At 41.2% G+C, this 72,089-nt stretch overlaps 2 protein-coding genes across 3 annotated transcripts; one reads left to right on the top strand and one right to left on the bottom strand.

The window, feature by feature from the left end:
- Nucleotides 1-13,324: 13,324 nt before the first annotated feature.
- Nucleotides 13,325-28,014, bottom strand: LOC121571886 (ubiquitin-conjugating enzyme E2Q-like protein 1). Of its 2 annotated transcripts, XM_041883667.2 has the most exons (3): nt 27,283-28,014; nt 26,043-26,968; nt 13,325-14,600 (listed from the first exon to the last, which is right to left on the bottom strand). In XM_041883667.2, exons 2-3 carry the CDS (start codon nt 26,775-26,777, stop codon nt 14,469-14,471), a joined length of 867 nt encoding a protein of 288 aa, XP_041739601.1. In that variant the 5' UTR covers nt 26,778-26,968; nt 27,283-28,014; the 3' UTR covers nt 13,325-14,468. The 2 variants fall into 2 exon arrangements, with proteins under 2 accessions (XP_041739601.1, XP_045078320.1); XM_045222385.1 differs by lacking the exon at nt 27,283-28,014 and having other exon boundaries at nt 26,043-27,270.
- Nucleotides 28,015-30,347: 2,333 nt separating this feature from the next.
- LOC121571887 (mediator of RNA polymerase II transcription subunit 10) lies at nt 30,348-39,740 on the top strand. The gene is made up of 4 exons (XM_041883668.2): nt 30,348-30,816; nt 31,345-31,428; nt 38,622-38,724; nt 39,011-39,740. The coding sequence occupies exons 1-4, from the start codon at nt 30,695-30,697 to the stop codon at nt 39,104-39,106; spliced, it is 405 nt and encodes a 134-aa protein (XP_041739602.1). The 5' UTR covers nt 30,348-30,694; the 3' UTR covers nt 39,107-39,740.
- The last annotated feature ends 32,349 nt before the right edge of the window (nt 39,741-72,089 follow it).

Raw genomic sequence — 72,089 nt, forward strand, 5'->3', positions numbered from 1 at the left:
GGTAAAGTACAGATACTTAAGTAAAAATACTTTAAAGTATTACTTAAGTAGTACTGCAGAAAGCCAGTAGCTACGGTGGGAAAATAATTTCCTATCCATCATGGTATATTATTGAGGGGTAAAATTGGCCTCTCTAATATGGGGGTGTTGTGCTACAATATGGGGGGAGGTTATGCTACAGTGCTGTAGCATAAACATAACCACATGTAGTATATGGATTTGCATTACTTCAGTGCCTTTGGAAAGTATTCAGACCCCTTGACTTTTTCCACATTTTGTTAGGTTACAGCCTTATTCTAAAATGGATTAAATTGTTTTTAATCCTCATCAATCTACACACAATACCCCATAATGACAAAGCAAAAACAGATTTTTAGAAATTCTTGCTAATTTGCTATTTTCAGGTCTCTCCAGAGATGTTAGATCGGGTTCAAGTCCGGGCTCTGGCTGGGCCACTCAAGGATATTCAGAGACTTGTCCCAAAGCCACTCTTGCGTTGTCTTGGCTGTGTGCTTAGGGTCGTTGTCCTGTTGGAAGTTGAAATTAACCTTCACCCCAGTCTGAGGTCCTGAGTGCTCTGGAGCAGGTTTTCATCAAGGATCTCTCTGTGCTTTGCTCCGTTCATCTTTGCCTCGATCCTGACTAGTCTCCCTGTCCCTGCCGCTGAAAATGTCAAAAAAACAGTTTTCGCTTTGTCATTATGGGGTATTGTGTGTAGATTGCTGAGGATTATATATTTTTAAATCCATTTTAAAATAAGGCTGTAACGTAACAAAATGTAGAAAAAGTTAAGGGGTCTGAATACTTTCCGATGGCACTGTATATGCCTCAAAATTCCCAATGCAAAGTTACCTCACTTTTCTATTTTTCGAGTTATTACATGGAACCGATCAGAATGCCGAAGTCATGTCGGAAAAAGCTTTTCCGGGATGTGATGTAATATGGAGGACCTTGAATGCCAGACTGTTCCCTATACTGTAAACTCACAACAGAAATAGCTTCAAATGTGTAACTTAAAATTATACCAAATTGTTTGCGCTCATGACTACTGGTTTCAATTAAATGATCAACCAACTTACAAATACTTTATGAATGTATTGTTACAAATCAGCTTGCAAGGTTGCTATCCAAGTAGCCTGCTAACATTAGCCCTACTAGCCTACTAATGGTAGCCCTACCAGCCTGCTAATGTTACGTTAGCACTGCATGAGTCAGCCAGTTGCTATCAACACCTACCTTACAGCTACATTCAAGTAAACCAAAGTTTTGGAAATACATAAAAGCCATCTAACGAGTTATCAAATAATGTTACCAGTATATGCAGTTATCTTAGCCAGCCAGCTAAAGTTAGTTATTTTAGCCTGCTAGCTAGACAACCACCACAGTCAACATAGCTAAGTAGTTTATCTCCTTCACTACTGAAACTCGTGATGTACCTGTAAGTCATTAGGAAATAAAGTTTCATTCCGGATCCTGTCTTCCGCTGGTTATATTAAGCCATCGAAGTCCTCCGGGGTGAAATGGTCCTCCGGGGTGAAATGGTCCTCCGGGGTGAAATGAGCACTGCATACAGTAGACATGCGCACAGTTCCCTTACTAGCTTCAACTGGACAAACCGGTCCCACTTCAAAGCTAGCTTCTCGTTTTTGGTCCACAACTGAGTTGTAACCCAGTCCATGTGGATATTACTGCATTAGCTACGAACAACGGAAAACTACTACAACGCTCGCTCGACTACCACTACCAAACCAGTGGAGGCTCCTCAGAGGAGGAATGGGAGGACCATCCTCCTCAGTGAATAAAATAAAAATAGTGAAACATTTAAAGTTATCCTTTTTAGATAAAACTATACTAAATATATTCATGTCACCAAATAATTGATTAAGACACACTGTTTTGAAATGAAGGTCTACAGTAGCCTCAGCAGCACTGTAGGGTAGCACCATGGTGTAGTCGGAGGACAGCTAGCTTCTGTCCTCCTCTGGGTACATTGACTTCAATACAAAACCTAGGAGACTCATGGCTCTCACCCCCTTCCATAGACTTACACAGTAATTATGACAACTTCCAGAGGATGTCCTCCAACCTATCAGAGCTCTTGCAGCATGAACTGAGATGTTGTTAACCCAATCAAAGGATCAGAGAATGAATCTAGTACTGAAAGCATAAGCTTCAGCTAGCTAGCACTGCAGTGCAAAAAATGTGGTAAATAGTTGACTCAAATAGAGAGAAAGACAATAGTTTAACAGTTTTGAACAAATTAATTTATTCCATAATTAAGGGGGCGAGGGGGGAGAGAGAGAGACTCTATATCACAATATTAGAGACACATATTTCCCTCAGATTACACAGACCCACAAAGAACTAGAAAACAAACCCAATCTTGATAAACGCCCATATCTATTAGGTGAAATACCACAGTGTACCACCACAGCAGCAAGATGTGTGACCTGTTGCAACAAGAAAAGGGCAACTAGTGGAGCACAAACACCATTGTAAATACAAGCTATATTTATCTGTTTATTTATTTTCCCTTTCATACTTCAACTCTGTAACACTGTACATGGCCAATAATATAACATTTGAAATTTCTATATTCTTTTTTTTTAAATTATGAGTGTAATGCTTACTGTTCATTTTCTGTCTATTTCAATTGCTTTGGCAATGTAAACATATGTTTCCCATGCCAATAAAACCAATTGAAAGAGAGAGCGCGAGAGAAACAAGAGAGAGCAAGCGAGAGAGAGGGATCAGATGAGCTGGGCACTCCATGTCAGATTACAACCTATATTCACCCACTCAAAAAGACAGCCAAAAGTCAATTGCATTTCCAATGTGTTATCACTATGCTTTCAACCATTAAAAAGCACAGCAAAGTTCAAATGGAAATACAATGTCTAATATTTTGTTTATTTAACAACAGATTATTTTGTTATCATTGTGCTTCATCTAATAGCAGGAGCAAATTACCTGGATAGAAGTTGAGATTACACTAAAAGTACATGGTGCAAGTGATCAATGCTGTTCGAGATTCTGTACAGATTATTACAGCAATGTGAAGATCTCCACAGACCTGCGACGACCTATGCATGCTATCTTGAACATGCACACGTTAAATGATTACATAATAAATGTATAGTTGCAGTAACCTCAAAATGTGGCCATGAATATGTTACTCATTATAAGGTTGAATGTTACATTAGTTTGTAAGAGGCTTAACTTTAGGCTATATACTGCATTACAGAATTAATATTTAATAGTTTGGTTAACAACACAACCAAATATCACAATTTAAAGGAGATGTATGTTCTGCTTCGATAGTTCCATCTGTGCCGCTGACTTAGTCTAGCTTTAATTCCAGTTATTCTACAAATGTATGATTCATATGTTTTGATTCATGGCTCCATCTCAACCAGAAACCAAAGTTAAAGAATCAAACTTGAAATGCACTTTAACTCAAGTTTGATTTGATTTAGTCCTATTCTATCACTTTGCATTATTGATGATACTGTATGAGTGATAAAATATGGTCACATTTAATTTGCTCTGTTAAACATACCCTTTGATAGCAACAGTGAATCTATGTATTTCGTTTTTAAGTGGAGATTTCTCAACAATCGTTCTCACGATAGCACATCGGTCATAGTCAGTGACAAACATCATAGCAAGCTAAGCAGGTCTGGGCTTGGTTAAAACCCTGGATGGGAGACCAAAGGGTTGCTGTAGATAGATAGGTTAATTTTCCAGTAGGAGGTGCTGCCCAGCCTATGGTTTTCTGATAGTGTATATAACGTTGAAGATCTGATGTAGTTTTAAAGGTACAAATTCAACATATTTTATAAGGTTTGTCTGTTGAAATTTGGTTACCGTGATGGCATAGTCCAGTTGAAATTTCACCCTCAAAACAGTTTGACTTTTTTCAAATCCAATGCATTTTCCACGTAGATTCTATGTCACAATACGTTGACAAATAACATTTAAACAACGTTGATTCAACCAGTTAGTGCCCAGACTCTGGGTCTGCCCTCAATGTGTCCCATTTAGATTATCGGTTTGAGCCATGATGAGGGTGTGTGTGTGCAATCGCGTGCGTGCATGCGTGTGCTCACATGCACATAAGAGTCCCACCTCAGGCAAACATGGTATTATAAATAAATTAGTTCTTCAGGGAAATATAATCTAGAGAGAGATAAGAAGATCACCTTGAGAGGATCCCCAGAGCACAGTCTGCATTCACACCCTTGCACCCCCTGTCCACACACAACACAGCGATCCTAGCTTCTGAGAGCCTTCAGAAAAGTGTCTAAAAATACATTTTTCCCACATGCACTGTGCCATATAAAATATTTATAGTGACTCCCAGTCCTTTAGCTCTGGTATTAATGCAGCAAGACTTGGAGAGGGTGTGTGTGTGTGTGTGTGGTTCTTCTTCTTCTTCTAGTAAAACTAGGAAATCTCTCCCTTGTGAAGACCTTTCCCACATCCCCACGAGGATAAAAGCCATTTTAAGCTTAGGGGTTAGGTTAAGGGTTACAATTAGGCCCATATGATGTGTATTGCAGTGTGTACATGTAGAATGTGTAAGGAGTGATTGTGTATGGATGTAATATATATTTAGTATATAGAGGAAGAAGCATGATTTATTGAACAGGTATGCACATTTAAAGCCATGTGGTGTGTTAGATGATGGGTGGGGCATTGGGACACCTTGGCTATCCTGGACCAGTCTTAACAACACATCCTATCTCTTTTTAATGGCTTAGTAGTCCTATCTTACTCACATGAATATACTGTACATTCTATGTATTTTTAATGCACTAGGCCAGTATCTCACTCACAAAGAACACAGGTACATTTTCATGGAAGTGGTTGATCTAAACAATAATTTACTGGTATTCATGTATCTTTCCTATCATGTATCATGTCATTAATCCAATTTATGAATTTATAATTCATGAAATGTGTACCGTAATTTCAGAATAAATTGTAAAATGTATCTTTGTGTTTTAGCTATAGTGTGATGGCAGAAGTCTACATGAGATGTACAGAGAGTGAGAGAGAGATGTTCTTCACAAATGAACCCATCCAATTCCAGAGCACTGAAATATTATATTATATTCTATTCAAAGGACATGTGATAGGTACATGTGAGAGGTGACTTGGCCAAGTGACTTGACTCTATGTGTACCTGTAATTGAAGAAATTAAATCAAACAATCAATAAATACAATCAATCAACCACCTCCTCTCTGCTGAGCCAATCCAACCTGGCACAGCTAGCTGTAAAGGACTCTGGGAAATCTCATCAGCAGTCTACAGTAAACAGCAAAGTCACTCAGGTACTCACATCTAATATATGTAGATAATACTATTCTGATTGAGTATGGGATGCCTTTCCCTCTCTCTCTGTCTCTCTCTCTGTCTCTCTCTCACACTCCCTCTATCTCTCTCTTTCTCTCTCTCTGTCTCTCTCTCACACTCCCTCTATCTCTCTTCCTCTCTCTGTCTCTGTCTCTGTCTCTGTCTCTTTCTCACACTCCCTCTATCTCTCTCTTTCTCTCTCTCGCACTAATTTTCTCTCAATCTTTCTTTCTCTCTCTCTCCCTCTCTCTTTCTCTCTCTCTCTCTCTGTTTGTATTGTTACTTTCTATGTGGTTCTTGTGAGGCTTGTTCCTTGTAAATGACATTTGAGTGCCTTGGTGTGCGTCATGGTGTGTGTGTGTGTGTTTTTTCTCCTGTTGTTAGAGAGCCACAGCCCAAACAGACAGACACAGCGTGGCGGACAGTAGTAACTGGTAGAATAATATAATAATATCACAATAATTAAAGTCTTGCATTGTTGTGTCCTTTTCAGTGAGCACAGTATGTTGTCATACAGCTGCTCTTCCTTCCTTCCTTCCTTCCTTCCGTCCGTCCGTCCGTCCGTCCGTCGTCTCTCCTCTCTCTCTCTCTCTCTCTCTCTCTCTCTCTCTCTCTCTATACAGTTGAAGTCGGATGTTTACATACACCTTAGCCAAATACATTTAAACTCAGTTTTTCACAATTCCTGACATTTAATCCTAGTAAAGATTCCCTGTCTTAGGTCAGGTAGGATCACCACTTTATATTAAGAATGTGAAATAATAATAACAGTAGAGAGAATTATTTCTTTCAGCTTTTATTTCTTTCATCACATTCCCAGTGGGTCAAAAGTTTACATACCCTCAATTAGTATTTGGTAGCATTGCCTTTAAATTGTTTAACTTGGGTCAAACGTTTCGGGTAGCCTTCCACAAGCTTCCCACAATAAGTTGGGTGAATTTTGGCCCATTCCTCCTGACAGAGCTGGTGTAACTGAGTCAGGTTTGTAGGCCTCCTTGCTCGCACACGCTTTTTCAGTTCTGCCCACAAATGTTCTATAGGATTGAGGTCAGGGCTTTGTGATGGCCACTCCAATACCTTGACTTTGTTGTCCTTAAGCCATTTTGCCACAACTTTGGAAGTATGCTTGGGGTCATTGTCCATTTGGAAGACCCATTTGCGACCAAGCTTTAACTTCCTGACTTATGTCTTGAGATGTTGCTTCAATATATCCACATCATTTTCCTTCCTCATGATGCCATCTATTTTGTGAAGTGCACCAGGCCCTCCTGCAGCCAAGCACCCCCACAGCATGATGCTGCCACCCCCGTGCTTCACGGTTGGGATGGTGTTCTTCGGGTTGCAAGCGACCCCCTTTTTCCTCCAAACATAACGATGGTCATTATGGCCAAACAGTTCTATTTTTGTTTCATCAGACCAGAGGACATTTCTCCAAAAAGTTCAATCTTGTCCCCATGTGCAGTTGCAAACCTTAGTCTGCCTTTTTTATGGCGGTTTTGGAGCAGTGGCTTCTTCTTTGCTGAGCAGCCTTTCAGGTTATGTCGATATAGGACACGTTTTAATGTGGATATAGATACTTTTGTACCTGTTTCCTCCAGCATCTTCACAAGGTCCTTTGCTGTTGTTCTGGGATTGATTTGCACTTTTCACACCAAAGTACGTTCATCTCTAGGAGACAGAATGAGTCTCCTTCCTGAGCGGTATGATGGCTGCGTGGTCCCACAGTATTTATACTTGCATACTATTGTTTGTACAGATGAACGTGGTACCTTCAGGTGTTTGGAAATGCTCAAGGATGAATCAGACTTGTGGATGTCTACAATATTTTTTCTGAAGTCATGGCTGATTACCTTTGATTTTCCCATGATGTCAAGCAAAGAGGCACTGAGTTTGAAGGTAGGCCTTGAAATACATCCACAGGTACACCTCCAATTGACTCAAATGATGTCAATGAGCCTATCAGGAGCTTCTAAAGCCATGACATCATTTTCTGGAATTTTCCAAGCTGTTTAAAGGCACAGTCAACTTAGTGTATGTAAACTTCTGACCCACTGGAATTGTGATACAGTGAATTATAAGTGAAATAATCTGTCTGTAAACAATTGTTGAAAAAATTACTTGTGTCATGCACAAAGTAGATGTCCTAACCGACTTGCCAAAACTATAGTTTGTTAACAATACATTTGTAGAGTGGTTGAAAAATGAGTTTTAATGACTCCAACCTAAGTGTATGTAAACTTCTGACTTCAACTGTATATACAGTGCCCTCCACTATTATTGGCACCCCTGTTTAAGATGTGGTCGAGGACTTCCAAAAATTCTCATTTTTTAAAAAACAACATAGAACCCAAATGCAAAAAAAATAGAAAAATCCAACCTTTTATTTAAGTACATTACTTTGGTGGTAAAAAAAAAAATCACACATTTAGAAAATAAAAACTTGAAATCATGTGTCCCACAATTATTGGCACCCCTAACAGTTCCGCTGAAAATTTTAATTGATTTTTTTTAAAATATATTTTTCTGTAGTTGCTAAAGTTGGTCAGGGTATCTAATTAATTTAATTAGTAATTCATGACTTCCTGTTTCCCTGGGGTATAAATATGACGTGACACAGAGGCCTAATTCTCTTACCCATTTGTCAACATGGCAAAGACAAGAGAACACACCATTCAAGTAAGGCAGATTTGTGTCGACCTTCATAAGTCAGGCAATGGCTTCAAGAAAATAGCCACTCGCCTTAACTTGCCCGTATCTACAGTCAGAGGAATCATTAAGAAGTTTAAAACAACTGGAACAGTGACAAACAAGGCTGGAAGAGGTCCCATGTTTATCTTGCCACAACGCACAGTGAGGAGGATGGTAAGAGAAGTAAAAAAAAGTCCTAAGCTCACTGTCACAGAATTGTATCAAAGAGTGGCATCTTGGGGTCACAAAGTCTCCAAAATAACCATCAGACGCTCTCTACATGCCAACAAGCTGTTTGGGAGGCATGCAAGGAAAAAGCCTTTTCTCACTAACACTCACAAACGTAAACGTCTGGAGTTTGCTAAGCGGCACTGGGACTTCAACTGGGATCGTGTGCTTTGGTCAGATGAGACTAAGATTGAGCTTTTTGGCAACAAACACTCTAAGTGGGTCTGGCGTAAAACAAAAGATGAGTATGCCGAAAAGCACCTCATGCCCACCGTGAAGTATGGTGGAGGATCTGTGATGCTGTGGGCCTGTTTCTCTTCCAAAGGCCCTGGGAACCTTGTTAGGGTGCATGGCATTATGAACGCTTTGAACTACCAGGACATTTTAAATAAAAACCTGATGGCCTCTGCCAGAAAGCTGAAGATGGGTCGTCATTGGGTCTTTCAGCAGGATAATGATCCAAAACATGTGGCAAAATCTACACAAAAATGGTTCAGCAGTCACAATCTCAAGGTCCTCCCATGGCCATCTCAGTCCCCAGACCTCAACCCAATCGAAAACCTGTGGGGGCGAGCTAAAGAGGAGAGTGCATAAGAGAGGACCCAGGACACTGGATGATCTAGAAAGATTGTGCAAAGAAGAATGGTCAAAGATCCCTCTCTCTGTGTTCTCCAATCTTGTGAAATGTTATAGGAGGATATTAAGTGCTGTATTGTTGGCAAAAGGGGGTTGTACAAAGTATTAACATCAGGGGTGCCAATAATTGTGGGACACATGATTTCAAGTTTTTTTTTCTTCTAAATGTGTGATTTTTTTTTTTTACACCAAAGTAATGTATTTAAATAAAAGGTTGGATTTTTCTCTTTTTTTGCATTTGGGTTCTATGTTGTTTTAAAAAAAATGAGAATTTTTGGAAGTCCTCGACCACATCTTAAACAGGGGTGCCAATAATTGTGGAGGGCACTGTATATATATATATATATATACAAAAGTGGTGATAGAAAGACAAAAACAAGTGTGCTCAGGGATTCATTAAAGGTGTGTGTGTGTGTCATTCCCCTGTTAAAAAAAAAAAAGTCTAAATCACTATTGTTCCCTCTCCTGACACTATACCAGTTAGGCCTTGATGTGCTGAACTCTGCGTAACCCACAAATGAGTCACACACACACACACACACGTTACGGCAATGTAACACCAGCAGTCCTTGAGATATAGTCATCCATTTCCAGATAGCCATCCATAAAAATGACGTATTAGTGCAGTATGAAGCTATTACATTTTAATCATTTTTACTCATCCACTCTGTCCAAACTATCTCACTGTGCTGCACCTCGTCCTCCTCTCCCTCCTGTTCTCAACCTCCCGAACTCAACACCCTCTCAGTCCACTGGTTAAGCTATAGACCTGAGCTGCTTCACTGTTTGTGTATGTGTTCGGAAGCTTTGGTATGGCACCATTACCTTAAAAGGCATGCGCAAGGCCCTTAGATAGAGAACCATTGAAAAACTAATATTTCCTTGATAGCCTTGGGTCTTTTTATTAAATGTTTAACCCCTAATTAGTCGTTCCTTCTTGTCTTTTCTGGGTCAAGGTTATTGACAGTACTTATTTGTGTTGTGTTGTAGAGAGTGGTGAGTCGGTGCCCAGATTGGGATATAAACACAACTCTGTTGAATCTATTTCCTCCTCAACAGTGAGATGATGAAATGTTATTAATGGCTACAGTGTCTGAGTGACTGTAGAGACATAGCGTGCTAGCCTAGTGGGCTGACATACACATGTGCGCACGCACACACACACTCGCACGCATACACACACACACAGAGGATGAAAGCAAGGACAGACAGTAACGTGAACAGACTAATGTGTCCACTCAAGTAGAGGACAAGTAGAGATCACAGAGAACGTTCTCTTCTGTTCCGATATCACTTGAACCGGACCTGATATCACTTGAACCGGACCTGATAACACTTCAGACTGGAGCTAGCTAATGGACTCTGAGACAATGGAGAAAGATACTGTGTTTTGATTTTAAACTGGAGCACAACAGAAGCCAAGAGATAACACAGAAAATTTATGCAGCACTAAGTAACAGTTGACTTCTTAAGGAAGAACCTTCCCCTCTAAAAAACAGGTGAAAACTTGGTAAGTCAATGCTTAATAAATGCGTAGTAAATGCTCGGTAAAGAGACCCTAACATTGGATACTGTTTGCTGTGTCTCAGTTAACCACTATTCATTAAATGTACCGAAACTACTCCAGAATAACTCTAACTCTGTTGTTAAGGGAAGAAAAAACAAAGATCTTGGACATTGAAAAGATAGATGCCTCACATGAATAAGAACTCTAGTTTGGTCATGATGACATGAAAAACAGCAAAGATATTGGATAGAGAAGAGATAAATAGATACATGTTTGTGTATCATGTGAGTGAATGCAAACAAAACCAGGTCCATTCGTCAGTTTCAATAAGCTGTAACTTTTATTGCACATTCCTGTTTGGTCTTGCAACGACCTTTCACCTTTTGAACTGTTGACCTCGGTCTGGACTAGACAGTTCAGTTGGGAGTAGGGTGAAGTTACCCCTAGAAGCTGATCTAGGGTCAGAGTTGCGTATTCCACTCTAATGGTTAAGGTTAGGGTTTAGGCAGGGTAAGATGATCCTAGATCTGTGCCTAAGGGCAACTTCTACCCAAGCAGTACCGCAGTCCGGAACCAGAGAAAGAAGGATGGACATCGGTAATATCACAGAGGAGAGTAGGAAATACACGTGAGAGCCGAGAGTTTCGATTGATCCTTCAGTTCCATTGAGCTCCATAGAGTTCTGCTCCTAGTGACAGATTACTTCCTGGAGAATGTTGAGGCTTTATGACATCATTGTCTAGTCCTTCTTAATCTGGTTCCTTGAAAGTCTCCCACAAAATATACACCTGAACACCCTTCTGACACAGATACACGTCATCATTCTTAGTTAGGATTTATCTTTCAATTTTTCTGTGACAATACCTGCGACATGCTTCAAAATCTTCATTTTGGCAAACCACAAATAAATTAAAACACAAACATTCAGAGAACACAACATGACAGTATTGTTTAGGACGTCGGAAAGAAAAATATACATACAGAAACCGGAAATTTTGCTGTTCGTTTTTTACCCCGTCAACGTTTTTTTCATTGCTTTTCTTGAAAAAAAGATAGCTAGCTACCAATCACTTACCACATGCAGATATAATACAACAGAATCGATTCACTCAGTTAGTGTCTGCAAACTACCGATCTAAACTATATCACAAAATGATACTCTTTAAACCAGCAAACACCCAATTTGGAGATATTTTGTCTTATATTAATTCTTCACTTTACAGTACTTTTCTCCTCTCATCGTAACGCCCAGTGAAATACCCACAGCCAACCCTGACTTCACTGCCCACAAAAGAAGAGAGAAGACTATCATCAGCATTGGCTAAGGCCTCATCCCAAATGGCACCCTATTCCCTACATAGGGCTCTGGTCAAAAGTAGTGCATTAGATGGGTAATACAGTAGGGTACCATTTTGAAACTTACCTTTTCCCATGATTAGATACCAGATGGCGATTTCTGTAACTTTCCCCAAGGGAGCATCACAGACACAACAACCCCTCTCACACACATTATCATCCCCCCTGATGCTGAACATACTGTATAAGAACATACTGTATAAGAACATACTGCATAAGAACATACTGTATGAACATTGCCTTACACACAATGTAAAGCAAAAAATGAGATGTGCGGAGCTCTGGGAGGTGAGAGTGACAGAATGTCCAAGCAGAGCAGGATGTGTGTGTGTGTGTGTGTGTGTGTGCTTGTGAGTGAGTGAGCAGAGCAGGAGGTATGATGGCATCACTCTCACTAGTTATTCATCTGACAACAATTTCACAGCATTTAGCAGCTATCTCCCTGTGGTGCTCATTCACAGCCATGCATATAATGCATGGCATAGGATGAGGGATATGGAGGCTAGAGAGAGTGTGTATATGTGTGTGTGTGTGTGTGTGTGTGTGTGTGTGTAATTGTTATGAAACGCACACACACACGCTTCTCTTCAGCCATTTTGGATTCCAGCTGACATTTTGAGAAGCCGCCGGTAAACCTCAAAGCTTGCCACGCACCGTTCTCTCTTCCTCTTCTTCCCGCGTTCCCTCTCTTCCTCCCTCTAATCCAGACATCAATCAGGAGCTCACTGAGTTACTCTCATCTCTGAGGACACTCGTTTATTATTCCACCACTCCATCCTCACCAGGGCTCTGCTCTGTCCATCCTCATTTAGGGGTATCATCACACACAGCCACACTGGCAGTTGTGTGTGTGCTTGTGTGTGTGTGTGTGTGTGTGTGTGTGTGCACATGTATGAATACCAGCGCTAAATGTTGAGTGTGTATGTGATGATCCAATGCAAAATAGCCCCACACACACACACACACACACGACACACATACTCTGAAGTGTGTGGTGTACAGTACCATGGGGAACTAGCAGAGATGATCATTTCCTCTGGTCAGGACATCATCATCATTACCACTGTAACAACATCTCCATACAGTAATAATGTACTAATACTATTACTGGGTTACTGATGGTAAGGAGTTCAGCATAGTACATTTACCATCACATAGGAACACAATGAAAAGCCATGTTGAGATACACACATGCATGCACGCACACACCCCCTTCAGGGGCCTGGTTATTAGCTCGACCATCTGGTATCTAAATCATGGGAATTATAGCTGCTGGTCTTCCCCTACACATGATAATATGACTAGAGAGAGAGAGTGGAGAAAGATGAGAGAGAGAGAGAGAGAGAGAGAGAGATGGGGGAGAGAGCAAGAGAGAGTGGAGAGAGGAGAGAGAGGGGGGGAGAGAGAGTGGAGAGAAAGAAAGAGAGAAGGAGAGGGAGAGAGAGAGTGGGGAGAGAGAGAGGGGAGAGAGAGAGAGTGGGGGGAGAGAGAGCGAGAGAGAGAGAGAGAGGGGGGAGAGAGTGGAGAGAAAGAAAGAGAGAAGGAGAGGGAGAGAGAGAGTGGGGAGAGAGAGAGAGAGGAGACAGAGAGAGAGTGGGGGGGGGGAGAGAGAGCGACAGAGAAAGAGCGCTGTAGTTGGCTGCCATTCTCTTCATCGTTCAGAGTCTCTGGGTATAAAGCAAGTGGTTTTTTCTCCATTAGAACTCAATAACCATGTACGCAACACAGTGAGGTCTAAATGTTGCCACAGAGGGAGAAAACGAGAGAGAGAGAACGAATGCTAGAAAGAGAGATAGAGCGAGAGAACGAACGCTAGAAAGAGAGAGAGAGAGCGAGAGCACAGCTCTACATACATTACAATCTTCATGTTGCATTGAACTGTGAAAAACAGCACAGTCAAAAGAAAAGAAAGGAACAGAGTGAAAAAGAAGAGAAAAAGAAGGGGTGAATACGTGAGCTGCCGTCCTGCACTACCAGTCTATTAAACATCAACAGGCTGGTTTGTATGTAAATGTTCAGGCAGGCAGAGGGGATGGAAAGTTTGACTACAGTTCAGCGTAGTGTGGTGTCAGCTTGGAGAGAGGGATGAGAGGAGAAGAGGAGAGGAGGAGGGGAGGGAAGGTAAGCAGGGAGTGTGGGGTAAAGGGGGAGAGGAGAGGGGGATACATCTCCCTCTTCTCAATAGTCTTTCACAGTCTTTCCGCAGATCTACACACAGTCTGTCTGAATGTCCCTCAGTGTGTGCGTGTGGGTGTGTGTGCGTGTCGGAAACCCAATCCATGGACCGCTGTGACACACACTCCACTGACACACCCTCCGCTGACACACACACACACACCTCGCTCTGAACCCTCTACTCAGCCGAAGGAAGGATAAACGCAGAGAGAGAAAGAGGAGGGAGGGAACGGGAACGAGGGACAGAGGAGTGCAGCACTGGAGGGAGGTGGAGAAATGACGACTTGATGATGGCAATGATCGGCAAAGTGAAGAAGTAGACCTCGATGACGAGCGTTCGTTCGTTCATTCTTCTGAAGAGTTTCAGTGAGGTGATCAAAACAACAAAAAATAAAAATAAAAACAACTGGAGCGGTGGAGCTGTAGGGTCGAGAAGGAGGAGGAGGAGGAGTTGAATTCGCGTGGTGTGGTGCGTCGTGGTTAGCATGGCTAGCTAGCGTCATGGCCAACCTCTTTCCTCAGCCGTCAGACACAGGGGGGGAAACCCAGCCGTACTTCTCGTGGGTTTTCACCAGACTCTTAAAGGTGGCCTCCGCCTCTTTGCGGCTAAACGCCTTCTTAGACTTCCCTGCTTTCCTGCAGATACGCCCCTACGGAGAGAGAAAGGGAGAGAGAGAGAGGGAGAGAGAGACATGATTAGTACAGAATTTACATCATTCATCGCCTCAACCAATCACTGATACTATGGAGATATAACCATGCAGAAAGAGAGAGAGATAATGAGTACAGTACATCTGCATTCAACACCTCACGTATTTTCACCCAACCACCATCTTCCATCTTGGTAAAAAAAAAAGCAACAACTGTATTTTCCTCGCACACAAAGGCTAATAATATATGTGGGAGAGAAGAAAAAGAAAAGAGAGAGAGAGAGAAATAGAGTGTAGGCGTTGCATGTGACACTAAAGCTCATTGATCTCTTAGCAACAGGGGCTCAGTCTTCTCTAAAGAGCATTGTGTGGGTGGGAGAACAAAATAACACAACAAAAAGTCCCTGACTTTATCATATATTTTTTTCTATTTAGCCTCAGTGCCACAATAACAACCATGCTAAAGCTAATATAAGACGCATGGCTGATTCTGCATTTGGAGGCGTTGTGTGTTGTCTTAAATTACATAATCTAATTTATGATTCACCTCTGGAGCATAACGTGTCGGAGTCAACTCACACACCCACGTACACACATGCATGGAGAAAAAGAGAGAGAGAGAATGATAGAGAGAGAAGTGCTGAGAGAACACAGGCCAGAATGGCTCCTTTCCACCACCACGGTAAATCCGTTTCCATTGGTCACACTCAAACCCCATTAAAAAGTAATGTATTAAACAAGCGGCTCCTGTGTCTAGACGGTCATTTTGGGTCAAAGGGATCAACCAAATCTCCGTAAGGCTCTGGTGAAAAGTAGTGCACGATGCTGACTCTGTCTGCATATGAAATGGCACCCTATTCCTTATATTATGCATTACCTTAGGATGTCATTTCTGATCAGAAGTGGTGCACTACATGTGGAACTTGAGACTGTTTCAGATACAGCAATTTAGTGTCAAATTAAGGGCTTGTGTGTCTGGTCGGCCATTTTGTGTCTTGAGGATGCTGGGGATGAGTAGGATGAGGTCATAATGCTGAGTGGTCAGGTGATTAGGAACACAGTTTCCATGTCTGACTGAGCTGGTTAATGAGACTCAGTGACTCAGACAGATTAGAACATGAACATAATAAGAACTGGAGGATCATCAGCTCAGGATGAGAGACCTTTCTCCTGTCTCACAGAGGAGACACACAAAGAGACTAAGGCTCTGTCTCAAAAGTTAGAGTGGTAGGCCCACTATAGGGAGAATTTCAATTGTATGCTCCTCGCGTCCTCTCTCCGCCCTCCTCGCCTCCTTCTCAAAACCCATTGGAGGAGAAGGTCAGAGGGGAGGGACCTCTGGCTTTCTCATCCAATGGGTTTTGAGAAGGAGGCGAGGAGAGAGGAGAGAGGACACGAGGAGTATGCAATTGAGAATTTTTGTAGAATTCCATTCATTCCTATGGAGGACTGCTCCTACTAGGGAGTGCCAATACCAATGGCCATTAAATAGCATCAGCAATCCAGGGTTTATATACATCATTGGTTACAACCTGACATGGTTTGTGCCTCAAAATAGCCATCTTTGCCATGGAAAGAGGTTGCCATGGCGATCGAGATGTGTCATTACCATGGTGATTGATACTAGAGGGAGACTGGCCAGTGGCCACTGGTTAACACACAACCATTACTACACCAATTACAATACACACACACGCACGCACGTATGCACAGCAGAAACTCTAAAACCTCATTAATTATGACCAATTAACCAATTCAATTCGAACCAATTTCCTGAATTGTCTTGCACTGATTGAATTAAACTGGATATCACAGCCATTTAAGAGATAGGCCTTATTTCCCCTAATCCACCTTGCCTGGAAGAGAGAAATGTAGAGACTGACTACCATATTGTTTACATTACATCAATCAACAATATCACTCCATCGGTTGGCACACTCCATTAACGTGTGTCGATTATTTCCGTCCCCCTAGCCACCGCTGCGTTATTTCCTTCCCCTTGGCTGTGTGACGATTATTTCCGTCCCCTGTCTGACCTGTGCACTGGGAATTTCCTTCCCCCTTGCCAGGGTGACTATGTATGTCAGGGGACAGGCTGTAGTGGTGGTGTGTGTGTGTGGACAGACTAGGGACTGAAATAACTCATTCCTGCCTCAGGGCATGTCCGGGCAGACTGACGCTTAACGAGACAGAAATAACAGCGAGAGAGAGAGAGAAAGAGAGAGAGAGAGAGAGAGAGAGAGAGAGAGAGAGAGAGAGAGAGAGAGAGAGAGAGAGAGAGAGAGAGAGAGAGAGAGAGAGAGTGAGAGAGTGAGAGAGCGAGAGAGCGAGAGCGCGAGAGAGAGAGAGCGAAAGAGAGAGAGAGAGAGGGGGGGGGGCGTAGAAAGAGCTCAGTGAGGTGAAAATGCAGCCTTTCTAAAAGCTCTGTGATTTGAGATTTTAAAAAGAAAATTGAGCTTTAATTAACTATCTAGTGTTTGGAGGGAGGAGAGGGGAGGGAGGGAGAGAGAGAGAGTCAGAGAGAGGACAGGTGTGTGTGTGTGTGTGTGTGTGTGTGTGTGTGTGTGTGTGTGTGTGTGTGTGTGTGTGTGTGTGTGTGTGTGTGTGTGTGTGTGTGTGTGTGTGTGTGTGTGTGTGTGTGTGTGTGTGTGTGTGTGTGCGTGCATGTGTGCGTGCGTGAGGACGTCTTGGTGAGGTTGTATTTACATCCAGAGGGTGTTGAGGATGTAAACTACAGTATCTGTCATTGTTTATCTCCCTCGCTTGCTCACGTTCAGTGGGACACACACTTGTCCGTCATGTGAAGTGAAGTGGTTGATGGGTAATCTTGTGAATGGAGATCAGTCAATGGGCCAGGCGGCGGGCGCTCCGCTCAGGGCCCCAGTGCATCTTGGGAAGAGGATTTGGGCTTGGGATGATTGTGTAACGCCTGGCTACATGTGCCAGAGAACAGGATCAAGATAAATAATTAATGCTATGGGACTGGAGAGCTGGACATATTATCAACACGACAACATATCACTGAAGACTTGTTGTTGACTGTGGAGATTCATGTGCAATATGTAAATAGATGTACTGGTATTGCAATATGCAAATACATGCACTGGAATCAAGCACTTTAAGCATATGTTTTTGTTTCAGTCGCCTCCATCTCCTCTAACTGAAGCTAATTGTAGGGATTTTTTTTCTATTGATAATGTAAAATTAACAGCCATACAGAAAGACTCATGTGAAGGTGAAATTACAGAGCAGGAACTTCTGGATGCAATTAAAGTCTTTAAGTCCGGGAAAACTCCAGGGTTGGATGGCATACCAGTCGAGGTGTACCAAACCTTTTTTGATATACTCAGAGGACCGTTATTAGCATGTTTTAACCACTCCAATGTAAATGGTAGATTATCAGACACTCAAGAAGAAGGTCTGATTTCATTATTACTGAAACAGAATACAAGTGGGAAATATAAAGATCCAGTCCATTTAAAAAATTGGAGGCCCCTTACACTTCAGTATTGTGATGCAAAAATTCTAGCAAAATGTATAGCGCATAGAATTAAAAAGGTATTGTCGGACATTATTCATTCTAATCAGACAGTTTATTACATGGACGATACATTGGAGATAATATAAGGCAAGCACTGGAAACAATAGAACACTATGAAAAATCTGGGAAACCAGGTGTCACGCCCTGGCTCTGGGGACTTTTATATGTTGAGCCAGGGTGTTAGTTTCTATGTGTTAGTTTCTGGGTGTTAGGTTCTATGTTTCGTTTTCTATGTTCTTGTTCTAGTTTATGTGTTTCTATGTTGGCCGGGGTGGTTCCCAATTAGAGACAGCTGTGGCTCGTTGTCTCTGATTGGGATCCATACATAGGCAGCCTGTTGTGCACTTGTCTTTTGTGGGATCTTGTTCCGTGTAGGTTTGTGTTTATGACCGAGGACTTCACGTTTCGTTTTGTTGTTTTGTTGCTGTGTGTAAGTACTCAATAAAAGATGTACGCATTTCACGCTGCGCCTTGGTCCAATCATTACGACGATCGTGACACCAGGCCTGCTATTCATAGCAGACTTTGAAAAGGCATTTGATAAAGTACGACTGGAGCATTTATATTTTGGAGAATCTCTTATAGAATGGGTTAAAATCATGTATAGTAACCCTAGGTGTAAAATAGTAAATGATGGCTATTTCTCTGAGAGTTTTAAACTGTCAAGAGGAGTAAAACAAGGTTGTCCACTATCGGCATATCTATGTATTATGGCCATCGAAATGTTAGCTAATAAAATCAGATCCAACAATAATATCAAGGGATTCGAAATCCAGGGTTTAAAAACAAAGGTGTCATTGTACGCTGATGATTCATGTTTTCTTTTAAATCCACAACTTCAATCCCTCCACAGCCTCATAGAGGATCTAGATACATTTTCTAACCTCTCTTGATTACAACCAAATTATGATAAATGTACTATATTACGTATTGGATAACTAAAAAATACAATTTTTACATTACCATGTAATTTACCAATAAAATGGTCTGATGGTGATGTGGATATACTCGGAATACATATCCCAAATGAAATATATTATCTCACTCCAATACATTTTAATAGAAAGTTAGCAAAAATGGATAAGATCTTGCTACCATGGAAAGGTAAAGAGCTGTCTATTTGTTGAAAAATCACCCTGATTAACTCTTTAGTATTATCACAGTTTACCTATTTGCTTATGGTCTTGCCTACGCCTAGCGAACAGTTTTTTAAATTATATGAGAAAAAAATATATTCCATTTTATTTGGAACGGCAAGCCAGACAAAATTAAACGGGCCTATTTGTATTATGAATATGAATTCGGAGGACAGAAATGATTAAATATTAACGCATTAAACCTATCACTAAAAGCTTCAGTCATACAAAAGTTATACTTAAATCCAAACTGGTTCTCTAGCAAATTAGTAGATTGTCTCACCCCATGTTCAAGAATGGCCTTTTTCCCTTTATTCAGATTACAACCTCTCACTTTCAGCTATTTAAAAAAGGAAATAATCTCCCAAATATCACTATTTCTAAAACAAGCCATAGAAAGTTGGTTGCAATTTCAATTTAATCCTCCAGAAACGACAGAACAAATAATGCAACAAATATTGTGGTTAAACTCAAATATACTAATTGATAAAAAACCATAATCTTTTGAGAAAATGTTTAAAAAAGGTATAATCTTCGTAAATTATATCATAGGTAGGACTGGTGGAGTTATGTCGCACCTGCAGCTAACAAAAACATATGGAAATGTCTGCTCTACCCAAAATTACAACCAAATAATTGCAGCATTACCGCAAAAATGGAAAAGGAAAGTGGAAGGGGGAAAAAGTAAGGAACTTGTCTGTCGGCCCTGCATTAAAGAACATAATTGGTTAAAGAAAATTGTGATAAATAAAAAAGTATAGCAGTTTCATTTAAGGACCAAAGGATTGAGAGATGTCCCATATAGATTCCAAAATAGTTGGGAAGAGATTTTTGACGTACCGATTCCATGGCAAATGTTTATGAACTGATACGCAAAATGACGCCAGATTCAAAACTTCGAATTTTTCAATTTAAATTATTATATAAAATTCTTGCTACCAATAGAATGTTATTTATATGGGGGATACAATCTTCCCAGCTCTGCAGATTTTGCTGTGAAGAGACAGAATCATTAGATCATTTGTTTTGGTTCTGTCCATTTGTAGCTTGTTTTTGGACACAGGTCCAGGAATGGCTAAAGGATTGCAATATTTACCTGGAGCTAACCTTGCAGATAGCATTACTGGGTGATCTGAAAAGTCATAGTCAATTGATCAATAATATAATAATACTTTTAGCAAAAATGTTTATTTTTAATTCACAATCTGTAAAAGCAATGAGAATAAAAAGGTTCAGAACTTTTGTGAAACATCACAGTACAGTTGTAAAATATATGGCAAATAGAAATCCAATATGGATGGTGTTAAGAGATAGATGGGAGGTGTTGAATGGAGCTGAAGGATGGGACTAATAACAACTAACAACAACTAATAACAACAAGATAACTAATGTAAAGCATACTGTGTCCATAATAAGTATATAGGTTATAGGTTGAGAGCTTTTGTGAAAGAGCACAGTTAGAAAGATATGGCATATAGAAGCAAACCGGATGGACATCAGGAAAATGATCGGAGAGGTTGAGAGTAGAGGAAGTTCAGGAGTAAAAACGAACAAAATAGTATTATTGTAAAATTGACTGTGTACATAAAATGTATATAGTATGTATAAGTTGGAAGTAGAAGTTTACATACACTCAATTAGTATTTGGTAGCATTGCCTTTAAATTGTTTAAATTGGGTCAAATGTTTCGGGTAGCCTTCCACAACCTTCCCACAATAAGTTGGGTGAATTTTGGCCCATTCCTCCTGACAGAGCTGGTGTAACTGAGTCAAGTTTGTAGGCCTCCTTGCTCGCACACGCTTTTTCAGTTCTGCCCACACATTTTCTACAGGATTGAGGTCAGGGCTCTGTGATGGCCACTCCAATACATTGACTGTGTTGTCCTTAAGCCATTTTGCCATAACTTTGGAAGTATGCTTGGGGTCATTGTCCATTTGGAAGACCCATTTGCTTTAACTTCCTGACTGATGTCTTGAGATGTTGCTTCAATATATCCACATAATTTTCCTTCCTCATGATGCCATCTATTTTGTGAAGAACACCAGTTCCTCATGCAGCAAAGCACCCCCACAGCATGATGCTGCCACCCCCGTGCTTCACGGTTGGGATGGTGTTCTTCGGCTTTCAAGCCTTCCCCTTTTTCCTCCAAACATAATGATGGTCATTATGGCCAAACAGTTCTATTTTTGTTTCATCAGACCAGAGGACATTTCTCCAAAAAGTACGATCTTTGTCCCCATGTGCAGTTGCAAACCGTAGTCTGGCTTTTTTATGGCGGTTTTGGAGCAGTGGCTTCTTCCTTGCTGAGCGGCCTTTCAGGTTATGTTGATATAGAACTCGTTTTATTGTGGATATAGATACTTTTGTACCCTTTTCCTCCAGCATATTCACAAGGTCCTTTGCTGTTGTTCTGGGATTGATTTGCACTTTTCGCACCAAAGTACGTTCATCTCTAGGAGACAGAACGCGTCTCCTTCCTGAGCGGTATGATGGCTGCGTGGTCCCATGGTGTTTATACTTGTGTACTATTGTTTGTACAGATGAACGTGGTACCTTCAGACGTTTGGAAATTGCTCCCAAGGATGAACCAGACTTGTGGAGGTCTACCATTTTTTTCTGAGGTCTTGGCTGACTTATTTTGATTTTCCCATGATGTCAAGCAAAGCGGCACTGAGTTTGAAGGTAGGCCTTGAAATATATCCACAGGTACACCTCCAATTGACTCAAATGATGTCAATTAGCCTATCAGAAGCTTCTAAAGCCATGACATCATTTTCTGTAATTTTCCAAGCTGTTTAAAGGCACAGTCAACTTAGTGTATGTAAACGTCTGACCCACTGGAATTGTGATACAGTGAATTATAAGTGAAATAATCTGTCTGTAAACAATTGTTGGAAAAATTACTTGTGTCATGCACAAAGTAGATGTCCTAACCGACTTGCCAAAACTATAGTTCGTTAAAAATAAATGTGTGGAGTGGTTGAAAAACGAGTTTTAAAGACTCCAACCTAAGTGTATGTAAACTTCCAACTTCAACTGTAGGTATTTGCGAGATAAAAACCATATGGGGGATTGGAAGTGATGCAGACAATTACATTGATGGAAGTTACAATCTATCTGCAATATTAAAGCTGATCTTCCCCCCCTAAAAAACAAACAAACAAAAAAAAAAACATTGGATGGTCAGTTCATGGTTATATTGACAAAGTTGTTGTGAAGATGGTGGCAGCATCATGCTGTGGGGATGTTTTTCAGCGGCAGGGACTGGGAGACTAGTCAGGATCGAGGGGAAAATGAACGGAGCAAAGTACAGAGAGATCCTTGATGAAAACCTGCTCCAGAGCACTCAGGACCTCAGACTGGGGGCGAAGGTTCACCTTCCAACAGGACAACGACCCTAAGCACAAAGCCAAGACAACGCAGGAGTGGCTTCGGGACAAGTCTCTGAATGTCCTTGAGTGGCCCAGCCAGAGCCCGGACTTGAATCCGATCAAACATCTCTGGAGAGACCTGAAAATAGGGGTGCAGCGATGCTCCCCATCCAACCTGACAGAGGTTGAAAAAGTCAAGGGGTCTGAATACTTTCCGAATGCACTGTACCTACTCCACCAGTCATGCCACTATGGGTTTCTTCATGGTACCCAAACCAAAAACAGATTTAATGCGTCGCTCAGTTATGTATAGAACCTTGTCATCGTGAAATGCTTTGCAGCCTGAGGTTACTCAGGCAAAAAGCAATTTAGCTTTAAATAATAGATTTTAAAAAACATATTGTATCACAGCGCCTCTCCTCTTTCTAAACATCTAATTTAAATGTACTGTATATAAGAATATGAATATGTATATATGAATAGTGTTTAAATTGTATTTTTGTTGTCTATTGGCTTTTTTCCTATATATAACTCTTATATTTTATATATTTTTGAATTTGATGTAATATCTTATGTTGTTCTTGTCTATTACTGTTCTGTACTTTGTCATGTATTTGTTTATTTTATATGGACCCCAGGAAGAGTAGCTTCTGCATGTGCAGTAGCTCATGGGGATCCTAATAAACTAAACTAAACTGTCATAATTCTATCATAACAATGATGTCACATGTGACGGCCAAACCGCCAGTCAAACAGCTAGATGCAAGGAATGACAATCAATAACATTATGGCATAGAATGCTCAAATGATTAATTCTATGTTTTTTATGCATCAGTGTTTTGATTGAATAAGATGGCAGGTCTACAAATATGATAAATGATAGGGACATTTTAATATTTGATGACAGAGCAGGTTAAAGTGAATTCTAGAATGTAGCAGCCTTCCAGATTGCAGTGTTGCAGAATCTGACAACAAATTTGTCTGGATTACATAATCTGAGCTCTGCTCGGTCCAGACTGTCACTGTCAGAGAGGACAGGATGGGTGGAGGGGAGACAGGCTACTGGCTGACTGAATGAAGCTTGGTCAATGTGGTTACAATGAATCATTAGGCTACCAGCAGTATATAAAAAATTTTATATATACAGTACCAGTCAAAAGTTTGGACACACCTACTCATTCCAGGGTTTTTCTTTATTTTTCTACATTGTAGAATGATAGCGAAGACATCAAAACTATGAAATAACACATATGGAATCATGTAGTAACCAAAAAAGTGTTAAACAAATCAAAATATATTTTAGATTTTAGATTATTCAAAGTAGCCACCCTTTGCCTTGATGACAGCTTTGCACACTCTTGGCATTCTCTCAACCATTTTCATGAGGTAGTCACCTTTCAATTAACAGGTGTGCCTTGTTAAAAGTTAATTTGTGGAATTTCTTTCCTTCTTAATGCATTTGAGCCAATCCGTTGTGTTGTGACAAGGTAGGGTTGGTATACAGAAGATAGCCCTATTTGGTAAAAGACCAAGTCCATATTATGGCAAGAACAGCTCACATTAGCAAAGACAAACGACAGTCTATCATTACTTTAAGACATAAAGGTCAGTCTATCCTGAACATTTCAAGAACTTTTAAAGTTTCTTCAAGTGCAGTCGCAAAAACCATCAAGCGCTATGATGAAACTGGCTCTCATGATGACCGCCACATGAAAGGAAGACCCAGAGTTACCTCTGCTGAAGAGGATAAATTCATTAGAGTTAACTGGACCTCAGATTGCAGCCCAAATAAATGCTTCACAGAGTTCAAGTAACAGACACATCTCAACATCAACTGTTCAGATGAGACTGCGTGAATCAGGCCTTCATGGTCGAATTGCTGCAAAGAAACCACTACTAAAGGACACCAATAATAAGAGACTTGCTTGGGCCAAGAAACACGAGCAACGGACATTAGACCATAGAAATCTGTCCTGATCTGATGAGTCCAAATTTGAGATTTCTGGTTCCAACCGCCGTATCTTTGAGAGACGCAGAGTAGGTGAACGGATGATCTCCGCAAGTGTGGTTCCCACCATGAAGCATGGAGGAGGAGGTGTGATGGTGTGGGGGTGCTTTGCTGGTGACACTGTCAGTGATTTATTTAGAATTCAAGGCACACTTAACCAGCATGGCTACCACAGCATTCTGCAGCGATACACCATCCCATCTGGTTTGCGCTTAGTGGGACTATCATTTGTTTTTCAACAGGACAATGACCCAACACACCTCCAGGCTGTGTAAGAGCTATTTGACCAAGAATGAGAGTGATGGAGGGCTGCATCAGATGACCTGGCCTCCACAATCACCTGACCTCAACCCAGTTGAGATGGTTTGGGATGAGGTGGACCGCAGAGTGAAGGAAAAGCAGTCAACAAGTGCTCAGCATATGTGGGAACTCCTTCAAGACTGTTGGAAAAGCATTCCAGGTTAAGCTGGTTGAGAGAATGCCAAGAGTGTGCAAAGCTGTCATCAAGGCAAAGGGTGGCTACTTTGAAGAATCTCAAATATAAAATATATTTTGATTTGTTTAACACTTTTTTGGTTACTACATGATTCCATATGTGTTATTTCGTCATTTTGATGTCTTCACTATTATTCTACAATGTAGAAAATAGTCAAAATAAAGAAAAACCCTGGAATTTCTAGGTGTGTCCAAACTTTTGACTGGTACTGTATATTTCATAGGCCTGTTTTGAAGTATTTTGTTAAATATGATTATGAATAGATTTTTTTCAAATATGACTTTAAACTATTCCTGAAGGCTTGGGGAAATTAACCTCCCATGTACATCTATTCCATATCTGGCCATTTATCAAATGACATGGAGTGACCTTGTCATTCTATGTTAGCCATTTATTTTCCCCACTAACGGTTAGGATTTCTGGAGGTGATAAAGGATTATGCATTCCGACGAGGAGGTAGGAGGATGAATATAAATCTCACACAGAGTAGAGAATATTCAGAGCACAGCTGCGAAATGGCGGCCGTAATATCACAGCTAAAGATAAATCACGTCTAAAATGAGTAGATATATTTCTGCTTCTCTCTCACTCGCGCTCTATCTCTCTCTGAGATGGGGGAGAGATAGGGCTCCCTATATGAGATCTGTATCACAGTCAAACACCATTCCGATTCTGCAAAGTTTGACAGATATGAACACGGGTAGGCTACTACATTGACAGCTTTTACGCAGTATGGGTACACTAAACATTACGCATGGCGCATGAGTGTCAAGTATCAATATTCAACACCTAGGCTTAACAGTCCACTGCGTCTCATGTTTCAAAACAAAACGCACAAGGGACGGGGAAGGATAGAGACCCATGCATTAATAAAACAACTAGATCCTCACCTGCCCTTTTACGAGACTTGCGGCAAATTGCCTCATCACCGCTTCCACTGTGTAGGCGCTGGACCATCCGCGGGGGGTTAACAGCTCCATACATATCGCTCCGCCGTCCAGCACGTACCCGTTTTCCAACCGGGGGGTGAGCACCCGCATGAAAGGCGGGGAGAAGGGGAAATTGTCGGGGAAAGAGACATTCAGCAGTATGAACTCGGTGTTCGTTTCTTTCATGTCCTGCCACAGCGCCGAGTCTTTGTCCACCTGGTGGAGCTTGACGTTCCAGTCAAATAGGTTGTCGTCGACCAGCTCGACCGTTATAAAGTTGTCTCCCAACCGCCGGATCTCCTGGAGTTCCTTCATGAGTCTTCTCGTCCGGACTTGGGTGCAGTGCTGCCGGTGAGGGGCTACTGATGGTATCGAGGCACTGGTCGCTGATTTCCCAACCCCGATCCCACCTCCTCCTCCTCCGCCTCCCATTTGCTGTTTCTCCTTGGTGTCCTTGCCCTGTTGCTTATCCTTTACGGACGGTTTGTCCTTGCTGCTGTGCTGGTCCAGCTTCTTCGCTTTGATTTCGGGGGTGCTGAGGAGGTTGTTGGTCTCGTTTGTGGTCTGAGAGTGCTGCTTGGTGTTGTTCTTGGTGTTCCCCTTGGTCCCCTTTAGCGAGCCCTGGTGATGCTTGGGGTCCTCTGTGTCCCGGTCGTGAAGACGAATCAGACCGATTTTACGCAGTAGAGTGGCCATTATGTTTTCGCCGAGCGCAGGGCGATCGAGATTCACGATTCTCCCTATATAGCCAACCACTGATGTTGGACGGTGAAACCGTAAAAAAACGTCAACCGTGTGCCGCAATCCCTCAGCTATACTGCAGCCTCTGGACAGACGCTTGCATGTAGCCTAGTCCTTCTTCAGTGCATCATTCCGACGAGGTCCGACTGAAAAAACACACACGCCATTAATAAACCGATGAACTGCTGTCTATTCGATTTGCAGTTTAATAAATCTGCCACTGAAGATAAAATAATCCTATTCTATAGTAGCCTAGTGGACTGACTGTGTTGTGGCAATTGACTGCATTCCTAGTGGCAATCAATGGCTGCTGAATATCTCTGCTATTATCCAATAGGCTACATAGGGTACATAATAGATAGCTGTTTTGAAATAAGCATATACACTGTTATTCCTCTTATAAACGGTTATAATACACACATAGCACACCACCTCTATTTTAATATACACATCGATTTACCATTTATAAGTCCGTTCGGAAAAATTAAACCCCCAATGTCCTCGGTGTAACCTATGCGACGAAAAGGCGACTCTTCAGTAGCACTGGCAGCAGCTATTACAGTGGAGAGAGAGCGAGGGATATTAAACGGTTACCATCCAACAAAGCGAGCTAAAGCCTTTGATGTAACTGCAGCTGCCGCAACACTGTCTCTAATGTTAACCCCGCTAATCCTTGGCGAGGACTCACACAATCCTCGTTAGCTCGCTGCGTTCACACACACACAAATAGCAGCGGAAAGGAACGACCAGCCAGACATGGGTTGGCTTCCGCCGCTCTACCTGGTTTGAATGGTTAATGATGTGGAGAGAGAGAGGGCTAGATGTGGACGAAAGCGGAGAGAGTGAAAGTGGGCTGGGCTTTTCAGCCAATGTCATCCTATCATAGCCGATACATAAGAGCTTTTTCCCACTCCGGTGATAGAGGCCTATATGCCTCAGGGCTGGGGTCAATTCAATTTAAATTCCAATCAATTCAGAAAGCAGGGTGATGTCAGCATTAGTGGGACATCAGGTGTAGTGGTACATTTTCGTTTGAGGGTACTGTACTATGGTAATTTTGCAACCCAAGCACAACAAATGTTATTGGGTTGTTCGTGAATGTGTTCTGTGCATGGACAAATAGTTTTGGGTTAGTGTGACGTCATTGTAGTGTGTGTGTGTGGTCAGGTTTCCTAGATGGGGTGAACCGTTAAAACTCATGAAACACAGCCATACATATGAAACCTTGCGCTAGAATGACAAGGCTGTGATTCTGTCAATTATAATTCAACAATCTAGCTTTTGGTGTTACAATTAATAGTTATTGGTAGTGTTTTAAAATATACTGAATAAAAATATAAACACAATATGTAAAGTGTTGGTCCCATGTTTCATGAGCTGAAATTAAAGATCCCAGAAATGTTCCATATGCACAAAAAGCTTATTTCTCTAAAATGTTGTGCACAAGTTTGTTTACATTTAGTGAGGATTTCTTCTTTGCCAAAATCATTCATCCACCTGTCAGATGTGGCATATCAAGAAGCTGATTAAACGGCATGATCATTACACAGGTGCACCTTGTGCTGGAGACAATAAAAGACCACTCTAAAATGCGAAATTTTGTCACACAACACAATGCCACAGATGTATCAAGTTTTGAGGGAGCGTGCAATTGGCATGCTGACTACAGGAACGTCCACCTGAGTTGTCGCCAGAAAGTTGAATGTTCATTTCTCTACCATAAGCCGCCTCCAACATCGTTTTAGAGACTTTGGCAGTACATTCTAACCGACCTCACAACCGCAGACCGCGTGTAACCACGCCAGCCCAGGACCTCCACATCCGGCTTCTTCACCTGCGGAATCGTCTGAGACCAGCCACCCAGACAGCTGATGAAACTGAGGAGTATTTCTGTCTGTAAAAAATCCCTTTTGTGGGAAAAAAACGTATTCCGATTGGCTGGGCCTGGCTCCCCAGTGGGTGGGCCCTTGCTCCCAAGTGGGTGGGCCTATGCCCAGTCATGTGAAATCCATAGATTAGGGCCTAATTTATTTATTTCAATTGACTGATTTCCTTATGAACTGTAACTCAGTAAAATTGTTGAAATTGTTGAAATTGTTGTGTTTATATTTTTGTTCAGTATATAATAACCATTCATGTAAACAGTTATTATATTTTAGGAAATCAGATTTATAGTACTGTCCCACTTCCCCTGAATTGTCCTTGAATAGTGGGACAGGGACCTTTTCAGCTATAAAAATGCACAAAACGAACCTTTAATCAATTTAAATGTATTTTCCTTCATTAGATATTCTATAAATACACTGAAATATGTTGTTTTAGTTGTTCATAACATATCTGAATCGATTTTAGATGCTATATAGCAAATAAACAGATGGTGGAAGGAATCAGGGGGGTTTAATAAGGGTATGAAAATAAAGAAAGGAAGCAAGCACCTGACATGTAAGAAATGGAGGATAGAAAATAGGCTACATTTATGAATGGGGACAGAATTTGGGGGATAGTAGAGGTGTTTCAGGATCAAGTAAAAGCTGTACAGACTCCTTTAGTTAGATTTTCACCAAGAGCTTGGAATGTCCCCAAATCAATTTTCCAAGGGCATTGTCACGGTTATTGTCACAAAATTATAAAAACAGAGAGTGTGTTATCTACAAGCTTCTACAAAGTCTTATTGATGAGTTCATGACAAGTGTGAGGTGAAGTGGGACACTAATGTATTTCGAATGAGAAAATAGTGTCCCAGTTCATTTACTAAAGTGTCCCACTAACACTGAAAGCCATGCTTTAGCAAAAGTATGGGTGTGATGTTTTTTTAGGGGTTGTAGCATCTAGTGAATAATAAATTATCAAGTTGTTTGATCATAAACATTTAGATAAGACCTTAATTGAAATAAACATCACTTGAGTAGTGGTAAACTGATTTTGATTGTCTAAATAGCGATCTACCAAAAAGTGTCCCACTCATGCATACTTACCCTAAACCAAATTCCAATTCCAAAACTTAAATAAATGGTCCTCTAAATTATTTTGTGGGTTATTCATGTCTATGTTCTATCCTAACAGGACAAGAGAGGTGGGGATATATTTAGTGTAGCCTATAGCCTAATTATTGTGTGAATTATGTTAAGGCTATTATATTACAAAGTGGCTTCAAACAGGCTGTCTTAAGTAGCCTACAAAGTATTTTAGTATATTTTATATTTTGTATATTTTATTGTTTCACTGCACTGCTTTTATACATTGAAAACAATTACAAACATTGTCCATCAAGCTATAAATAAATGTAAACAAATACCCTGCATTAAACATGCATGGTGAGGATGATACATTTTAACAAACAATGTTAGGCCTACAAATTGACCTTTGTACGTATAGCAAGTTGCAATAATGTATCGCTATTTCAGAGCACGACGCTTTGCGGTAATCTGAAGCTGCAGACGGCAGTCTGTCGCTACGGCAACTACACATTCACCAGTGATTGGTTCTCACCCTTCCGTAAAGCAGTATGCCATGTGCGTGTTTGTCACCAGTTACCACAGCCACAAAGTCAAAATGGGCGTTATCATTAAAATTCATGAAAACAAAAAGTAGCTTTTTTGGTATTCATTTAAGTTTAGGCATAAAGTTATCAATGTGGTTAATGTTAGGGTTAAGGTTAGTTTTAAAATCAGATTTTAAGAAGATAAATTGTAGAAATAGGCGGGGTTTAACCTTAATTATCACATTGTGGCTGTTATAACTAGTGACGACCATGGGAGTCTCGAAAGTGACTCAAGTTGTGATGAATTGACAAAAGGCTTTGTCTGTCTTTTTATATTTCCACAAATATTTGATGTCCATGAGAAATGAACACATAACGTTTTGTTGGAGACATGGCTGAGAAATTTGATAACCTCGAGGAGCATCTCGAGAAGTTCGTTGAAAATATTCGACAGATGGGAATCATCGTTAGCGACTTTCAACCTAGCAGTCAAACAGGACTCAACCAAAAACTGTAAGTGATGCCAGTTAGCTAGCTAGGTGTTTCTCGTATTACTAGCCATCATAGCTAGCCACTTAAATATGTGACTACTACCTAACTCCCCAAGTTATCAATAGACTACAGTTGTTTGCAAAAGTCAAATGATGGTTAGCCAATGCTAGCTAGTCTCCACATAGCTAAGTTAGCTAGCTAGTTAGCTACTTTGATAGCTAGCTAGTACAGTCAATGTCATAGACCAGGGATGGGCAACTTCAGTCCTCGGGGGCCAGAGTGGTGTCTCACTTTAAAAAAAAAACGGAAGATCATAATTTGTTGATTAAATGGAGTCAGGCGTGTTAGTTGGGGCTGGGGAAAAAGTGTGACACCAATCAGGCCCCAGAGGACTGAAGTTAACCAATCCCTGTCATAGACACATAGCAGGGTATAAAAGACTGCACATAGATTAATGACCTGATTAAACGCTAACTGACAGTAATGTTGAGGTAGGTAGATGATTTTGGCTGCAATTTGTTGAAACGTCTCTACTCCTGTGCATTTCAGAAACTACATGATCACTGGACTGCAGGACATTGAGAAATGTCGCCAGCAGCTACATGAGATCAACGTTCCTCTCGAGGCTTTTGAGTGAGTAGATGTACCAACTGAAATATACGCCTGCCATGTCTAGATCTCTAGTTTATTTGTGAGACTCGGAAGCCCAGGCTTCTCATGTAACTTTTGAAAGCCTGGAGAAGTTCTCAGGAAGATGATGAAGAGGGGTGGTCAAGATGTAAACTAGTGGTGACGCGTTGCCACGGGTTGGGGGATTTTACCACAGAGTTTCTAAATCCAGAGGCGCAACATCGCGAGAATTCCGGAAATGCTTGCCAAGCAGACCAGGCCGGGGTTTCAGAAGTGAACAATTCTTCTTTAGATGTACATTTTTCAAAATCTAAAGGCACAACCTAGATTTGAGCCAATGTCTTAAGTAGTTGAACATGTTATTACTCCAACCTTGTGAAAGTGACAAACTTACACATCTTAAGTCAAAAACAACTTTATCGAAGGAGTGCCTTTTGATTTGACGGCCTGCACAGTTCTGTGTGAGACGACCGTTAGACCCGAAGACAAGTTTATGCGCATGAGCTTAGCTAGCCAACGTCGCCATGACATCGCCTACAAGTGTGAAATGGGAATTTCTATTGGAGAATGAGTTTTCGCATGTCTTTGATTTTGAGATTGCATCGTCTATCGATGTTTGACAGCCATCGTCGATGGTGACGACATCATGATGTCACAATGTTTTTTTTATTTGACTGCACCTCTGTAGTCTGCGCACAACAGAGCAGTGCAGTGAGCACACAGCATGGCGACATGCCAAATGGCCTATTCCCTATTTCCCATAGCCTAAAAGTTCAATACATATGAGGTAGTTAGACTGTTAACATAATGCAAGAGAACAATGTAGATTGTAGAAAGAGCGGAGAGCACCAAAGCAGCACATAGCCTACTCTTTCATGATCAACCATCAAATGAATCTATAGGCCTAACAGAGTTCCAACTCAGAAAGTTGTTTGTGAATAGCCTAAATAAAAACATAGTATGGTTATAATGAGAGAGAGAGAACAAACAATTGCAAGATAGACTAATGGAATAGGAAGTATAAACACACTTTTTACGTTTCTGCTTTACTTGACTAAAGTGTTGGCAAAATAAAACCATACAGCCAATAATGTAGGCCTTCACATAGGCTACTGTCAATAAAAGTTGCAGTCAATGTTACTTTGACAAGTTAAAATTATAAACTAATATTTATAATATTATCAGTGTTTATTGTCTTTTGAATTGTGCAATCGGGCATAAGCTCCCGCAGCAGCACTTTCAAAAAGTGGAAACAAAAAATGAATTAATGATGAGTCGGAGTTGTCTCAAATGTTATTTTCAACAGCTTACAAATTGTGCATTTATATAGAAGTAAAAAACAATCAGATAAAACACATTTATTATTTAGCTTATAACATTCTTTATAGCACTTGAATGAACATTGGCTTAGGCAAAAAATGAATAGGCCTATTATCTTTAGGCTATGCCTTTTGCCTATCAAACTGTAAAAATCCTAAATATACACACTTTTCCCCCCTCACCATCTACACACAATACCCCATAATGACAGTGAAAAGTTATTGAAAATGAAATACAGAAATATCTAATTTACATAAATATTCACACCCCTGAGTCAATACATGTTAGACTCACCTTTGGCATTGATTACAGCGGTGAGTCTTTCTGGGTAAGTTTAAGAGCTTTGCACACCTGGATTGTGCAATATTTGCACATTATTCATTTAACAATTCTTCAAGCTCTGTCAAGTTGGTTGTTGATCATTGCTAGACAGCCATTTTCAAGTCTTGCCATAGATTTTCAAGACGATTTTAAGTCAAAACTGTAACTAGGCCACACAGGAACATTCAATGTCATCTTGGTAAGCCACTCCAGTGTAGATTTGGCCTTGTGCTTTAGGTTATTGTCCTGCTGAATGGTGAATTCATCTCCCAGTGTCTGTTGGAAAATAGACTGAACCAGGTTTTCCTCTAGGATTTTGCCTTTGCTTAACTCTATTCCGTTTCTTGTTAAGCAAATGTTTACTCCTGATCTCATTTAGGCTTGCCATAACAAAGGGGTTGAATACTTGACTTACATTTTTAATTCATTTGTAAAACAATTCTAAAAACATAATTCCACTTTTACATTATGGGGTAGTGTGTGTGTGTGTTTAGGCCAGTGACACAATCTCAATTTAATCAATTTTGAATGTGGAAAAAGTCAAGAGGAATGAATACTTTCTGAAAGCACTGTGACGTAGCCTAAACAAAATAAGTACGAAAATAACCTCAATTTGTGCAAACAAAAGTCTTTCTTTCAAGGTTTGACAGAATATTTTAGCTTATCCTATAGACCCCCCATATTCAACTGGCAGTCTGCGCTGTCCAGATTCGCCGCCGGTATCATATAAACACACAAAAGACATTGAAAAATGTGTAGAATTGCAGGAAATGAGCTTTAAAACAGCCAACAAATACACTGCCCCAATGAAAAATTTGTTGAATTGCAGGAAATTAGCTTTAAAACTGCACAATTTTCTCTCTGCCAACAAGAGGGGTGTGAACAGTTTGGTTTCAAATAGGTTGTGAGGTAGGGGTTTGTTACTACGCCGATAAATGACAATATCCATCCGGACCTTTGCCACCTAGGAAATGTTCCCTTTACCCTGATGATCTGTTTGCATATTCTGCAAGTGACTTGGGTCAGGTCTGCTGGCTCACCTTTTATCGTTCGACCTAAAACCGAATAACTGCCAAACAGGCGACGATGTGCTTTTCTTTCCCACCAAGTCAGTCATAGTTTTTACTGATTTAGTGTATGGAAGCTATACTATAGTGAAATCCTTTTTTAATTTTAGTTTTATTTTTTACAGTCAAACTGTCTAAAAGTAGCCTAATTGGAGAAAGAATATCGCACATTTTTTGCGTGGTGGCAGCATCATGCTGTGGGGAGGTTTTTCAGGGACTGGGAAACTAGTCAGGATCGAGGGAAAGATGAACGGAGAAAAGTACAGAGATCCTTGATAAAAACCTGGTCCAGAGCACTCAGGACCTCCGACTGGGGCGAAGGTTCACCTTCCAACAGGACAACGACCCTAAGCACACAGCCAAGACAATGCAGGAGTGGCTTCGGGACAAGTGTCTGAACGTCCTCGTGTGCCAGAGGCCGGACTTGAACCCGATCAAAATAGCTGTGCAGTGACGCTCACCATCCAACCTGACAGAGCTTGAGAGGATCTGCAGAGAAGAATGGGAGAAACTCCACAAATACAGGTGTGCCAAGCTTGTAGGGTCATACCCAAGAAGACTCGAGGCTGTAATCGCTGCCAAAGGTGCTTCTACAAATTTCTGAGTAAAGGGTCTGAATACTTATTTAAATGTGATATTTCAGTTTATTTTTAATTAAATTAGCAAACATGTCTAAAATCCTATTTTTGCTTTGTCATTATGGGGTATTGTGTGTAGATTGATGGGGGGGGGGGAATAATTGAATCCATTTTAGAATAAGGCTGTAAAGTAACAATGTGGAAAAAGTAAAGGGGTCTGAATACTTTCCGAATGCACTGTATAATATATATTTTTTAAAGATAAGCTAATATAACTGATATCTGAGTGTTTTTATGGACAAGAGAAACATAGCCCTACCATTTTGTAAATCATTCTGTAGACTAGATAAACAAACAATATTGCGTTCTTCCCACCAATTGACCCCTCTGTGTGCAATGGGACAATGTGTCATTCCACATCGCCCAACCGTAGTTGCCACTGATCAAACCAATCACATAGTTTGCATGGGTGGAGAGCCAAATAGAGATTGTGTTGCTAAACTAGTGATGGGCATAATTCTGAGTCTTTTCAATGAGCTGGATCTTTTGGCTCCATTCACCTAAAAGAGCTGTTCATTTGACTGCCAAAGGGTTCTTCGCTCGGTAGTGCATAGAAATTGATGAAAAACAGCAACTTTCTAATGTATAGTCTAAAAGGTTTCCTACCATTATGTCAGATGGTGAAATGTGAGTTCAAATAAAACATTTACCTGATGAAATTACATTACTTGCAATTTTTTTAATTTTTTTTACACACTGCAAAAATGAGCTAGGACTGGAATGAGGCTCTCTCCACACTACCTTTTTGTTCCTACAGTGAGGATTGAACATCTTCAGATAATGTTTTTATAACTTATAAATCTGGGAGCCATATGAACGGATCTCACAGATGCGATTCGGTTCCCGACATTTACCAAAAATATCAGTTCAAAAAGAGCTGTTCATTCGCGAATGACCCATCACTATTAAAAACAAAACAAAACAACATCTGAGTTGCAAGAAGCTAGTATGCACTTTGTCCGACACGGTAGGAAAAGCGACACAGACAAAACAAGGAAAAACGAAAAACAAGGAATGCCTCTCTGGAGGCTCAGTTGGTAGAGCATGGCGCTTGCAACGCCAGGGTTGTGGGTTCGTTTCCCACTGGGGGCTAGTATGAAAAATGTATGCACTCACTAACTGTAAGTCGCTCTGGATAAGAGCGTCTGCTAAATTACTAAAATGTAAAAAAAAAAAAAAAAAAAGTGTTCTCTGTGCCAATCAAATCTGAGCTTGAATTCCAGCGCTTCCATTAGGGATGGGCACGGTTATTCGACAATCGACCGGACGTTAGTATTAGATTACTTGGTATACATTTTTGCGAATAATAAATATATAGGCCTATTTTAACAATGAAGGCTTTGTTTAAAATTGTAATAAAATAATTTGTGACATTGCTACATAGCCTACAAGGATAGACCATTTTATATTCAAAAAATGTATTTAAAAGTAATGCGCCCTATTAAAAAAATAAATATATATATATATATACAGTGGGGGAAAAAAGTATTTAGTCAGCCACCAATTGTGCAAGTTCTCCCACTTAAAAAGATGAGAGAGGCCTGTAATGTTCATCATAGGTACACGTCAACTATGACAGACAAATTGAGGAAAACAAATCCAGAAAATCACATTGTAGGATTTTTAATGTATTTATTTGCAAATTATGGTGGAAAATAAGTATTTGGTCACCTACAAACAAGCAAGATTTCTGGCTCTCACAGACCTGTAACTTCTTCTTTAAGAGGCTCCTCTGTCCTCCACTCGTTACCTGTATTAATGGCACCTGTTTGAACTTGTTATCAGTATAAAAGACACCTGTCCACAACCTCAAACAGTCACACTCCAAACTCCACTATGGCCAAGACCAAAGAGCTGTCAAAGGACACCAGAAACAAAATTGTAGACCTGCACCAGGCTGGGAAGACTGAATCTGCAATAGGTAAGCAGCTTGGTTTGAAGAAATCAACTGTGGGAGCAATTATTAGGAAATGGAAGACATACAAGACCACTGATAATCTCCCTCGATCTGGGGCTCCACGCAAGATCTCACCCCGTGGGGTCAAAATGATCACAAGAACGGTGAGCAAAAATCCCAGAACCACACAGGGGGACCTAGTGAATGACCTGCAGAGAGCTGGGACCAAAGTAACAAAGCCTACCATCAGTAACACACTACGCCGCCAGGGACTCAAATCCTGCAGTGGCAGACGTGTCCCCCTGCTTAAGCCAGTACATGTCCAGGCCCGTCTGAAGTTTGCTAGAGTGCATTTGGATGATCCAGAAGAGGATTGGGAGAATGTCATATGGTCAGATGAAACCAAAATATAACTTTTTGGTAAAAACTCATCTCGTCGTGTTTGGAGGACAAAGAATGCTGAGTTGCATCCATAGAACACCATACCTACTGTGAAGCATGGGGGTGGAAACATCATGCTTTGGGGCTGTTTTTCTGCAAAGGGACCAGGATGACTGATCCATGTAAAGGAAAGAATGAATGGGGCCATGTATCGTGAGATTTTGAGTGAAAACCTCCTTCCATCAGCAAGGGCATTGAAGATGAAATGTGGTTGGGTCTTTCAGCATGACAATGATCCCAAACACACCGCCCGGGCAACGAAGGAGTGGCTTCGTAAGAAGCATTTCAAGGTCCTGGAGTGGCCTAGCCAGTCTCCAGATCTCAACCCCATAGAAAATCTTTGGAGGGAGTTGAAAGTCCGTGTTGCCCAGCGACAGCCCCAAAACATCACTGCTCTAGAGGAGATCTGCATGGAGGAATGGGCCAAAATACCAGCAACAGTGTGTGTGAAAATCTTGTGAAGACTTACAGAAAACGTTTGACCTGTGTCATTGCCAACAAAGTGTATATAACAAAGTATTGAGAAACTTTTGTTATTGACCAAATACTTATTTTCCACCATAATTTGCAAATAAATTCATTAAAAATCCTACAATGTGATTTTCTGGAAAAAAATCTCATTTTGTCTGTCATAGTTGACGTGTACCTATGATGAAAATTACAGGCCTCTCTCAACTTTTTAAGTGGGAGAACTTGCACAATTGGTGGCTGACAAAATACTTTTTTCCCCCTGTGTGTGTGTGTGTGTGTATATATATATATATATATACACACTGATAACGTGTGTAGGCTGTTATTGTCGGTTAATCAAGGCGGCGCTACAGAGACTCCATGTGCAGCAAGTGAACTGGGAGATTTCTTATCAATGCAAAATGGAATTACAATTATGGAATTAAGTTGGCTAAATAAGAACTAGGCTATAATCATCAACCAACAGTTAGGCTGTCGTTTCATATGAATGGAGTTGTAGACAAGTAGGGGGAGCGCTGAAAAATAGCCTGAATTAGCCTTGCTACTTTAGCTAGCTAGTTACTGTAGCTAGCTAGCTTCTTTACAAGCAATAACTTTCTATAATTGGCGTGAGTCGGATTTGGCTACTTTTTTTTCCTCTTTCAGCGTGCCCCACACATACCGGTTCCTCTCCTGTCTCACCCCTTCCCCACCATCCAGCTGAAACAAGCAGAGCGAGCAAGTCTCCATTTGAAGTTTTAAGGTTTTCTTTAAAACATGTATTTCGACTATCCGGATAGCCAAAAAATATATATATTATTCAAATAGTGAAGTCATTTCAAATGCCCATCCCTAACTCTCATTCAAATGCAGAATCCAATAGTTAAGTTCTCCAGACTTCTAATAGTCAACGAGATGAGCTTTTGAAGGATGGCCATGCGAGACTATGGTGAGCATAACAGAAGGAAAGTCACCCAAGCTCTTTCTCTCCCTCAGACCTCCACTTGGCCACAGACCTTTAGCCTAACTCAACTGATGTAATGTTTTGTCTTGTGTTGTCAGATACATAGACCAGGGTCGTAACCCCCAGCTGTACACCAAAGAGTGTCTGGAAAGGGCCCTGGCCAAGAATGAGCAGGTCAAAGGCAAGATTGACACCATGACGGTAAGTAGCAGTAGATTCAAGCCTAATAAAGACCTAGAAATAGAAGATCAGTACATTGAGGAAATTACATGATGACAAGTAGTCTTGGTTACACTTTGGTCAAAGCTTGCTGGTACAATGCATTAGGGTGTGATTTATAATGCATTGTAAGAAGTGTCCTAAGCAGATACAGTATAACGCCCTTATACTGTCTTATTACCATCAGAACCATAATGATCCGGACTAAATAACAGTAAATAATCTACAGCTTCAACCTCTGACCCCTCTGTTCTGTCTCTGGTTGCAGAAGTTCAAGAGCCTGCTGATCTCTGAGCTGGGCAAGGTGTTTCCAGAGGAGATGACCAAGTACAAGGCTATCCACGGAGATGACCCCCCCTCATAGTGACCCTTGACCTTTTAACTCCCTGACCTCAAAGCCACAGTGGGGTCTCACCCAGCAGGATCAATGAGTCAGCCAGATGACATGTATTAATATTCATGTAATATTAATGGGAAAGTGTGTTGTTGACATTGAGAAATAGACTAGTCGGAGATAATGAGAGCGTGGTAGAGGTAGTTGGAGGCGCAATTCTTTGTTTCTGATTTGGGAAGAGTAATGTGGCAAAGATGCTCAATGGAAGGGTACAAAATATTGTGGACACAAAATCATCAAAGGAGCTGAGGATAGGATAGTAAGAACTTATTGCCTTTTTCAAGTATCTTTTAGTTGTACTGGAAATATGACATTTTCTCAATCTGATATCTGGCTAACTGTTTCCTCCTGCTGTGTTGAGATCCCACCTACAAGATGTACATAATGTTTATACTCCTACAGAACCTTTTTGTAAAGACCTAAAGATCATTGTACAACACTGCAGACCTGGAATGCGACTCCGTTTTGTATCAAGCTCAGTTATCAAAAGGTGTCTTGTTCATGGGCAAGAACCTAGCCCAGAGGTTTGAAACACTCATTTTGTTTTGATTTGATCTTGTTAGTTTTTGTTATGTTTTTAAAATAAATGGGCTTGTGATTGAAATATTAGTCTGGTATTTACTGCCATGCTAGCTCCTTGTAGGCCACAATTCGTGAACAGGAACTTGAATTATAAGTCTAATGTATAAGAGTTTAAGGCCTCAATGTCACATTCTATTCTTTCACCCAAGGGTCAAATCACTAAGCACATTACATTGTAAGAGGTTGTGTTTAGTGGGTATTAAAGAAGGAAATTTGATATTTTTTTACCGACAGAGAACTTGACGAATAGAAATGCTATTAAATTTATTTTTTCCATTTGCAAACATTCTCTCCCTACAGAATGTGGCCAGATCAGTCCATCACCATCGTGAAGGGAGTAAGGCCAGAGTAGGAGATGACACTGGTTCTCCTATGTCATTCTCCTGTCTCTGGGTGACATTTTGGTGTCGACGGTCTCTTGTATCCTCAGCGTCATGGCTTTCCCTGCAGTGTAATCCTGTACCGTGCGCACGTGTGTGGGGTTGTTCTGAGACAGATGCTCCAGAAGCGTGGAGCCTTCAGGACCAGGGAGCAATCATCAGGGTAGGTCATGGCCCAGCATGCCGCCGCCTGCTGGGGTAGAGAGACAGGGACACTCCCACTGAGCCTGAAGACCAACTCCCTGGGGTGGGGGGGAGGAGGACGTTCCCTATTATGACTTTCAGTGAAGCAGTGTTTTTTATTAATCTTGAGGACTGGGAGCCTGGTCACCAGATTAGAAAGATGAAGACAAGGGGATAGAATGGAGACTATTTATTGTCGACTACAAGGCCTTTTTTAAGACCGCACTGCAAACAATAGGAAAGATTGAACATGCATGCTGTAGCTTCAAGATGTTTGCATCCAATAAAACAAAGCAAAGCATACATTATTTTGAAATACTTTGCACCAAAAAGGATGTAATATGGTTGACCTTTCTTTGACCTTAAACACTTTACCCCAGTTGTACGCTGAGCAAAAATATAAATGCAACAATGTCAGATTTTACTGAGTTACAGTTCATATAAGGAAATCAGTCAATTGAAATAAATGCATTAGGCCCTAATCAATGGATTGCACATGACTGAGAATACAGATATGCGTCTGTTGGTCACAGATACAGTACCTTAAAAAAAGGTAGGGGCGTGGATCAGAAAACCAGTCAGTATCTGGTGTGACCACCATTTGCCTCATGCAGCGGGACACATCTCCTTCGCATAGTTGATCAGGCTGTTGATTGTGGCCTGTGGAATGTTGTCCCACTCTTCAATGGCTGTGCAAAGTTGCTGATTTAATGGCAGGAATTGGAACACGCTGTCGTACACGTCAATCCAGAGCATCCCAAACATGGCTGGCATGTCTGGTGAGTATGCAGGCCATGGAAAAACTGGGACATTTTCAGCTTCCAGGAATTGTGTACTGCAAACAATTGTGTGCCTTGCGACATGGGGCAGTACATTATCGTGCTGAAACATGAGGTGATGGCGGGGGATGAATTGCACAAAAATGGACCTCAGGATCTCATCACGGTATCTTTGTGCATTCAAATTGCCATCGATAAAATGCAATTGTTCGTTGTCCGTAGCTTATGCCTGCCCATACCATAACCCCACTGCCACCATCAGCAAACCGCTTGCCCATGCAATGCCATACACGTGGTCTGCAGTTGTGAGGCCGGTTGGACACTGCCAAATTCTCTTAAAACGACGTTGGAGGTGGCTTATGGTAGAGAAATTACATTCTCTGGCAACAGCTCTGGTGGACATTCCTGTAGTCAGCATGCCAATTGCACGCTCCCTCAACTTGAGACATCTGTGGCATTGTGTTGTGTGACAAAACTACACATTTTAGAATAGCCTTTTATTGTCACCCTCATGCTATTTTATCCGTTTCTTGATATGCCACACCTGTCAGGTGGATGGATTATCTTGGCAAAGGAGAAATGCTCACTAACAGGGATGTAAACAAAATTGTGCACCAAATTTGAGAGAAGTAAGCTTTTTGTGTGAGAAATTACTGGGCTCTTGTATTTCAGCTCATGAAACATGGGACTAACACTTTACATGTTGCGTTTATATTTTTGTTCGGTGTACATGCCTGGTTGCTTAGTAATTGGCACAATAGTGACAGAGACCTCAGTGCTCTCTTTAGCGATGCACAGACATGACGGTGCAATATGTCCTCTTTATCCTCAGGGAAACAGGTGGAATCATATGTGCGGGTGCAGGGGGCAGGGAGGTGGCTGATGTCATCAATCAAGGACAATATCCCCATGCTTCTTTGTCTCATTATCTTTCTCCTCTTCCTTTCTCCTTATCTTCCTCCCCGTCCTCGCTTTGTCCTTTACTTGTATTATGCGGTCAGCATTACGCTCTCCTCCTCTTCACTCCTCTTCTGTTTTTTTTTTTATTCACCTGCAACGACGCATCATAGGCCAAGGGTAAACCTTTCAGTCCCCAGCAGCACAGGGTAAGGCAGAGGGGAGGGATTTTAATCTAATTGTCCTTTGTACGTTTTTCTTCAGTTTATTCATATTCACTTTTTATTCAATTTGTGTACATAGTTGAAAATTGCCGTGACATTTCTCTAGCTGAATAGAGTGGTGCTGGCTGTGTGTGAATTACTTGTTTGAGGTAAGTTTTTCTTCCTCTTTTACATCCTCCTCATGTGCGCTCAGGCTAGTCGCCCCGAATCAAACATCCTTGACCGTTACCTAGGTTACCTACCTCCTCTCTTTTATGATGGCCACATTTTTATTTTCTTCAGCATTCCCCTAGGAGTGAGACAAAGTGAGAGGGAATGTGAGGTTTCTTGGTTGAAATAACCTTTCTGCTAGAGGTGGATCCTCTTGCTCTTTGTTATATGCAGTTCCTAGCCTTGAGTAGCTTTTATAACGCTGAATGCTATATCGTTCAATGAGGGTACTGGAAATAATAATGGTTGTTCCTAACAGTTCTATTTATTAGATAAAGTATCAACCGTATTCATATTGTAAACCTATAGATGGCAAATGTAGGAAGTAGTGTTAAGTAATTAAGGTAACCATAATTCAACAACATCTCTCCTCTTTATGCTCCAGAGAGCGAGAGAGAGAGATACTTTTTGTTTTTGCTCTTTGCTTGCTGTCTGACTTATTCCAAAAAAAATTGTTACAGCCTGAATTCAAAATGGATCGAATAGATTTTTTTTTTCTCACCCATCTACACACAATACCACAAAATGAAAGTGAAAACGTGTTTTTGGAAAACCTTGCTAATGAAATACAAACATTTAGATAAGGACACCCCTGAGTCAATATTTTGTAGAAGCACCTTTGGCAGCGATTACAGCTGTGCAGAGTATGCGAGTGGAGTTGAGCTGTAGGAAATCCCGCTCATCGCTCATGGAGCTGTGCTTCCGGCGTTACATATCCTTTCGAACTGCTCCGCGCTCACAGAAGAATTAAAAAACTGCCTCCAAATTCGCTCCATTCATTAAAATCACAATTCAACCAACACCCATCTATTTTTGTGACTACCTGGACATACTATTTGGTTTTCAAGTATTGAAACCAAACCATATGATTTGAATGAAAAGTATTTTAATAAACATGAAAAGGTGAATTTAAGAAGCGCTCATAATTTCAAATAGGCTGCATGTCATATTAAACACCATATAAACACTCTAAATAGGTCAGGAGCCAGACAGGGAGCCTAAGAAGGAACGGAAATGAATTATTTAGGCTATATTATTTAAAGGCTATAGCCTACAAAGAAATACATTGTGAAGCATTTGCAATTGCGGCACACTAGGCTGGTAGGGAGTCAGGGACATTAAGCGCTCAGCATTTAAACAACATTTCATTGTATTAAATCATTATAGTCTATACATTTCGCATGTAGGCTGTGACTTACTTAGAATTATATACAAATTAAACGAAAAATGCCTGATTTGGCTCAGTCTACAGTGCCTTTGAATTCATTTTTAGAAACACGAGTTTGGCCAGACTCTATGCGATGTTGCCTGGAGACCAGGCCAGCAGCAGAGAATATCCTCTCCATGCTTGCAGAGCCACTGGGGATGCGAATCCCCTTTTGGCCACTCTTGCCAGGCTGGGCTGGGATGCAGTGTTTTTTTTTTTTAATATAGGTAGGCCTAAAAGTTTTTACCCAAAATAACCCAATCGAAACAGAAAGCTCCTTGTTAAATTGGAATATGCTAGGCCTATTGGCCCAAAATCAATTATGACCTATTGGATAGATGATAGAACAAAAATGAACAACTTTTAATAGATCAGATTTTTTTTGTTTATAAATACTTTGCTACAATGACATTTAATTAGCTACCCACCTTGTTCCTTTCTTTTAGCATATGCATGTAGTAAGTACACCATCATGCTTTCGGGATACGTGTCTTTTCAGGTTCTGTAATGATTATTTATTTGTGGACACTACATCACCACACTCCCTCTCTTGCTCTTGGTCCTCATCTTTGTAAGTCACCTTGATTTAGCACCTGTGTGTTTTATCAGTTTCTTTATGACAATATTCAGCGAACTCCATGACAGTAGCTAAAGCAAGGGGCTATAGCAGCACACAAGTAGACTACAAATGCATGCCCTGAGCTCATGAAGTGAGTGCTATTGGCATGAAATTGGAGCCGGCAAGAAGGCTGATGCTCCAGCCTTTGGGAATACCACTCTGTGCTCCAGTCAAATTGGGCACACTCTGCTCCAGCTCCGCTCACATACTCTGCAGCTGTGAGTCTTTCTGGGTAAGTCTCCAAGAGCTTTCCACGCCTGGATTGAGCACATTTGCCCATTCTTTTTAAAATTTTTCAAGCTCTGTCAAATTGGTTGTTGATCATTGCTAGACAACCATTTTCAGGTCTTGCCATAGATTCTCAAGTGAATTGAAGTCAAAACTAACTCGGCCATTCACTGTCTTCTTGGTAAGAAACTCCAGTGTAGATTCGGCCTTGTGTTTTAGATAATTTTCCTGCTGAATGGTGAATTCATCTTCCAGTGTTTGGTGGAAAGCAGACTGAACCAGGTTTTCCTCTAGAATTTTTCCTGTGCTTAGCTCCATTCAGTCTCTTTTTTTTATCCTGAAAAACTCCCCAGTCCTTAACGATTACAAGCATACCCATAACATGATGCAGCCACCACTATATGCTTGAAAATATGGAGAGTGGTACTCAGTAATGTGTTGTATTGGTTTTGCCCCAAAAATAACACTTTTTATTCAGGACAAACAGTTAATTGCTTTGTCACATTTGTTGCAGTATTACTTTAGTGCCTTGTTGCAAACAGGATGCATGTTTTGGAATATTTTTATTATTTACAGGCTTCCTTCTTTTCACTCTGTCATTTAGGTTAGTATTGTGGAGTAACTACAATGTTGTTGATCTGTCCTCAGTTTTCTCCTATCACAGCCATTAAACTCTGTAACTGTTTTAAAATCATCATTGGCCTCATGGTGAAATCCCTGGGCAGTTTCCTTCCTCTCTGCCAACTGAGTTAGGAAGGATGCCTGTATCTTTGTAGTGACTGGGTGTATTGATACACCATCCAAAGTGTAATTAATTATTTCACCATGCTCAAAGGGATATTCAATGTCTTTTTTTTTTCTTTCTTTTTTTACCCAGCTACCAATAGGTGCTCTGCTTTGCGAGGCATTGAAAAACCTCCCTGGTCTTTGTGGTTGAAATTCACTACTCGATTGAGGGACCTTACAGATCATTGTATGTGTGGGGTACAGAGATGGGGTAGTTATTCCAAAATCATGTTAACCACTACTATTGAACACGGATTGAGTCCATGCAAGGTATTATGTGATTTGTTAAGCACATTTTTACCCCTGAACTTATTTAGGCTTACCATAACAAAGGGGTTGAATACTTATTGACTCAAGACATATCAGCTTTTTATTTTTTATTAATAATAAAAATGAAATAAAATTCCACTGACATTATGGGGTAATGTTTTTGGATTAGATAATAATAATAATAATAATATGCCATTTAGCAGACGCTTTTATCCAAAGTGACTTACAGTCATGTGTGCATACATTTTTACGTATGGGTGGTCCGGGGGATCGAACCCACTACCCTGGCGTTACAAGCGCCATGCTCTACCAATTGAGCTACAGATCAGTGACACATCTCCATAATAATAATTATGGACACACAAGCGACAGCCATCACCTCCTCAATAAGGGCCAGAAGGCAGTCACAAGCCAGGCCACCTCTTCCTTCTGTCACTACTATTACTATGGTAACACCCCTCCCCCTCATCTCCCCCTCTCTGGTCCCTGGCTAGATGGAGAGACAATGGCCCGCGCTGTGTGTGTGTGTGTGTGTTAATGCATATTCAGGAAGAAGGCAGTAGGGTCTGTTGCCCAGCTGTGGTGTGTATTTGTTATTCAAATTAGAGCCCTAGAGGACAATGGAGGCAGCCAATAGAATCAGCTTTGATGAGACCGACACACACACACACATTGCTGTTAATTCCTCCAGCCTTAGAACAGAACTTTGTCAGGTCACCTGAGAGGCAGTGAGGATCTCTAGGATCACTTTACCTGTTCAGTAAGCTGTAGTAGAGACAGATAGGATGACAGTTACCTATTACCTCTGTAGGTCCATTTACACACAGGCTGTTAACATTAATCACCAAGGGAAAGGACACCACTACCCTGGCACCATTCTGCTTAGGAGGAGGGGGAAGAGAGAGACATTCAGACAGACAGACACATGCAGGTGGGCAGAGAGAGAGAGAGCAGATGAGATGGGGAAAGAGAGGAGGATTGAGAGAGACAGACTGAGAGAAAGGTGGAGCGAGATACTATACCCAGGGGTGTAGTATTGTCCAGTGAGGAGGATGGGACACTAAACGTTAAATTAAACCTATAAATTACCAGTTAGCTGTCGTCTGCACTCCCAGACTTCACTGATAACCCACATTACTGTCAAACTAAGCAATACTGTGTAGGAGAAAGTGACTGATTGCACCTTATTTTTTATAAATGGGACTAATACATGGAATAATGATATTTTTATTTCAGGATTGTGCCTGCTCTCTGTATTTCTAACAATTGTTTTGTTATTTTTCTCTTCTCTCTCATTCCCACCCCTCTCTCCCTCCCCCATCCCTCATGCCTCCCTCTCTCCACACTGCCCAAGGGTCCCCTTTTTAATCTACAATCAGACAGATTTGCTGAGGAGCAGTGGGTGCAGGGTGAACCGGAGGAGGAGGAGGGGAGTGATAGACAGAGGGAGAGATTGTAAGATGAGAGAGAGAGATGAGGGGGAGAGAGAGAGATAATGTATAAAAGGATCCTATAATTTCCCTCTGGTTTAATTATCTACCTTCGTAGACAGCTCTGCTCTTTCCCTCTCTGTGTTAAGTGTCTGTGCGCGCGCAAGCGTGTGTGTTTGTGGGTGTGGGTGTTAGAGCGCTGCTCCCCGTCTCAGCATTAAGTGTGTGTGTGTTAGTGTGTGTGTGTTAATAACACTGAATGGTCTGCGTTTACAGCACCTGTCATTGCAATCCCACCATAACGCACACACACACTACTGGATGAATGGAGAGGATAGATCACTTTCATGCTGCTCCAGCGCTTTGTGATGATGCGATTGGATATTACCATCATTTTGTTGACGTATACGCAATCCTCTATCTGTAATAATGTCTGGGGGAAAGTGCCAGGTATGCATACATTAAGTCTAGGTTAATTCCATAAGCTTAAACAATGGCTGATATGATACCAACAATGATTCTCAAATTCTATTCATTATTTTGTCTTCAGACATTCGGCTCAGGCTGTTTTTGCCTGAAGCTGAGAGAAGTTTTGAATTTGGGACATCATTAACGGGGAGTGTGTGTGTGTGTGTGTGTGTGTGTGTGATACATTTCAAATGTGGAATACTCTTTGTTTGAACAACGTGTTTTTGCGTGATGTTAATCAGATAAGTACTGTAGTCTCTACTTGTATGGTGTCCATTTTAGGACAGCTTCATACATCGAAGTAAGTTGACAGCAATGTCCCCTCTATACTGCGCAGGACTCCTGCGCAGAAGAAATGCCAGACTGCGCAGAGATGCAAGAGACCCCATTAGTTTGCACCATATAGATCAATGTTTTATCTGTGATCGAATCAACATTATTTCAGTCCATTTTCAATGCAAAGAACCAAAACCAATCATAATTTGCAAGATTGAGTCTGTGATTTTGTTGTAGGCAGAGCCAGAGCGCAATGGAGTAAAATTATATTGGCAGGGTTAGCCCACGAGCAGTCTTTCGAGTGAATGCGTTTTCCAGATCAGATCAGAGCACAGAGCCGCGCGTGTGCACATTAGTTGATAATCTTTGCTAGTTAGCGAGTTATTAGCCCAGTTATAGATAAGTGTATGTCAGCAATGGGAAGGGAGTTACTGCTTCCTACAAGAGCACAAAACGTGTAGGCTACATTTCAAGCTGTTTTTGAAAAGCCAGTCAGGTAAAACGCTTATGTCTTAATTAAAGGAGCAGTGTTGTATTTTGAGACAGGCTTGAATATGCAAATAAGCCAAAAGGCAGAAGGGTAGCCTACATTGTCTAATTCTCTATATGGTAATGATAATTAATTTTGATTTTATAAAGTGGTTTCTTGCATCATACAACACAATAAAAGCCAAATTATAGTCACCTATTTGCCCCATGGTGTTACAGACCAAGTAAAACATTATTTATTAATAATAATGTAAAAACGTAAAAAGTTTCATGCAAAGTAGGCCTGCATTGAACACCACATATAGGCTACTGTAGGCTATGTCATAGAAATCAAAAGCTATTTCCATGTGAAAATGTTATGGGATTTGCTCTGCTAGTTTTGTTGGTTGGCTTACATTATGCTCAAATAGCCACAACAGCCTATTGGCTACTGTCTAAAACTGTAAGGGTACTGTAAAATTCTCACAACGTTCAAGTTTCCGCTCACATGTCCTACAATTTGCTCAATGCCCCCAAAAAGGGAACATTGGTTGTCAGATGGGCACCATACGCCTTCCATTCCATAAAACCAAATTGAGATTCCCATGACTTTATGCCTAGCAGTGGAAGCTGCTGAGGGGAGGACAACTCATAATAATGGCTGGAATGGAGTCAATGGAGTGGTATCAACCACATGGAAACCCCATCTTTGATGTGTTTGATACCATTTCATTGACTCCATTCCAGGCGTTGTTATGCGCTGTCCTTCCCTCAGCAGCCTCCACTGATGCCTATGTGTGGGTCCTTTTGGGGGGAAAAAGGCCTCAGCTTTGCTCCGTAGGCGACATCCCTATGAACAGAAGGGGTTAATAGAGGGGTGTCCCAAATGGTTGAATAAAATGTTACTTTGTCTCCAGTATGAAAAATGTATGCACTCACTAACTGTAAGTCGCTCTGGATAAGAGTGTCTGCTAAATGACTAAAATCCTGAGTAATTCCTCTATAGTCAGCTGTTAGCCCCACCCATTGTCCTCAGAGACAACAAACACACACACACAGCGCACCACCCGCATCAGTCAAGCCTCACAAAACTACCCACCACGCCCAAGCTTTGTCTGGCCATGCGGCTCCCACTGCTGTGCTCATGTGGCCCTTGGTAGGGACAACACACACACACACACACACAAGGGAGATGGCAATGCACATGCATGCACATTTTGCCATGAGCCAACCTTTTCCCCAAGCCAGGAGAAGGACAGACAGGACAGAGAGAGAGACAGAGGAGAGAGCCCACTGTCTGGGGTGTGCTAGTAATAAGGTTTGGGTTGGATGTAGATCTCTAAGAGTGGGAGGTAGGGTGAGGGTCACGCAAGTGTTCAGGGACATCACACACCTCGCCATCGGCTGTTCGAGACCAAGGATGGTGGGGGTTGGGCCATGTGGGGTGTGTATGGGTCATGTCGAGGTTGTGCGTGTGTATGAGGAGGGGTTGACCCCCTGGTATAATGGGGCTGTGATGGCCATATTGTTTTCCGGCTCATGCTCTGGGCTGGCACTGGCAGCAAATATGGTGGTACACATAACATCATTAACCACTGTCTAGTGTGTGTGTGCATGCGCACGTCCATGTGGGTGTCCATGTGTGATTCTAGTTCTGTATAAGCAGTTTTTGGTTATTGCAGTGTGTGTTTGTGTGTGTGTGTGTGTGTGTGTGTGTGTGTGTGTGTGTGTGTGTGTGTGTGAGAGAGATCTGTCCCTGTCCCCCTAGGGACTGAAGGGGTGTAACAGGGAACAGCAGTCGAATTTAAAGCATAGCTAGGGGGCCGTTGTGAGCCCACCCTTACAAAAGAGACACACACACACACAAAAAGGCACAGGAGGGTCATTACTAGTCTGAGGCTCTCCTCTCCTCCACCCCCAGTCATTATCTCTGCAGTATCCATTCACCAAGCAGGGGTCACCGCCACGCCTTCAGGCACTAATAACACACGTATCTGTGCTAGTTTCCACCACCAAGCCTTTATAAAGGCTTACAGTGGGGAGAACAAGTATTTGATACACTGCCGATTTTTGAAGGTTTTCCTACTTACAAAGCATGTAGAGGTCTGTAATTTTTATCATAGGTACACTTCAACTGTGAGAGACTGAATCTAAAACAAAAATCCAGAAAATCACATGTATGATTTTTAAGTAATTCATTTACATTTTATTGCATGACTTAAGTATTTGATACATCAGAAAAGCAGAACTTAATATTTGGTACAGAAACCTTTGTTTGCAATTACAGAGATCATACATTTCCTGTAGGTCTTGACCAGGTTTGCACACACTGCAGCAGAGATTTTGGCCCACTCCTCCATACAGACCTTCTCCAGATCCTTCAGGTTTCAGGGCTGTCGCTGGGCAATACAGACTTTCAGCTCACTCCAAAGATTTTCTATTGGGTTCAGGTCTGGAGACTGGCTAGGCCACTCCAGGACCTTGAGATGCTTCTTACGGAGCCACTCCTTAGTTGCCCTGGCTGTGTGTTTCGGGTCGTTGTCATGCTGGAAGACCCAGCCACCACCCATCTTCAATGCTCTTACTGAGGGAAGGAGGTTGTTGGCCAAGATCTCACGATACATGGCCCCATCCATCCTCCCCTCAAGACGGTGCAGTCGTCCTGTCCCCTTTGCAGAAAAGCATCCCCAAAGAATGATGTTTCCACCTCCATGCTTCACGGTTGGGATGGTGTTCTTGGGGTTGTACTCATCCTTCTTCTTCCTCCAAACACGGCGAGTGGAGTTTAGACCAAAAAGCTCTATTTTTGTCTCATCAGACCACATGACCTTCTCCCATTCCTCCTCTGGATCATCCAGATGGTCATTGGCAATCTTCAGACGGGCCTGGACATGCGCTGGCTTGAGCAGGGGGACCTTGCGTGGGCTGCAGGATTTTAATCCATGACGGCGTAGTGTGTTACTAATGGTTTTCTTTGAGACTGTGGTCCCAGCTCTCTTCAGGTCATTGACCAGGTCCTGCCGTGTAGTTCTGGGCTGATCCCTCACCTTCTTCATGATCATTGATGCCCCACGAGGTGAGATCTTGCATGGAGCCCCAGACCGAGGGTGATTGACCGTCATCTTGAACTTCTTCCATTTTCTAATAATTGCGCCAACAGTTGTTGCCTTCTCACCAAGCTGCTTGCCTATTGTCCTGTAGCCCATCCCAGCCTTGTGCAGGTCTACAATTGTATCCCTGATGTCCTTACACAGCTCTCTGGTCTTGGCCATTGTGGAGAGGTTGGAGTCTGTTTGATTGAGTTTGTGGACAGGTGTCTTTTATACAGGTAACTTGTTCAAACAGGTGCAGTTAATACAGGTAATGAGTGGAGAACAGGAGGGCTTCTTAAAGAAAAACTAAGAGGTCTGTGAGAGACAGAATTCTTACTGGTTGGTAGGTGATCAAATACTTATGTCATGCAATAAAATGCCAATTAATTACTTAAAAATCATACAATGTGATTTTCTGGATTTTTGTTTTAGATTCCGTCTCTCACAGTTGAAGTGTACCTAAAAATTACAGACCTCTACATGCTTTGTAAGTAGGAAAACCTGCAAAATCAGCAGTGTATCAAATACTTGTTCTCCCCACTGTACATGTGTGGCAGACATAGGGACACTTGACAAAAGGCAAAACGCACATCCACAATTGTGTACTGGTGCTTGGAAAATGTAAGAAGACATGAGAAAAAAACAATTAGTTGACAAACTATTTGCCATTTGGGAGCAGGATTCGTTTAGTTTTGTTCTCGTGGTATAACGTAGGATGGAAATACATTTGAAACTTTTTATTATTAGTCTATTTTGGGTGATTTTGTTGAGATACTATCAACTACACTCTAGTCACTGCAATACCCACTCATTCCAACCCACACTGTTCTATACAGGGGGCTGTATACTGTAGTTGTGATATATACACAAACCTATTTTTACAGAAGAGGATGAGTAAGGTGTCCACAGGCTTGACGTCAAACCCACATATCTTCTATTCTCCCACAGACACCTCTCTCTCTCTCTTCCCCTGCCTCTCTCTACCCCACCCTCTCTCTCTCCTCCTTCCCTCTCTCTTCCTCGCTCCCATCTCTCTCTCTCCCCCTTCCCTCTCTCTTCCTCGCTCCCATCTCTCGCTCTCTCTCTCTCTCTCTCTCTCTCTCTCTCGCTCTCTCTCTCGCTCTCTCTCTCGCTCTCTCTCGCTCTCTCTCTCGCTCTCTCTCGCTCTCTCTCTCGCTCTCTCGCTCTCTCTCTCGCTCTCTCTCGCTCTCTCGCTCTCTCTCGCTCTCTCGCTCTCTCTCTCTCTCTCTCTCACATTCCATGTCTGCTTAAATCCTATGGTCAGTGGTATTACTATGTATGACGATGATGGTGATATTTGCCCAGGTCTGTGTAATGAGTATTGATTTAGTTATTCTACCAGAACTCATTACAATACTGTTGATTCTGGGCTTTTTACAGATGAGATATATACTAAGCGCCGTACATTGTAATGTATGCAGTGTGTGTGTCTGCCCGTCCGTCCATCCGTCTGTCTAATTTGTATTCTTACCAAGGGCAGCATCACTACAATACTGTCATTCACACTGACCTCAGACTGAAGAGGTGTGTTTGGAAATAGCCTCCTGTTGTCAGCTTTGTCCCTTGTTTTAGCTAGGACACGCGCACGCACACACACACACACAGATCTAATGGAGGAGCTTAGGGAGAGGAAAATGCTTGTGTCAGCATGTCACATAACAGATTTGACCGTCTCATCCAAAAGAGCATAGAGACAAACCATCTCACCCCCCACTGTGAACCATCTTCAAGGTCGTGCCGACACCTGCTGCTACACACACATTTATCTTGTGTGTGTGTGTGTAACAGATCAAGGCGTCATTTGAGATGGTTGCCTCAGTCGCTCACTGTTTATGTTTGTGTGTGTGTGTATATCATCTGTTATCTTTAGCCCTCATTAAGCTGTGTTGTAAGGGTGATGCGCTTAATAGCCAGTCCTGGCTAGCAGGCGGGTCAGTCTGCAGAGGCAGGGGGAATAATATAAGATTCTATAACTGAAGACCAGAGCAGAGAGAGTTTAACAGGAATACTGTCACGTCGCAACATAGACCAAAACAAGCCAAACACTGCTGCTGCACGAGAACATGCATTTACCATTCTGGACCATGATCATTTTGGTTTGGTTTTTTTCATATCTGAGATCTGCACGCTGAACTAGAATTTTTGCTGAAGTCTCTCGGTGACGTCAATGAATGTGTGTGTCCATGCGTGTGTGTGTGTGTGTGTGTGTGTGTGAGTGTGTGTGTGTGTGTGTGCATGTGTACTTTATAGAAGTGAGGGCTGTGTATTACTGAATCAGTGGAGAGAGCAACAACACCTGTTCAAGGAAATGATGGATGCAAAACCCTATTCTCCTTGACAAGCCTAAACTAGGCCTCGATCCCTCTGTACCTGGCTGTACCACTTTCTACCAGACACAGAGGAGGAATACAAGAGTTGTTTAGAGAGCGAGGGAGTTAGAGAGAGAGTTGGAGAGAGTTAGAGAGAGAGTTAGAGTACAGTTCATATATAGATATAGATCTGTGTGCAAGTGGTTTTATTTGCTGGTCGATGAAGTTACATCATATAAACTACGCAAGGGGAAATGTATAATTGTTGCTTAGGCCAGTTCTTATTCCCAAGTGTACCTACTGCCTAGGATGGAGTGAGAAGGGGGGTAGTTCTAAGTGCAGCGAAGCCGTACAAATTTAGATTGCCGTAAAAGTGCTGACTTTCCTACCCAGTCAGCGCTTTGTGTGTTCTGTGGAGACGTGCTGAAATTAAGAGAGGGAGAGTAAAAAAATAGGTATAAAAAGAGAGAGAGAAGAGAGAAAAGAGGGTGAGCAGGTACAGCAGGACTATTCCCCTTTTTAGGGCAGAACCTGAACATACTGTAGCACTAGGTAGATTTATATTTGGCTTACGCAATGGGACAGGTTAACATCATCAGTCTCTCTCTTCTCTCCATCCACCCCTCCATTTATCCCTTTCCCTCTACTCTCTCCTCATTTCCCCTATTGCTCCACCCCTCCATCCTCCTATCCTCCCCTCCTTTCTTCCCACCCTCCCTCTCCCTCTCTCTGATCGTCTCTATGCCTAGACCGACAGATCTCAGTAAGAAGAGGGAGGCTGATGACAGACATCTCAGTAAGAAGAGGGAGGCTGATGACAGACAGATCTCTCAAGCCTGTCCGGTGTTTCCAGGGGTTCCACTATAGGGTTGGGATGAATTCCATTTAAACTAATTCAGTTCAATTGCTCAACCTGGGTTGGGGTCAATTCCATGTTAATTCATTCAGTCCATTTTAATTAATTCAACTCCACCTTAGATTGAGAGTAACCAAAGAGCTGTACAATAAGCTGCTTCACAGGCCTGTCACTCAGGACCCATTCATCCCTGTAGCCTGTGTTTTTCCTTCGGCTTTCTATTAGGACAGGCTGTAAAACTATCTTTGCTGTGAAATGGAACACGCTCGTACACATGCATGGAAGCAAGCACACTCGCATGGTTAAAGTGCACTCACACACAGGCATGCTTAAAACGCTTGCCCACACACTCGCAGGCGCACTCACACACGCACACACAGAAGCCCATACAGGGATATCCTTTAGATGGCTCCCTTCTTCATTCTTCACCCTGTGTATGAGGTTCCTTGAGCAATTGAAATTAGAGGATTCGGGGGAAGAACAAAGTGATGCGCGTGTCACCATAACAAGTGTCCCCTTTCATCCGCTCATGTAATATGTAACTGAAGGTTGAGGAGGAACCTTTCTTCTTTGAAAATCAATTCAGACGATGAGTCACTTGTTGCCTAACCCTCTGAGTCTGTTCTCTTCTGAGTCTCACAGAGAGGGGAAGGAGACTAACGTTGTCTGGACAACAAACTACTATAGTTGTTACAATCAAATAGTTACCATCCTGCTTCTCCACATCTACCCTTTGTAAAATTGAGTCAATTTCAGAATTGCACTTTGATGTTAATAATACTCTTATTTGATTCATAGTAATGCCCCAAAGCCCTAAAACGTCACCAACATCAAACAGTCTGTACAATGTTAGCTCCAACCCTCGCAACACAGCCTGTAAAAAGCTACAGGGTGTTATACATACAGTAGTGCGTCCCATGGATGTGTTGACGTCTAAAGCTGTCGCACACACGGCATACAGGCACACACACACACACGCACACAGGCACACACACACAGGCACACACACGCACGCACGCCATCCTGATGTCATAACGTTGTCTTTACGTTCTATTCTAACCTTAGAAAGAAGGCTTTACTTAGAAGGTAAGAGATCATCCCTCATTAGCAGGAACACGCTGGCATCGGTTAACTGGATTGTGTGTGTGTTTCGGTGCATATGGTAATAAGTTGGCAGAGCAGTGGGTCACAGACACAGCACCTTTGAATCGTAAAGACATAAACACACAAATTGGGAATTAGGCTGCAACAGCAACAACAACCGTATGCTCTGCATCTTTGTGGTTCACATAATTGACCCTCTGGCTTCCGACTGTATCTGGGTCTGAAAAAGATGGACCCAAGACACAAGAGATGAAACAGACTGGTGACTGACACAGAGAGAGAGAGAGGAGAGAGAAAGTGGGGTGTAAAGTGATTAAATGTAAATAAATAAATCATTGAATGGATCAAACTAGAGCAGTAGATTGGCATGAACAACCACCTCCTCTGTTCTCCCTCCTACTCCCTCCTCCTCCCTCCCTCCTCCTCTTTCCTCCCTCCCTCCTCCTCCCTCTTCCTCTCTCCTCTCTCTCTCCTTCTCCTTCCTCCTCCTAGCTCTCCTCTGTACATTATTCAATGATCGAACACTGCCCTAACCTTTTATATACATGCCTCTTCAAGGGGTGTGCCTCTATGCGTGCATCCGGGCTAGAATTGCATTGTGTGTCTGTGTATACATATGTGCCTGTGTGTGTTGCTCTTTAAACTACCTTGACGTTGAAAGGCTTCTTCCCCTGGGGTTTGGCTCTCTAATTCAGGTTAACAGGGTTACAGTGGGTAGAAGGAAAGGTTCCTCTCTCTCGCTCTCGCTCTCTCACTTACTTGCTCTCTCGCTCAATTCAATTCAAGCTGCTTTATTGGCATGAAAAACATTGCGTCAATATTGCCAAAGCAACAATGTATACAATATACATTGTAATAAATAATAACAAATAATAATAAAAAATGGTAGTAAATAATAATAAATAAATAACATCAATAAAATGGTAACAGTCAATAGTAGAAATATAATAAATATACAAATCTAAATATGGAAAATGAAACTATAACTAACTTATAACTAAATAACGGTCATCTTCATCATTATATCAGTACTACAACTACTATCATCATTACTACCACTACTACCACCACCATCATTAAACTGCCATCATTACCATTACTACCCATACCACTACTATTTGGAATGATAAACAACAATAATAATGGTAATAACAATAATAGCAATAACAATAATAATAAGTACGTTACTATTTACTATGCAGATGTTATTATTCAGTGTCCCTCAGGCTATGGCAGGCAAATACATATTTGGCTGCAAGAGGTGCCATTGCTCCTTCGCCCATGAGTATTTTTAGTTTTTCCTCTGGGTTTAATAAGTTAAAATTTGGAATAAATGTAGTCATTTCTGTGAATAATGAATCTCTTTGTGAGGAATATTTTATCACAGTAAAGGAGAAAGTGCATCTCTGTTTCTACCTCCCCTGTCGTGCAGTGACCACATATACGCTCCTCTTTGGGTAGCCATGTCTTTTTATGTGTGCCGGTTTCTATTGCCAATTGATGGTCACTCAGCCTGTACTTGGTAAGGATCTGTCTCTGCTTCGTATCTCTGACAGAGTAGAGATAATCAGCCAATTCATATTCTCTGTTTAGGGTCAGATAGCAATTTAGTCGGCTTTGGGATTTTGTTTCGTTTTTCCAATGTTGTAAACAGGGGCGGTGTGTTCATTAGGGCGATATGGGCGACGCACTGCCAAACGGGAAAAGGAAGGGATTTTTTTTCTAATCAATTATATCACAGCAACAGTAGTTATCAGTGTTCTAATCTAGACGTCTGATCTGCCACTAAATGTCCAATCAGGCTAAAGTCGTGCTTCAAATGGCCCCGCCCCCTTTGGGGCGATTTCAGTCAGGTTGAAAATCGCCCAGAAGTCTCTCATAGCCTGTCATGTAAAATCTTTTTTTTTCAAATATCAGAGCTTTCAATACAATCTCTATGGGTTTCTGAGGGCTTGCACTTACGCGCTTTCGTCATACGTAACATAACCATGAACGTAACTAAGAAAAGAGCGGGTAGCAGCGTCAATCAATTCACGTACTACTATCAAGATGGCTAGCTAGCCTTCAGTGCAACTCGATTGTCTCTTTGAAAGAAGTTCACATCAAAGACCATTCAAAACGAGCTACTGTAACTGGAGTGTATGCTAGCGGTCATGAGGGAACATATTGTGGAGGAGGTGAAGTCGGCGAACTTCGTAGCTATCCAAGCTGACGAGACCACGGACGTTTCTACACAGATACAGCTGGTGCTTGTGCTGAGGTACATAGATAGCAACCACAAAGTGCAGGAGCGCTTTTTTGAGTTCCTTCCCATCTCGGAATCAACCTCAGTCTCAATCGCCAGTGTGCTTTTGGAGAGACTGAACGGTCTTTTGCCGACGACGAGAAAGTCAAACTGTGGTGCACTGGCACTGTACCAGGTTCTCATGAGCTACAACCTCCAGGAGACGTTCTCTGAGACGGTGACTCTGTTGAACATCCTCATAACTACTCCCATGACAACAGCTGAAGCTGAGAGATGTTTCTCAACTTTGACACGAGTTAAGACATTCCTGCGAAATTCAATGGGCCAGGAACGTCTGAATGCACTGGCCATGCTTTCCATGGAGAGTGAACTAGTCCTCAGCATGCCTGATTTCAATGAGAAAGTCATTGACCGCTTTGCTGCATTGAAAGAGAGAAGAGAACAGTTTCAGTACAAGTAATGTAGCCTCTCTCTCTCTTTGTCACTCCCTGTCTGTCTCTTTAACACACACACGCCCAAATAAGTTCACAGTTGATGTTGTTTAAAATAGTTATTTTTCATTAAAAAAAAAGTAAAAAAATAAATAATAATCTGTTCATGTTCATTTTTACAAATCTATACAATTGGCCAGAATATGGTTGTTCATATTTACAAATCTATACAATTGGCCAGAATATGGTTGTTCATTTTTACAAAGCCATACAGATAGCTGTGTTTACCTTTTCTAGAAATTATTTTCAAATTCTGTTTTCAGGCAAAATGTCTATCACTGTTCATTTTCACAAATCTATACAAGAGGGCAGAATATGGAAGTCTATAAAAATTCTTATTACCAATAACTTGCATCAATGTTTTCAGTAGCCTCTATCAAAAGCTCCTGCTTGCTTGTTGTGAATTATGCTCAGGTGCACATATTTCCAATTCAACCATGAGGCAAAAAATGTGGTAAAAGCTCTTGTTGATCCTGCAATCTGAACAAATACCAAGATGCTGTATTTTCAGCTGATATTTCATTTGTTTATGGAAATGCATATTGTTTATGCAGTGTTGAGGAATGTGAAAGAACACCCTTGATTATTTTTACTGTGATAACTTATTTTGCTTTTGTAAGCCAACACTTTTGAGATCAGTCAATAAATGCTTCTGGCATTGACTTATATGCTGCCCCTGTCTTCATGTTGTTGCTGGACATATCTTTTTTAAAATGTGTGTAGGTCACCTAAATCATCAGAAAAATTGCCCCCCCTGAGAATTTTTTCAGGAGCCGCCACTGGTTGTAAATATGAGTCCTTTGATTGGTTCATGATTTTGTTCATTGGATTTCTTTCTTTTGAAGCAGTGCTGGTGTCAGCTTGGTTGGTTAGGTCCAATACCAGCTGACTGAGAGGGCTCATTTCTGGGCTCAGCTCTTGGGTTTGAAATGCTTCAAATTGCAGACTTGAATTTGGACTTGAATTTAGATGTAGCCAAAATTTTAATGATCTTTTCTGTATTTTCATTACTACTGGAAAGCGGCCCAATTCTGCCCTACATGCATTAGTTGGTGTATTTCTCTGGACTTGTAGAATTTTCCGACAGAATTCTGCATGTAGGGCTTTAATTGGATGTTTGTTTTTATTGCATACAATGCTCTGCTGCCTTTTTCTTTGAGTGCATTCACTGCCATATTAAAGTTTCCCGATGCAGATATGGTCAGACCAAGGTATGTGTAATTTTTAGTGTGTTCAATTATGGTGTTCAGGGTGAATTTATATTTGTGTTTCTGACATCTGTTTTTTTTGGGGGAAATCATGATTTTAGTTTTTTTGAAATTTACTGCCAGGGCCCAATTATGGCAATATTGCTCTAGAATGTCAAGGTTCTGTTAAAGACCTTCTTTGGTTGGTGATAGAAATACCAAGTCATCAGCATATAGCAGATATTTTACCTCTGTGTCAAATAGTGTGAGTCCTGGGGCTGGAGAATGGTCCAACATGTCTGCTAATTCATTGATATAAATGTTGAAAAGACTTGGACTCAAACTGCAGCCTTGTCTCACACCTCGACGTTGTGAAAATAATTATGTTCTTTGGTTTTTGATTTTTATTGCACACTTGTTTTCTGTGTACATACCTTTTATTAAGTCATACACCTTACCACCAAGCCCACTTTGGAAAATTTTGTAGAATAGCCCTTCATGCCAAATAGAATCAAATGCTTTTTAAAAGTCAATAAACCAAGCAAAGATTTTGCCCTCTTTTTTTTGGTGGACGTGTTTATTAATTAGTGTGTGTAAGGTGTGTATATATGGTCAGTAGTGCGATGGTTAGGGAGAAAGCCAAATTTACATTTACTTATTACATTTTTTTCTTGAAGAAAGGTTTGAATTCTTGAATTCAAAATGCTACAGAAAACCTTTCCCAAGTTGCTGTTTACGCAAATTCCCCTGTAATTATTGGGGTCTGATTTGTCTCCACTTTTGTGGATAGGGGAGATGAGCCCCTGGTTCCAGACATCAGGGAAGCAGCCAGAAGTTAAAACTATGTTGAACAACTTCAGCACAGCATTTTGCAACTCAGGTGTGCTGTTTTTCAGCATTACATTTCTGATGTTATCTAGACCACAAGCCTTCTTTGATTTGATAGATTTGAGCTTTTCATTTAGTTCTTGTTGGGTTATTGGGTAATCTAATGGATTTTGGTTGTTTTTAATGACCGATTCAAGGATGTTCAATTTTTCTTGAATTTCTAATTTGTTCTGTTGTAAGTCTTTTTGTGGGAAGTTTTTGTATAGATTATCAAGATAAATTTTCCAAATTCCTTCATCTTGTATGGCTAATTCTTGTGGCTTTGTCATGCTTAAATTGTTCCACATGTCCCAGACCTGATTTTGGTCAATTGCACTTTCAATTTCATCAAGTGTCTTGTTGGTATAATTCAATTTCTTGCGTTTTAGTGTATGTTTATACTGTTTCAGAGTTTCAAAGTATTCATAGCGTAGATCTGGGTTGTTTTGCTGCTTATGTTTTTCATTTGAAATTTGTCTTAGGTGTTTTCTAATTGCTTTACATTCGTTATCAAACAATTTTTCAGAAACATTTTGTTTTTTGTTTCTGATGTTGCATTTCTTTGGTTTTCTCAAATTTGCTTTCGATGCTGCTTTTTGAAAAATGCAATTGATGTTTTGAGTAGCCGAATTGACACCTTCTTTATTGTTTTGGTATTGTGAGTAATTGAAAAACTGTATAGAGTTCATCATTTCATTTGAGTTCAATGTTTCAATGAATCTATCTGCACTGTTTTGAGCCCATCTGTACGATTGGTTCATGTTGTAGAGTTTATTGGGCTGTTTTTTTAAATGAATATTGCCGGTTAATTTCTTCAGAAACACGTTGATCTGACTGTGATCTGACAATGGTGTCAGTGATGGCATAATCGACTACACTTGTCCCAAGAGCTGAGCAGTAAGTAAACTGACCTAAAGAGTCCCCTCTGATTCTACCATTAAGCATGTACAGGCCTAAGGCTCGACAGAGATGCACTAACTCCTTCCCATTTTTGGTCATTATTTGGTCAGGACTGTTTCTATTATTTATAATTGGGCTATTGTACAAGAAGGGGTGTCCAAATATGTGGTGGTTACCTCCCGCATCAGTGTAGTCAGGCTCAGAACCTGTTCTTGCATTGAAATCTCCACAAAGATGCACTTTACCCTCTGCCTGAAATTGAATGATTTCTGTATGGAGATTGTCAAAAAACGGATCATCATAATATGACGAATCTGAAGGAGGAGCATAAGCTGCACATATGTATACATCATTGTCACAATAGATTGTACCTTTGTTAAGTTTTAACCAAATGTGATTAGTACCTTTTTTCATTTCATTCAGTGCTAAGTCCTGCTTATGCCAAATGATGATTCCACCTGAGTCTCGGCCCCGTTTAACATTTTTATGTTTGATTGATGGTAGTAAACTTTCTCTATAGCCTGAGGGACACTGAGTATCTATGTCTCCATGACACCATGTTTCCAGTAGGATTATGATATCCTGTCCCTTGATGTTTTTAATCAATTCTGGATTTGTTGTTTTATAACCAAAATGTGAAGAGTACAGGCCCTGGATATTCCAAGAGCTGATAGTTAATGAACTCATTTATAATAAGTGATATTCACTGGTTTGAGTAAAGTACATTGAAAAAAAAAAAAAAGTATTTGGTCAATAACAAAAGTTTCTCAATACTTTGTTATATACCCTTTGTTGGCAATGACACAGGTCAAACGTTTTCTGTAAGTCTTCACAAGGTTTTCACACACTGTTGCTGGTATTTTGGCCCATTTCTCCATGCAGATCTCCTCTAGAGCAGTGATGTTTTGGGGCTGTCGCTGGGCAACACGGACTTTCAACTCCCTCCAAAGATTTTCTATGGGGTTGAGATCTGGAGACTGGCTAGGCCACTCCAGGACCTTGAAATGCTTCTTACGAAGCCACTCCTTCGTTGCCCGGGCGGTGTGTTTAGGATCATTGTCATGCTGAAAGACCCAGCCACGTTTCATCTTCAATTCCCTTGCTGATGGAAGGAGGTTTTCACTCAAAATCTCACGATACATGGCCCCATTCATTCTTTCCTTTACACGGATCAGTTGTCCTGGTCCCTTTGCAGAAAAACAGCCCCAAAGCATGATGTTTCCACCCCCATGCTTCACAGTAGGTATGGTGTTCTTTGGATGCAACTCAGCATTCTTTGTCCTCCAAACACGACGAGTTGAGTTTTTACCAAAAAGTTCTATTTAGGTTTCATCTGACCATATGACATTCTCCCAATCCTCTTCTGGATCATCCAAATGCACTCTAGCAAACTTCAGACGGGCCTGGACATGTACTGGCTTAAGCAGGGGGACACGTCTGGCACTGCAGGATTTGAGTCCCTGGCGGCGTAGTGTGTTACTGATGGTAGGCTTTGTTACTTTGGTCCCAGCTCTCTGCAGGTCATTCACTAGGTCCCCCCGTGTGGTTCTGGGATTTTTGCTCACCGTTCTTGTGATCATTTTGACCCCACGGGGTGAGATAAGCGTGGAGCCCCAGATCGAGGGAGATTATCACTGGTCTTGTATGTCTTCTATTTCCTAATAATTGCTCCCACAGTTGATTTCTTCAAACCAAGCTGCTTACCTATTGCAGATTGGTAAGGTTGTGGACAGGTGTCTTTTATACTGATAACAAGTTCAAACAGGTGCCATTAATACAGGTAACGAGTGGAGGACAGAGGAGCCTCTTAAAGAAGAAGTTACAGGTCTGTGAGAGCCAGAAATCTTGCTTGTTTGTAGGTGACCAAATACTTATTTTCCACCATAATTTGCAAATAAATTCATTAAAAATCCTGTGATTTTCTGGATCTTTTTTCCTCAATTTGTCTGTCATAGTTGACGTGTACCTATGATGAAAAATACAGGCCTCTCTCATCTTTTTAAGTGGGAGAACTTGCACAATTGGTGGCTGACTAAATACTTTTTTCCCCCACTGTGTGTGTGTGTGTGTGTGTGTGTATATATATATATATATATATATATATATATATATATATATACACATACACACACACACACCATTACACATCACTATCACTATAATACCAGTGCCAATAAAATAAAGGATAGTTGTAAACAACTTAATAAGAATGGCCAAAAAAATAAGTACAATGCAATACAATCTGCAACCCTGTGTGTGTGTGCGTGCACGCATATGTGTGCGCCCGTGCGTGCGTGTGAATTAAAGGGTCTATCTAGCCCAGTAGTCTGCATATTAGATGCAGTAGTTGGCGCACCTCTCCTATCTCTGATTGTTCTAGGTGTCTTTTGCCAGAGGTTACCTCAGCATATGTAGGCTGATGATCTGAATGATACATGGTGTGGACTGTATCATGTGGTGTACTTCTCTCAAGGACAGTGTTCTGCCCGACCCTGGAGTAGTGGTCAGTGCTGTGTTGTGATGGGCCAGGTCCAGTAGAGCTGTGTTGTGATGGGTCAGGTCCAGTAGAACTGTGTTGTGATGGGCCGGGTCTAATATAGCTGTGTTGTGATGGGCCGGGTCTAGTAGAGCTGTGTTGTGATGGACCTGGTCTGGTAGAGCTGTGTTGTGATGGGCCTGGTCTAGTAGAGCTGTGTTGTGATGGGACGGGTCTGGTCGTGCTGTCCTGAGGCGGGCCTGGTCTGGTCGTGCTGTCCTGAGGCGGGTCTGGTCTGGTAAATCTGTGCTGTGTTGGGCCTGGTCTTGTAGAGCTGTGCTGTAATAAGCCGTGTCTGGCTCTTCTCTCCTGGGGATGGTGGGGGTACTGTTGTTTCAGAAGGTGGGGCAGGGGGCTCTGCTGCTGGGGTGATGGGTGTGTGGGTCCCTGACAAGTGTTGCATCCTTTAGGTCCTTGGCAAAGGTTCTGATACTGTCCTGATCAAGATGTACATTATCGTATAAATGTTCACATGTCAGAGTCGGGGGGTGAGCCGTTCTGACGTTGAGCAGTGAGGCATAGTCCACAGTGATCTGTTGATTAATTTTTTCTATCAACTTTCCTGGGAAGTCTTTTCTTGGTAGGAGGGTGGACACAACTATATTGGTTGTTGGGAACATAGCCTGTGCCCGTTCTGCCACTCTTCTCACTGCCCCAGATACATTTTCACCTTTGGCATGAAGGTCGTTTGTGCCAGTGTGGATGATGATGTTGTCGGGGGTGTCAATCCTGGTCTGACTGAGTAGCTGCATTGCACTGTCAGTTGTAGGACACCAGAACTTATACACCTGGTGTCTAGGGAATAATCTTTCCTGGACTAAGAACTCCCCATTTGAATCAATAAGGATTGCAGTTGTGGGTGACTGTCTGGGTGGAGCAGACTGGGAGACTGGTATTCTGACCTGGGCTGGAGAATACTGGGAGGCTGGTTGACTGACCTTTGCTGGAGCAAACTGGGTGGCCGGTTGGCTGACCTGGGCTGGAGCAGACTTAGAGGCTGGTAGGTTGACCTGGGCTGGAGCACACTGTGCTGAAGCAGACTGGGAAGCAGGTAGGCTGACCTGGTCTAGAGCAGACTGGGACGCTGGTTGGCTGATCTGGGCTGGAGCAGACTGGTAGGCGGGTGCAGTGTCATCAGGCTGTGTGGTGGAGGCCATGCTGGTCTCAGGTTCTGCTTGTGTTGTACCAGTCTGGTGGACATGTTCTCTAGATGCAGAGGACATATTGACTAGCTGCTGGTTGAGGGTGTCAATGTACCTCTCTCTTTGTTCTAGCTCCTTTCTTGTTATGCTCAGATGGTCTCTGAGGTCATCATTTGTCTGACTCAGTTTGTCCATTCTGCTTTCTAATTGGTTGGTATAATGGTTGACAGTCAATATGTCCTCTGCATCTAGAGAACTCTGCTCTCCTCCCTGAACTGTTTCATCTCTTCTTTTAGTTACTGGACAGTGTCCTCCTCTTGAAGCTTGTTCTCTCTGAGTTCTATGACCTCTGCTTCGATGAGAGAGAGGGTGTTGTGGAAACGTTGCATAGCAGGTGTTCTTGGTGTTGTAGGCATGTCCTTGGCTTTGTCTGCTGCAGGTGAGGTACGTAGAGGGACACTGAGGGCTTCTTGCTGGGTCACAGAGACCTTTGGGGCCTGCTTTTCTCCATCTCCCTCCTTGACTTGTTCCTCATTTTCTGTGATGAGTTCAGCTTCTGCTTTTAGGGTAGCAAACATATTCCCAAAAGCCTGGAGGCTTGAATCTTTGGCTTGTATCAATACAGTTCCATTATTATATAAGTTTACTGTTTGATACGTGTTGCTCTGGTCAGCTTCTTCAAAAATGCTGATCTGACATCCTTGGCTGATGCCTCTCTTTTTTGAGAAAGGGAAATTGTTGCAAATAACTCTTTTCCATATGTGCCCTCTTTTGGTATTAAATATTAAATTAGCTCTTGTTTTGCAACTGGTAAGATCTGCAAACAGGCATTCATGGTTCTGTCCCATCATCAAACCTTTGAAACTTTTCTTAGCTTTCTCCCTCTGGATGTCTGGTGGGTAAACAATTTCCATAGCAACGCTGTACACAATGTTGCAATAGAAGCGTTGTTTCTTGTATTATTCTCTCTTGTGTCTCTTAGAGGACTGTTTTACTTTGATGTCCTTTGTCTTCTGTCCTTATTTGTCTTTATTTTCTTCTGTTAACTAGATATTCTTTGTTAGCTAGCTAGCTTCTTCCAGGAGAGTCCCTAGCAACTGCTTAGCAACTGGTAAACAATTCAGCTAGCTAAGATAACTGTACAATTTTATGAAAAATAGTTACTTTTTCAAAAGCCTTTCCTCTTTTAAAAAAAATTATGTTCTTTAATGCAAGGCCGACAGACAAGTTCCTTACTTTCTCCCCCTTCCACTTTTGCGGTAAGGCTGCAATTATTTGGTTGTAATTTTGGGTAGAGCAGACATTTCCATATGTTTTTGTTAGCTGCATGTGCGACAACTCCACCAGTCCTACCGATGATATCATTTACGAAGATTATACCTTTTTTAAACATTCTGTCAAAAAAATAAAGGTTTTTTGTCAATTAGTATATTTGAATTTAACCACAATATTTGTTGCATTATTTGTTCTGTCGTTTCTGGAGGATTAAATTGAAATTGCAACCAACTTTCTATGGCTTGTTTTAGAAATAGTGATATTTGGGAGATTATTTCCTTTTCAAATAACTGAAAATGAGTTGTTGTAATCTGAATAATGGGAAAAAGGCCTTTCTTGAACATTGGGTGAGACAATCTTACTAATTTGCTAGAGAACCAGTTTGGATTTAAGTATAACTTTTGTATGACTGAAGCTTTTAGTGATAGGTCTAATGCTTTAATATTTAATAATTTATGTCCTCCGAATTCATATTCATTATATAAATATGCCCTTTTAATTTTGTCTGGCTTGCCGTTCCAAATAAAATTGAATATTTTTTTCTCATATAATTTAAAAAACTGTTCGCTAGTCGTAGGCAAGACCATAAGCAAATATGTAAACTGGGATAATACTAAAGAGTTAATCAGGGTGATTTTTCCAAAAATTGACAGGTATTTTCCTTTCCATGGTAGTAAAATCTTATCTATTTTTGCTAACTTTCTATTAAAAATGATTGAAGTGAGATCATTTATTTCCTTTGGGATATGTATTCCGAGTATATCCACATCACCATCAGACCATTTTATTGGTAAACTACATGGTAATGTAAAAATTGTATTTTTTAGTGATCCAATATGTAATATAGTACATTTGTCATAATTTGGTTGTAATCAAGAGAGGTTAGAAAATGTATCTAGATCCTCTATGAGGCTGTGGAGGGATTCTAGTTGTGGATTTAAAAGAAAACATGAATCATCAGCGTACAACATTACTCGCTCTCTCACTCTCTCTTACTTCTCTCTCTCTCTCTCTCTCTCTCTCTCTCTCTCTCTCTCTTACTTTCTCTCTCTTACTCGCTCTCTCTCTTACTTTCTCTCTCTTTCTCACTCGCTCTCTCTCTCTCTCTTTCACTCGCGCTCTCTCTCTCTCGCACTCGCTCTCTCTCTCGCACTCCCCCTCCCTCTCCTTCTCTTACTTTCTCTCTCTTTCTTACTCGCTCTCTCTCTCCCTCTCTCTCTTACTCTCTCTCTCTCTTACTCTCTCTCTCTCGCTCTCCTACTCTCTCTCTCTCTCTTACTCGCTCTCTCTCTCTCTTACTCGCTCTCTCTCTCTTACTTTCTCTCTCTCTCTTACTTTCTCTTTCTCTCGCTCTATCTCTCTCCCTCCCCCTCCCTCTCCTTCTCTTACTTTCTCTCTCTTACTTTCTCTCTCTTTCTTACTCGCTCTCTCTCTCCCCCTCTCTCCCTCTCTTTCTCTCTCTTTCTTACTCGCTCTCTCTCCCTCTCTCTCTTTCACTCTCTCTCTCTCTTACTCGCTCTCTCTCTTACTTTCTCTCTCTCTCTCTTACTTTCTCTTTCTTTCGCTCTATCTCTCTCCCTCCCTCTCCTTCTCTTACTTTCTCTCCCTCTCCTTCTCTTACTTTCTCTCTCTCTCTCTCTCTCCCTCTCTCTCTTTCTTACTCGCTCTCTCTCCCTCTCTCTCTCGCTCTCTCACTCGCTTGCTCTCTCTCTCTCTCTCTCTCTCTCTTACTTTCTCTTTCTATCTCTCTCCCTCCCTCTCCTTCTCTTACTTTCTCTCTCTCTCTCTCTCTCTCTCTCTCTCTCTCTCTCTCTCTCTCTCTCTCTCTCTCTCTCGCTTGCTCTCTCTCTCTCTCTCTTTTCAATTCAATTCAAGCTGCTTTATTGGCATGAAAAACATTGCGTCAATATTGCCAAAGCAACAATGTATACAATATACATTGTAATAAAATAATAAATAATAACAAATAATAATAAAAAATGGTAGTAAATAATAATAAATAAATAACATCAATAAAATAGTAACAGTCAATAGTATAAATATAATAAATATACAAATCTAAATATGGAAAATGAAACTATAACTAACTTATAACTAAATAACGGTCATCTTCACCATTATATCAGTACTACAACTACCATCATCATTACTACCACTACTACCACCACCATCATTAAACTGCCATCATTACCATTACCACCCATACCACTACTATTTGGAATGATAAACAACAATAATAATGGTAATAACAATAATAGCAATAACAATAATAAAAAGTATGTTACTATTTATTATGCAGATGTTATTATTCAGTGTCCCTCAGGCTATGGCAGGCAAATACATATTTGGCTGCAAGAGGTGCCATTGCTCCTTCGCCCATGAGTATTTTTAGTTTTTCCTCTGGGTTTAATAAATTAAAATTTGGAATAAATGCACCAATGCATTAGTTGGTGTATTTCTCTGGACTTGTAGAATTTTCCGACAGAATTCTGCATGTAGGGCTTCAATTGGATGTTTGTCCCATATTTTAATGTCCCGTTTATTGAATGGCCCCCAAACCTCACTTCCGTAAAGAGCTATTGGTAGGATTACACTGTCAAATATTTTGGTCCAAATTCTAATTGGGATGTTGATTTTGAATAATTTCATTTTTATTGCATACAATGCTCTGCGGGCTTTTTCTTTGAGTGCATTCACTGCCATATTAAAGTTTCCCGATGCAGATATGGTCAGACCAAGGTATGTGTAATTTTTAGTGTGTTCAATTATGGTGTTGTTCAGGGTGAATTTGTGTTTCTGACATCTGTAGTCTTTTTTTGGAATATCATGTTTTAGTTTTTTTTTAATTTACTGCCAGGGCCCAATTATTGCAATATTGCTCTAGAATGTTAAGGTTCTGTTGAAGACCTTCTTTGGTTGGTGATAGAAGTACCAAGTCATCAGCATATAGCAGGTATTTTACCTCTGTGTCAAATAGTGTGAGTTCTGGGGCTGGAGAATGGTCCAACATGTCTGCTAACTCATTGATATAAATGTTGAGAAGATTTGGACTCAAACTGCAGCCTTGTCTCACACCTCGACGTTGTGAAAATAATTTTGTTCTTTGGTTTTTGATTTTTACTGCACACTTGTTTTCTGTGTACATACATTTTATTAAGTCATACACCTTACCACCAAGCCCACTTTGGAGAGTTTTGTAGAATAGCCCTTCATGCCAAATAGAATCAAATGCTTTTTAAAAGTCAATAAAGCAAGCAAAGATTTTGCCCTCTTTTTTTTGGTGGACGTGTTTATTAATTAGTGTGTGTAAGGTGTATATATGGTCAGTAGTGCGATGGTTAAGGAGAAAGCCAATTTGACATTTACTAATTACATTTTTCTCTTGAAGAAAGGTTTCAATTCTTGAATTCAAAATGCTACAGAAAACCTTTCCCAAGTTGCTGTTTACACAAATTCCCCTGTAATTATTGGGGTCTGATTTGTCTCCACTTTTGTGGATAGGGGAGATGAGCCCCTGGTTCCAGACATCAGGGAAGGAGCCAGAAGATAAAACTATGTTGAACAACTTAAGCACAGCATTTTGCATCCTTCTTTGATTTGATAGATTTTAGCTTTTCATTTAGTTCTTGTTGGGTTATTGGGTAATCGAATGGATTTTGGTTGTTTTTAATGACCGATTCAAGGATGTTCAATTTTTCTTGAATTTCTAATTGGTTCTGTTGTAAGTCTTTTTGTGGGATGTTTTTGTATAGATATTCAAAATAAATTTTCAAAATTCCTTCATCTTGTATGGCTAATTCTTGTGGCTTTGTCATTCTTAAATTGTTCCACATGTCCCAGAACTGATTTTGGTCAATTGCACTTTCAATTTCATCAAGTGTCTTGTTGGTATAATTCAATTTCTTGCGTTTTAGTGTATGTTTATACTGTTTCAGAGTTTCAAAGTATTCATAGCGTAGATCTGGGTTGTTTTGCTGCTTATGTTTTTCATTTGAAATTTGTCTTAGGTGTTTTCTAATTGTTTTACATTCGTTATCAAACCATTTTTCAGAAACATTTAGTTTTTTGTTTCTGATGTTGCATTTCTTTGGTTTTCTCAAATTTGCTTTCGATGCTGCTTTTTGGAAAATGCAATTGATGTTTTGAGTAGCCGAATTGACACCTTCTTTATTGTTTTGGTATTGTGAGTAATTGAAAAACTGTATAGAGTTCATCATTTCATTTGAGTTCAATGTTTCAATGAATCTATCTGCACTGTTTTGAGCCCATCTGTACGATTGGTTCATGTTGTAGAGTTTATTGGGCTGTTTTTTTGAATGAATATTGCCGGTTAATTTCTTCAGAAACACGTTGATCTGACTGTGATCTGACAATGGTGTCTGTGGTCTGACAGTGAATACACTAATGGAGGAGGGGTCCATGTCAGTGATGGCATAATCGACTACACTTGTCCCAAGAGCTGAGCAGTAAGTAAACTGACCTAAAGAGTCCCCTCTGATTCTACCATAAAGCATGTACAGGCCTAAGGCTCGACTTATAATAATAATAGTAATATACACTGCTCAAAAAAACAAAGGGAACACTTAAACAACACAATGTAACTCCAAGTCAATCACACTTCTGTGAAATCAAACTGTCCACTTAGGAAGCAACACTGACTGACAATACATTTCACATGCTGTTGTGCAAATGGAATAGACAACAGGTGGAAATGATAGGCAATTAGCAAGACACTCCCAATAAAGAAGTGGTTCTGCAGGTGGTGACCACAGACCACTTCTCAGTTCCTATGCTTCCTGGCTGATGTTTTGGTCACTTTTGAATGCTGGCGGTGCTTTCACTCTAGTGGTAGCATGAGACGGAGTCTACAACCCACACAAGTGGCTCAGGTAGTGCAGCTCATCCAGGATGGCACATCAATGCGAGCTGTGGCAAGAAGGTTTGCTGTGTCTGTCAGCGTAGTGTCCAGAGCATGGAGGCGCTACCAGGAGATAGGCCAGTACATTAGGAGACGTGGAGGAGGCCGTAGGAGGTCAACAACCCAGCAGCAGGACCTCTACCTCCGCCTTTGTGCAAGGAGGAGCAGGAGGAGCACTGCCAGAGCCCTGCAAAATGCCGTTGCACCACAGACTGTCCAGGAGTTGGCGGATGCTTTAGTCCAGGTCTGGGAGGAGATCCCTCAGGAGACCATCCGCCACCTCATCAGAATGCCCAGGCGTTGTAGGGAGGTCATACAGGCACGTGGAGGCCACACACACACTACTGAGCCTCATTTTGACTTGTTTTAAGGACATTACATCAAAGTTGGATCAGCCTGTAGTGTGGTTTTCCACTTTAATTTTGAGGGTGACTCCAAATCCAGACCTCCATGGGTTGATAAATTTGATTTCCATTGATAATTTTTGTGTGATTTTGTTGTCAGCACATTCAACTATGTAAAGAAAAAAAGTATTTAAGATTATTTCATTCATTCAGATCTAGGATGCATTGTTTAAGTGTTCCTTTATTTTTTGAGCAGTGTGTGTGTATATATATATATATATATATATATATATATATATATATATATATATATACACACACATACATACACATAATCACATACATACATACATACATACATACATACATATATATATATATATATACACATACACACACACACACACCATTACACATCACTATTATTAGTATAATACCAGTGCCAATAAAATAAAGGATAGTTGTAAACAAATTAACAAGAATGGCCCAAAAAATAAGTACAATGCAATGCAATCTGCAACCCTGTGTGTGTGGGCGTATGTGTGCGTGTGAATTAAAGGGTCTATCTAGCCCAGTAGTCTGCATATTAAATGCAGTAGTTGGCGCACCTCTCCTATCTCTGATAGTTCTAGGTGTCTTTTGCCAGAGGTTACCTCAGC

The sequence above is a fragment of the Coregonus clupeaformis genome, chromosome 8 (assembly GCF_020615455.1).
Source record: "Coregonus clupeaformis isolate EN_2021a chromosome 8, ASM2061545v1, whole genome shotgun sequence".
Lineage (NCBI taxonomy): Eukaryota > Metazoa > Chordata > Actinopteri > Salmoniformes > Salmonidae > Coregonus > Coregonus clupeaformis.

Bases quoted from the DNA above. Each gene is read 5' to 3' on its own strand.
- LOC121571886 (XM_041883667.2), bottom strand. From the start codon at position 26,777: ATGGCCACTCTACTGCGTAAAATCGGTCTGATTCGTCTTCACGACCGG. The intron at 14,601-26,042 runs GTGAGGATCTAG...CTCTCTCCGTAG, and splicing joins CAAGTCTCGTAAAAGGGCAG to GGGCGTATCTGCAGGAAAGC.
- LOC121571887 (XM_041883668.2), top strand. From the start codon at position 30,695: ATGGCTGAGAAATTTGATAACCTCGAGGAGCATCTCGAGAAGTTCGTT. The intron at 31,429-38,621 runs GTGAGTAGATGT...TTGTGTTGTCAG, and splicing joins GTTCCTCTCGAGGCTTTTGA to ATACATAGACCAGGGTCGTA. The intron at 38,725-39,010 runs GTAAGTAGCAGT...CTCTGGTTGCAG, and splicing joins GCAAGATTGACACCATGACG to AAGTTCAAGAGCCTGCTGAT.